A 72,089-nucleotide genomic window follows, 5' to 3' on the forward strand; every position below is an offset into this window, starting at 1 on the left:
GGTGAAGAGAATGTCTAGCTCTGCCTCTGGTTTGTACTAATTTACTAAGGGACAGTGTGGAAACCTTTGTACAATAAAACCAATGTAAATGGTGTTCCTTAGTTTTATTTGTCTTTATTCTAATTCTAGAAGTAGAAATTGTGAAATAAATAGCACTATTATTATGTGGAATCCTAATTAGTCTAAACAAAATATAGCAGTTGTTTAGGCGGCATCTAGTGTTCTTATACTGTATGTTATGTAAAAGAAATAACACCTACTATTTATGCCTGAACTGCCTCAAAGGGTCGACAATCAATGAAAACAACAATAACAACGAAATATGGTAAAAAGGAAACCCTCACCTTTTTTTTTTCAGAACTCCTGCCTGGCACAGAATATTTAGTTTTATAAAAGAGATTAGGTTTTTGCTGATAAATGCATTATACTTCAGAATTAAATGCTATTTTGAGATGCTAATGTTGGTTACTTACATATCTCAAGTTCCACAAATCAAAACAGTCTTTCCTGCTTCTTTACCGAACTGCATTCAGCAGCTTTCACCTATTTTAGTGCAGATAATATTTAGTTTCTTAACTGGGACTAGTTTTGTTGTCTAGTATTAATTGTGGTAACGGCAGTATCCCTGTATGAATCGAAATTTAAATCTTGCGCTCCAAGCAAACAGGCTTGGAGCGCACACACGCACTAGAAATCAGAAAGAGGGAAGGCGGAATTTAAGGCAGTACAACCAATGGGAGTGGAGTTTAAAAAAAAAAAAAGCACAGAGCACAGTCACGTGTGCTGCTGGTTTAAAGGGGCAGGCAGTCAGACAGTGGCAGCAGCAGCCGCGGAGCTGCGAGAGGAGAAGAAAGGAAGAGTGAGGCACGTTATGTGGATCTGTCATGATTTGGGTTTTGTTTTGGTTTATGTTTATTATTTGATCAGCTATTCCTGTATTCCACCTCAGGTTTTGTTTCTGTTCTGTCCGGTTTTGGATTCTTCAGCTTTTGTACTGTTTTAGTTTATCCGGTCTTTGTATTAGTTCTGATCTCCCTTCGGTGCTCTGTTTAGTCTTAGTTTTATCTTCTATCTCAGCTTTGTCCTTCATGGTTATTTATGTTCTAGGGTTGGTTTAGTGTCTGTTCCTTTCCACGTGTTTTCTGTCAGCTTGTTTCCTCCTGCAGCCTCTTTCCCCCCTCTGATTACATCCACCTGTTTATGGTTAATTGGCTCACTCTCTCTCCTTTGTTCTCCTGCCTTTTTAAGCCTCTCTCCTCTGCCACTTCCCTGCCAGTTCATCGTCAATTCTAGTCATGTCAATTGTGTCTTTCCATGTCAAGTCTCCGGTGAGTTTAAGTTCCACATTTTTTCCTGTAATATCTACTTCTGGATCATTTAAGTTTGCCATCTCCCGGTATGAGTTTTTGGACTGCCATTTTTGTATCATTTTTGGATTAGGATTTTGACCTCCATTTTGCCTATATCTAATCATTAAATCCTGCTTGATCTCAAACCTCTTTGTCTGGTCGAATTCTGGGTCTTCCTGTCTCTGAGCTTCATGACAGGATCATGTAACCGGCCACGGTTACCGTGGCACGGTAGATCTAAATTATTATTATTTTGGACATGCACACACACATAAAACGCACATACACACACATAAAAAAACACACTGACAAAAGGGCACTTTGGGCATCAAGGGGGCAAAGGAGCAGGTGCTCAAGTCCCCCCACCCTTTTGCACATCCCTGGTGTACAGCACTTTGGGTGGTCAGTATGACTGGAAATGTGCTATATAAGTTCAGTCCATTTACCATTCATGAAAAGCTGCAGGAACTTCAACAGAGGAGAAGAGCTGACATGCAGATTTGTGAACTATGGCTGTTTCTCAATATGCATACCTGAGCGGTCCCTGATGACGTCCCAGAATGCACCGGGCCCACAGCTTGATTTGAGACAGAGCTCACAGTGCTAAGTTAAAAAATTCCTTTTCTGCTGCTGTTGTTCTTCAAAAGTACCTTTTCAGATCGTTGGAGGTGACAACATAATACTTTTAAGTTTCCCTATATGGCCCGTCTACAGAGTTAGTGCGTAATAAATAAAAAAAGTCTGACCAGAGTGACCCGCAGACCTCCGAGCCAAACCGCAGCTAATGTCCCGTCTGGAGTTGCCTTGTCTCGGCCTAGTCCTGTGTGAAGTACCGCCTGTTGTATTAGCGTTTTTTGCTTGTTTTAATTCGGCAAAACGTTCATTTGTTTTGTGTTTATCTGACGGACTTGTGTTGCTTTATTAACTTAATACTTGCTGGAATAAATTTTAAATGTCTTCCAAAGACGACAGCAGCATCCAGACCATCATGACTGATGTTGTGGACAAAATGCATAACTGTAAGCAAAATAAGCAGTTATCAGCTATCATATAAGTTAAAAAATATATTTGATCTGCATAACGTAATACATAATTTACATTTCTATTTTAAACAGGGACAACAGAAGAAAACCCAGAAACTAGACTTGTTTTTTTTATTCAACTGGTGATTTTGTGAGAACCTCTGGCCTGCAGGTCACACCAAAGCAGGCCAAAACGAAGTGGTGCAATTTGGTGCAAAAACATAAGGTAAAATAACAAAACTCCCTGCATAATACTAGCTCACATTATGTATTATTCACACCACATTTCTGGTATTACCACAGAAAACCCAGGGTTAAAGGATATTGTATAAGGATATTGTACAGATTAACTAAAATGATAAACCGTTTTTCAGGAGCTCTGAGACCCACCTACCGGGCTGGTGGTGTGACTGCCGCTACCTGGCAGTGGTATGAGCTGCTTAATGCTGCACTCCAGGAGCAGCACAATATCAGTCCGCCCCTGGGTGCGGACAGCAGCTTGTCTGCCACTGCCAGTGGGGTGGTCACAACCTCAGCCTCTACCCCTTCCCCAACAGCAGAAAGGACTGTGAGTTAGGCCAGGAAGAGAAGCAGTGAGGTCCTGCTTGACTTCCTGAAGGAGCAAGCTGAGAGGGATAAGGACAGAGAGAGGGCTGCCTTGGCTAGGGAGGAAGCAAGGGAGAGGGAGGCTACCGAAATTTGGCCCTTTTTGAAAAACTTGTTAAAAAGTTCTAAATAAAATCTTTAAATGTTTTTCCTATCTAAGTGAGTTTCTTCTGAGTGAGGACACGAAGAACTGAGAGGAGAAAGAGAGAGAAAGAAAACAATATTAAAAGTTTATAAAAAAAAAATACATTTATTTCATACAAATAATTTATCTTTGGAACAGAATCAAGGTGTAACATATTCAACAAATTATTAACAGTTACTAATGTAGCCCGGGTAATACTTAGCCTCACAGGACACAATAACTGGTGTTACATTGGCATTGTAAGTTTTTTTTTTTTTGTTATGTAACTGAGTGTGCAGGTGCCAGTTGCTGATTGGTTCCAGGACAATGACAACGGAGACATCCCATTGGTGCCCTCCTGGAAGTGACAGCTATAAAAGACTGCTGATGTGGACTTCCTGGGCCCCGTCCTCCACTCTTCCCAACCAGCCACACTTAGCACTCTGAATTTTCTGGAGCTTGTAGGAGTGAGCTGCCGTTTCTGTTACTTAAGTTTTCTCCTGTTTTCTTAGTTAGGGAGGTAAGGTGACTGTCATTTGTTTACTTATGTTGCAGTAGGTAAGTTGGTTTATTTATTTATTTTTTCAGACAGTTGCCTTTTGTTTATTTTCGGCACATAGCTCTCTCTGAAGTTGTTTGCTCCATTTGTGTTGTAACTTTAGAACTATTTTCCTTTTTGTAAATAAATTACTTTCTTAACATATACTACTTTGTATTTGTGAGCTGCTTGGGATGGGAAGAGGATGGATCAACTCTTTGATATGTTATGGTCTGGCCAACCCTAGACAGGTCGTAACACTGGGGTTCTTAATGTGCAATATATTTTATTGTCAGTTGAGACAGATTAAACAAAGCTGTCTTATTTCTTACTTTTGTTCAAACATCTGAACATATGTGTACCAAACACTGAATAATTATTGTTGAGATGTGGCAATCTGCAAAATAACAGAGAAAATGCCCCAAATAAAGAAAATACGATATATAAATGTCAAGGAAAGGAAATATGGCAGTGGCCTCTGGCTGCACAAACAAAATACAGAGAGCTGCATTATACCACACTGATTTAAAGCACATGAAATTGCGATATGACTTATGTTGCGATATAACACTTACATTCAACGGTAACGTTTCAGTATCTTCTTAATACTGGAGCACACCAATGATCAGACATCTGATTGTCACGTGCAGGAAATGGCCGCCCTGCACCACACCTACAGGTTCATTGAACCATCCGTTTCAGAACTACACCATCTTATTAAAATACTGACTACTTATCAAATAAATACGAATGTACCGAAATATTTCAACAAGTGATGTATATATTTACAGATTTTCTGCCAAAACTATCTCCTGCAGATAAAACACGTACAGTCCACCTCCAAGTTCAGCACATAGCATAGCAACACTAACCTGACTCTCGCCAGATGTATGTCGCTCCGCCTAGCTCCACTCACATCCATCTGGGACATCTTCCATAGAGTGTTTTCTCCAACCAATTTTATTGTCTAGCCAATCAGGACGCAGGGCTGGAGTTTCATAGATGTGACGTAGTGGAGAAGCGACAGTGACGTGACACTGTTTTGATTTAGACAGCAATGGTGGCTCGCATCGAGGAAGCAAGTGTTAACATTGATGCTGCTATTTCTTCCGTGTTGTCCAATCTACCTAATATTGTTTCATTAAAAGAACATCAGAGAACGGCTCTAAAGGCTTTTGTTGGTGGAAACCATGTTTTCGCCCTTCTCCCGACCGGATTTGGCAAGTTTTGTTAACCGCTCCAGGGCGCGTCCGCCGTGGATGAGCCCCGGAGCGGTTAGCGGTTAGCGCAAACTATATAAGGAGCCCTTTAGTCCTCGACGCGGGTCGACTCCGACCCGCGGTGCTTTGCCGCCTGTCTCCCCCCTCTTCCTGTCAGCTCACTGTCAATAAAACGCGTGCCACTAGAGCCGCAAACACATAAAAAAAAAGTTTTGTTTTTTCCTGCGTTGCTCTCACAACGTCACGGGTTAGCTTCGGTGTGAGTGGTTGAAATAGCACGTCGATAAAGTGGCTTATCCAATCATATGCAAGGATTTTTGATAAGGCCCAGCCTTCAATAAAGGCAATTCCTATGGTGGTGTCCCAGATGGATGTGAGTGGAGCTAGGCGGAGCAACATACAGCTGGCTTTTGTCAGGTTATAGCAACACAGGAAGAGAACAAGATGCATTTCCTCTCCCGTCTTGAGAAACAATTGAAACACTGCTCTCTGGTGGTCAAAATGTGCAACACCTGAGACCAACTACCTGAACGTATTTAAATGTAAAAAAAAAAACAAATACAGTTACATAACTGAACCAAAATAATTCAATAGCATTGCTACCGTAATACAAAAGAAAAAACAACACTTATTCAACCAAAATTTACCACCCAGCTACACTAACATATGATTTAAAACCAAAATTAACTTTTATAAACACCTTATACAAATAAACAACACCTACAAACATACAATTGAAAAATAATAGGAATGGAAATTAATTTACTAATTATTTAATGTATTTTCAAAGGTAGAGAAAAAAAATTAAATGAACGTCCAGCATGTGTACATGACTACAAGCAATCTAGGTTAGGTCAGATGTAGTCATGTACATTTAAACATGCATATACCTCTACTGGAGCAGACAGCTGGGCTGCCAGTCTGGCTCGGAGGCAGCTTCCAGACAGCTCCCTGTCTTCAGGGGGCAAACACCGGGAGGACCTCCAGTGCTCTAAAGAAGCTGGAGCTCCACCGTGTCTTTAGAGCACCAAAGGCACGCTCAATGATATTTCTCACCTTGGTGTGGTGCCTGTTGAAGCGTGCCTCCACTTGGCCTGTAAAAATTAACTTGTAATTTAGGTAATATGCTGATATGTCTTAATCTTCTATCCAGTTAATATTATCTATGTATCAGTTGTGTGTCATTGTTGGCTCTATTTAAGGACAAGAAGGTAAGAGATCTTACTGGCAACTGGCTGGCAATAGGGCATCAAGAGGGTGATCAGGTACCGGAGGCATGGGTACCCGCCATCACTGAGTAGAAAAAAGCCCTGAGGTGGGTATAAAGCATTTTATACTATGGAGAGCATTGCAGTTCCAGTGAGTCATGGACAGAGCCGACATTGCAGATGTAAACATCCAAAAACTTTCCCTGTGCGTCATACACACCCTGCAGGATGATTGAGGGGAAGAGTTTTCTGTTTATACAACGTCTCTTTTTTGGCTCTGCAGGTGGAACAATTCGCACATGGCACCTATCAATGGCTCCAACTGCTGCTTTGAAGGCCTCGTTCCCGGCAAGGCGGGCAAAACCAACCCCCCACTCCCTTCAAATCTTCTCTTTTTGGGAAGAAACTAATCTTCTGAATGATCCCCATCAGGGAGTTCACCACTCTGTGCACCATCCGGCACACAGTGGACAGGGGCATCCGGAAGATGTCGGCTGTTGCCCTACAGGATGCACCACAGGCCAGCCAGTAGTGGGTCACCAGTACCTCTATCTCCTGTGGCCATCCAAGGGCCGTCTGGATGGGCAGCAGCTGAAGGAGGAGGACGATGGTGGCCCTGTTTAGCCTGAAGGCTGGTTTCAGGTCCACTTCATTAAAAAATATTTTTAGGATTAATACAGAGGTGTTTATCCTCACATATTTTGTTGCTGTTTCTTCCTGTAAATAGAAAATGCCAAATTTTGGTTTTTCAGTTCTCACCATTTCACAGCATAAAACTATACCTGTTTAACATGCAGAAAATGAGCTGAACTAACTGCACATAATTTATAGATGAATCACTGTAAAGGTGGGCAGACATATAAATTACTTTTCCTCATTGATGTGAAGGTCAGTAGGTGCAACAAAGTAGCTTAACCCTACTGCCACACTCTTACTATGTTAAAATTGTTTTCATTTTAATTATTTATAGAGAAGCAGTTACAATTTAAATGTGATCACATGTTTAATACCATCCTCAATGGTTTTTTTTAAGATAAAAGTAGGAAACAGACTGTCAATCTTAAAATGCCTATCAGTTGGCAATAGATGGGCTAGCAAAGCCTGCCTTCTGAGCCTCCTCTGCCGCATCAATCTTCTCCTTGCTCGGATTTGCCTCCTTGATTGCGCCACCTCCTGTTCGGCCTGGTGGTAAAGCTGACCAATGACCAAAGCAACAGCAATATTGCTCGTATTGCTCATTTTGCTTCTACAAAGTGCTGTTTTTTTTTTTAATCGCCTCTACAACTACAACCAGTACAACTCCCAACAAAGAAATTCCCACCATTGCTGGTTTTATACCCACAGTTCTGTAATTTTTAGATATTTTTTAGGCTTTTTAGATATAAAAAATATTGTTTTAAAAATATTTTCAATAAGATATGATGGTGTAGTGTGTAAATAGTTTTTAATGTTAAAGAAATGCTGAAGAACTGTACGTGTGATGACGTCATGAGTACACGAGTATGCTTCTGTTCCATTACACAGAGACACGTTCTGCGTACTTGCGGTCTCCCCAAGTCTGATCTCCCTGTTGTCTTGCCAAGAGTACAGACTCCCGTTCTCGTGAATTGAAAAACGGCCTATATCTATAGGCTAGATCCAGTTGCAACATTTGATTTTCGACTGTGTCGTCACTTTCTGTTTCCGGTAAGGTGTATTGTGTCACTTCCTGTTGTCACGTTGTGAATTGCGGTCTGCTGTTCCAGACACTCTCACCTTTATCTTTAATCTCTTTGTTGTAACATCTATCTGTTTCTAACACATAAGCAACTTTTAAAACATTCTCTGTTGCTGCACTTCACATTTTACTTTATTCCGGATTGCTCCCCAGGCACTGCACAATGGCAGCCCGCTGCTACCCAAGGGGAAGGGTTAAAAGCAGAGAACAACTTTGATTGACAGGGTTTCCGCTGGGCATTAAAAGTCATTAAATGAAATGTTTTAAAATTAAGGCCTTCATTGGCATTAAAAGTCATTAAATGTGATTATCTGTGGCATTAAAAATAGCTTATTTTTTTTCTAAGACAAATACGGTCATAAAAACAGTTTCGTCAGATATATTATCAGATATAACTGATTCCGCGTTGTGCGCGGAACTGCTTCCGGTTGATAGTAAAGCCTTATGTTTTTACAATGTTTTGGAAAGAAGCTCGAGGCGGAGAAACAGCTGGAGAATGGGGAAAATGCTAATTTCAACAAAAGTGGATGGAAAACAAGGAATTGGGGACATGGCTGCAGCCTGTCGACAGTAAGGATGATGAAGGATTTTGCTGTGTTTGTAAAAAACAAAAATTAAGCTGCACAATTGGTGTCAATGCTTCACGATCTCACATGAAGTCTGACAGTGTAGTCCAGGGTGTATGCGGCACATACCCATTCCAAAAAAAAGGTAAAAAACAAAGCAACTGGACTTGTTTTCCGTAGTTGAAGACGTTTTGCTTCCTCTCCAGGAAGCTTTCTCAATTCAAAAAGTCTGGAGTAATGTGGAGTAACAAGCTTTATACAATTGGCAAACAAAGGCCTTGTAATTGTAATTGTTTTTTACCTTTTTTATGGAATGACCATGACCTGGATGACTGAGAATCTTCACCAGCATGGCGCATACCCACTTATTTCTCAGTCAGCATTTTTCTGGAGCGATATTTGTGTCTTTTGTTTGAGCGCACAGTGAGACAGGTATTCAGCATTTAAACATCACGCGCGCGCTCAAAACTGATAAACTCTTCTCAGTCCACTATCCTCGCTCGCGTTCGGTTCTGTGTCTGCCCGTGACATGCTACTTCCACGCTCAACACCAGCTGTGCGCGGCTCGCTAGATTCTGTGCGCTCTGACTTCAAAAAAATTGTCCACCTCACCAGCCAATCACAACAGGTTTCTTTCCATCCAATCAGAGTAGGGCTTGCAAATACTGCATTCAAATGGATTTGAATGCAGTATTTTGGCAGAAATTAATAAACATAACCGGTGGGATTTAAGAAAAAAAACAACAACCAATAAAGAGTTTCATATTTTAGCCTAAAATATTTAGTTTGAAATAATTCCTTGAATTACTAAGTGAGGTGTGAAAAATATTTTTGTCTCTTTTCTTTCCAGCTTCTGGGTGATGATGCAAAAGTTTCTTGTGATCATAATCAACATCATTATTTAAAGAGCACTTTAACACAAGGTAAAACAAAATAACATCTAATAAAATTACTTGAGTAAAGACTCAACAGTTTAAAACAATAATAATAATAATAAGCTGTTTAAAACCTTAAAAACAAACAGATGTTCTTTAAACTGAACTCTAAGATAAACAGGTAACCAGTGAAGGGAGGCCAGGATCGGGTAATGTGCTTTATTTTATGTTTTTCCATTCAAAGGTGTGCAGCAGCATTTGAACCAGACCAGCTGCAGACATTTGATGTGAGGACTGACCAATTCAGAGATAAAGAGAATTACACTAATCCAGCCATGATGAAATAAAGGCTTAGAGTAGTGTTTCCATAGTTTTGCCTTGAAAGAATAGGTTTTACCTTTGCTTTGTTCCTTACATGATATAAACGACTTAACTGAGGTCCCTTTTTGACTGTCAAGTTTAAAATCACCGTCCAGTTTAAAATCAAGGGGCTAAGCATTCATTGTCAGGGTGTCTAAATCAACAGGATCAGCAGTTCTTTGGGTGGTTCAACTGGTATATTTGACAATTCATGATTTGCAAAGACAAAGAGATTTGAGTTTTAATGTTCTCCTCGTTATTAACTTTATCTCTTTCTATAGATTCTCTTTCTCATTCAATTTAGGACTTTCCATATAACTTATCATCTAGGTGTATATTGAAAAACCTACAGCGAAGTAATGAAATGTTGATTCTGGATGTAGTGTAGGAATTCCTTCAATATAAACCAAAGAGAATTGTACATTACCTGCCAGAAGCTGGATAAAATCTTAAAAAAGAGACAACAGTATTTTCACACCTCATGTAGTAGCTCAAGGAAATATTTTAATCTAAACGTTTTAGGCTAAATTTTTTAGTCTAAAATGAGTAAACCCTAGTGATGGGTTTTTGGGTAAACTAAATAGAGCTGTGTTACATGTCGTTGTTTCTAAAATAGCATTTTTCTGAGCTGCGTCTAAAAGGGCAATCAATGAGAGTATACCCACTTCTCCAGGGACCACTACACCACTGTGGACAGCCACAGATCAGCTGCAAGGAGCAGACAACAGCTAACAATGTCAAGTTACTTTTCTGTAACCAACGCAGTCACATCCCCATTAGGTACCGCAAACAGCACAGCAGCAGCTGGAGCAAGCTCTACCGCCACTAATGGAGCCAATGCCACACTGCATGCGGAGGTGCTCTGTTGTCTGAACACAGCCATCAACAAGTTATGTATATATATATATATATATATATATATATATATATATATATATATATATATATGGGTACTTGTTGATGGCATTAAATTTATTTCTACGAGCATTAAAAGATCATTAAAAAGCATTAAATTAGGGTTACTCATTCCTGTATAAACCCTGGTTTAAAACAGCTGACACTTAAGATTTCAAATGTGTGAAGCCAGATAAATTGTTCGAATTGCTTCGAATTATTTAAAATTTATTTTAAATTTCTTAATTTTTATCTGTTTGATGTATTTTGTCATACAGAACAGTGTTTTTAAGTTCCAAAACAGTGATTAAATGTTTTGCAACATTGTACAATTACTGTGATCAGTCCTTAAGCATAACACACTTAAATAAATGTTTAACTGACTAAAAGTATTGTTGAAATTGCACATTGCAGTTTGACACCCCTGCTCTATGCTCTTTCATGAGGAGTGAATGCTGCTTGTCAAGACTCGATGCAATCTGGTAAAAAATTTTCCTCTCTAAGGAAACCCAGCAATCTGTATAATCTGATCCAATCTGATTGAATGTGACTTTGGAAAGTACCTTGATATGACATGTTTCATGAATTGGCGCCATCCATCCATCCATCCATCCATCCATCTATTTTTTTACTCGCTTTATCCCTCATGGGGTCATGAGGGGTGCTGGTGCCTATCTACAGGAGTACAATACGCGAGAGGCGGGGTACACCCTGGATAGGCCACCAGTCTGTCGCAGGGCAAATTGGCGCTATATAAATACAATTTAATTTAATATAGCTCCTTCAATCTTACACGGCAATGTCTTTGGGCCCTTGCCCATCAATCAGGTTGTGTTTTAGCAGTTTTGTTCTAACTACATTTTCACTTGCTATTACTACTGATTTTTTTGCAGTTTTATTACTGAATGAGCAAAGATCAAATAATTTTATTGTTGTGACAAAGTTCAAATGAATTTAAATTTATTTTATAGAAGTTACAATAAATTTAACACATGAACCTTTCCACACTCCAAAAACGCAAAAGTATTTGGATTGCTAATCTTACAACTTATATGTGCAGTTTTCTGTCAAATGTCTTCCATGGGAAACACGGCCAGTGAGACTGGGACAAATTTTAATGTCTTGCATGGACAACATCCCACCGCTTGGCTTTTCTACCTCTCCAACGATTGAATTCTTGCATTGCAAGGACGGGAACCACCCCATGTTTCCAGATGCAAACACTTGCAGGGTGATCCTGCGGGTGCCTGTTCACCCTATATACAACCTCTTTGTCAAATACTTGGATTCTGGCATCTTGCAGTCCCCTACATTTGGTTTAATCTGAATATAAAGCTATTGACAAGTTGAACAGTAAAAGTTAGGATTTATACAGTTTTGGAGTTGTTGTTGTTTTTTTTACCAGATGTTGTATCATCATTCCTGTGTTTATGTCACTTTGAAATGTTTTATTGGTCAATTTCAAAGTAAACAAACTGTTGCTAAATTTTAATTTTTTTTAATTTTTACATGAAAGTGAGTGAAACATTTTTACAATGTATGGTGAGTTCTTGGTATAGATTGTTGAAAATCCCTTTTTAAATGGAAAATTCTGGGTTCTCAGATTAAGTACAAGAAACATTCTGGTGCTCATTTAAATAGCTTTGGAACTCAACTTTGCAGCAAAAGGAGGCGTTTGTGTCAAAGACTCTTATTTTGATTTCTCTGTCGACCGGAAATAGTATGTAAGTAGTTTTATCATGATCACATTGACCAGTAAATGAGGAACCACGGTGTTTGCCAGAGCTAATTGGTGTGGACAGTCAGATTTGAAGGGAGTTATCACTGTTTTGACATTAAAGATTAAAAAAATAAACATGAAACAGCCAACCACTGACAAATGGAACCAGGTAACAGCACAGGCAGACGGCAGCAGGAACCAACCCAACATATGCATCTGACAAACACACTTTCCATTACACAAGCACTATACTGTACATACACACCTTACATGGACACGTGAACACATCAGAAGACGCATGAACATATTTTTGGCACAAATGGAACCCCATAGTTTCATACTCGGGCCATTGCGAACAGGATTTGAGAAGTCTAAAACACGGCAAATTTGAAAGGGATTATATTATGATAAACGGAAAAAAATCCTATCCCTCCCCTAAACTCGTCTGATTGGATAAGCTGTTATCTTTACAGACACCTACCCATACTTGAATCTGACCATTTGATTGTATATAAACAGTGAAAACCCCCGACGGATATGTTTACTAAAGGGGGGAAATACCATTCCATGCTAAACTGGTCTGAGTGGATAAGCTCTATCTTAACAGACTCCTACCCGTAATTGAATCTGACCATTTGATTCTAAGTAAACCCTGAAAATGACGTCCTGGCCACCTACGTAGTATAAAGACCCATTTTGTTCTAAGTAATCTGAGAAAAAGACATTTCTTGACCGAGAGATTGGTTGAGCATAAAAAAATTAAGTTTATACCGAAATAAAATTTAACTCTAAGCTAACATTGCATTGAAGAAGTCACAAAGGAGATGGCACATAAAACCACTGACCTAGGGGGTTGTGGGGTGAAAGTAGGGGGGAGATTTATAACTTGGGCAGGGGGGGTGGTGGTCACAGGGGTCATCAATCCAATTTTTTTTTTTTTTTACAGGAAGGTGGGTCATAATCTTTTTTAACCTAATTAGTGATAACGGGTGGAGATGATCTAGGGTAGGATGATGGCTGAAGGAAAACTGGGCTGATTGAATAGTGGGTGATGGCTGAGAGGAGGCAGACCAAATAAGAGAAGTCCAGAAAATGTCAAAAGTAAAACAAACAAAACCAAAACCATGACATTCTCTCTCTCTCTCTCGCTCTCTCTCTCTCGTCATCAGACATAAATCAAATTAAACTTGCAGCCTGTAATATAGCTATTAAAAAAGCTTTTTATTTTTTTAAGGTGTGTGGGATTGGCGGTGTGTCAACCTGGTTGGGACACAGACGGGGGTGTTTGGCTAAAAAGGTTAACTGGAGTTTTCTGGAAAGAATTATATCTAAATTAATAATGTTAGCTTAAATCTGGCAATTTTACTTTTAGCAAGACATTAGGAAGAATCTTTTTTTTCTTAAATTGATTAAGACTTTTTATATCACATCATGTTATGGTTACTTAACTGTTATACAGTTAAACAACCCTTGAATATTTTATTTTATAGCTGTGCAAATGGAACCAATGCATTTTATGCTTTTGTTATTTTTAAGTTTACCCAAAAATATTTCCTCAGTTTATTTACCTGAGAATATATTTTATCATCTTGCATAAACTTGCAAATTAAATATTTTTTTTGCTGCAATGTTTCACTTATCTGACAGCTGTTACACGGGATGATGAAGCGTCTTAGACAAAATGACAAGAGTCCATATTCTCCCTTTCTTCATTAATATTTCATTAGCACTTTGAAGCAGGTATAAAATGTATTACTGATACTGATACATTAACTATCTAAATGTGCCTTTATCCGAAATCTGTGATGTAAATCAGTCAACCTATTTTACAACTTACTAAGATGTGCAGGAGTGAAAAATGTTAATAAACAAGCCTTTATAAGGAAATGTATTAAAGTAATCAAAAAAGCTACACAATGTTCCTACCTTTGAAGAAGATTGCTCCATGAAATCTCAAAAAAAAATGTTATTAAAAAATAAAGGCGTTGTCAGAGGGGAGTGCCTGTTATCTGTTTGTGATGCTGCAGAGGATGCTGCAGAGCAGTGGTGCCTGAGGGGCTGTATTGGATGCGACTCCTTTTATATTCTTGATGCTACTTTCACTTTTGGTTTAGCCTTCTAATTTCCAGGAAATCCAAGCTGCTTACAGTAAATCAACTTATCGCCACATAGTGTTGAGTGGTTTCACCGTGTTGGAATTTCAACAGTTTTTCAGAGAAACAGAATTTAATGTATAAAACCTGAGGGCAATAATTATAAAGGGCTTTACCATTACATCTGAAAAACATTTTGTAAATAATTAAATACATCCAAAAAATTGAAAATTGGATATTTTGCTTAGAAAAACTAAAATAAGGCTTTTCAAAAGTTAATCTTTGTGTGAAAGTAAAAACAGCAAAGATTAATAAAAGTCAGGGAAAATTTGGAACTATAAACTAACACATGTCAAGCATGTGTTAGTTTATAGTTTAACAAATTTGACTATAAACCAGTTTATAAGTGTTTATACCTCAGCTAGCTTTTCACTTAAGCTCTGAACTCTGGATGATCATCCCTAACAGTTGTTTCTTATTGGATAAATAATGTCATCTGAACTGAAACATTGATCAGATCTGTTTCTGTGATTATGACTTTGATCAATATTAAATTTAACAGATAGGTTAGCATAAAGCACCACACTAGAAATGCCATTTTATTCAATTCAATTCAATTTTATTTATATAGCGCCAAATCATGAAACATGTCATCTCAAGGCACTTTACAAAGTCAAGTTCAATCATATTATACAGATTGGGTCAGATTATACAGATTGGTCAAAAATGTCCTATATAAGGAAACCAGTTGATTGCATCAAAGTCCCGACAAGCAGCATTCACTCCTGGGGAACCGTAGAGCCACAGGAAGAGTCATCTGCATTGTACATGGCTTTGCTGCAATCCCTCATACTGAGCAAGCATGAAGCGACAGTGGGAAGAAAAACCACCCATTAACGGGAAAAAAAACCTCCGGCAGAACCGGGCTCAGTATGAACGGTCATCTGCCTCGACCGACTGGGGTTACAGAAGACAGAACAGAGACACAACAAGAGAAACAAAAAAGCACAGAAGCACACATTGATCTAGTAATCTGTTCTACATTAGATGGTAGTAGCGGGTGAGCCGTCTTCTCTGGATGATGTCACAGTTAACAGAACGCCAGACCAGGTGTACCTACTATGAAGAGAAAAGAGAGAGAACAGAAAGTTAAAGCAGAAATGACAACACATAATGCATAATTGAAGAACAGTAGAACTCAATATAGTGAGAAAATTAGATCCTGATATACTCCAGTAACCTAAGCCTATAGCAGTAAAACTATAAAGGTAGCTGAGAGTAACATGAGTCACTAGTTATAATTTTTGTCAAAAAGAAAAGTTTTAAGCCTAGTCTTAAAAGTAGACAGGGTGTCTGCCTCACGGACCAAAACTGGGAGTTGGTTCCACAGGAGAGGAGCCTGATAGCTAAAGGATCTGCCTCCCATTCTACTTTTAGAGACTCTAGGAACCACCAGCAGACCTGCGGTCTGAGAGCGAAGTGCTCTGTTAGGAACATACGGGGTAATCAGAGCTCTGATATATGATGGAGTTTGATTATGAAGGGCTTTATACGTTAGAAGAAGAATTTTAAATTCTATTCTTGATTTAACAGGAAGCCAATGAAGGGAAGCTAAAATTGGAGAAATATGATCCCTCTTGTTGATTTTCATCAGAACTCTTGCTGCAGCATTTTGGATCAGCTGAAGGCTTTGAACTGCATTTTGTGGAATTCCTGATAGTAAAGAATTACAATAGTCCAGCCTTGAAGTAACAAATGCATGGACCAGTTTTTCAGCATCACTCCTGGACAGAATGTTTCTAATTTTGGCGATATTCCGGAGGTGAAAAAAGGAAACTCTGGAAACCTGTTTAATATGGGATTTAAATGACATGTCTTGGTCAAAAATAACACCAAGATTTTTTACTTTATTACCAGAGGCCAGGTTAATGCCACCCAGATTAAGTGATTGGTTAAGAAGTTTATTTTTTGAGGACTCTGGCCCAAAGATTAAAACTTCGGTCTTGTCAGAATTTAGATGCAGGAAATTTAAAGTCATCCAGCTTTTGATGTCATCAAGACATGACTGCAGTCGAAGTAATTGATTGGATTCATCAGGATTTATGGATAAATATAGCTGAGTATCATCAGCATAACAGTGGAAATTAATCCCATGCTGTCTGATAATTTTGCCTATCGGAAGCATATATATAGTAAAGAGAATTGGTCCAAGGACTGAACCCTGTGGTACTCCACAGGTGACCCTAGAGTTTGAGGAAGATTTATTATTAACATGAACAAATTGGAATCTGTCTGACAGATAAGATTTAAACCAGCCTAATGCTTTCCCCTTAATCCCTACAGTATGCATGCTAAATGTCTTTAAAATGTTTTACATGAACCTAAAAATAAAGGCTTACTCATATTGTTCATTTATTGAACAGAAAAGATTCACATCAATCCTTCATTGAGCTTGCAAGGACGACCAACACTAGATGGTTGCACACTCTCCAGCAGAACGTAACATGTGCATTTCAAGTATTTTGATTGGACGAGCTGAACTTAGGCCATAGCATTTGTGCAGTCTACTGAGAGTGTGTTGGGCATACTCACTGCGATTTCAGATGTTCATTATTTAAACAAACGTTGTCGAGCTGGCCCCAATTTCTGGGCGCCTCAAGATGACTTAGCCTACTGAGCTTGTCAGTATTCTGGCAGACCTGGTACATATATATATATATATTTCTATAAAATGTTTTGAACAGAACAGTGTTTTTACAGCATCACTCTTTTCACTGATCATTGCAAACATAAACATATTGCACATATTGCAAACATAGACATATTGCACATATTGCAAACATAGACATAGCTCCACAGCAACATCTAGTGGGGCAAGGCCCTGACTGCCCCCAAATGCAGCAACGCCACAGAACAACTCATCAGCATCAGTATAATTTTCACACACAAAAAAAAGCAACCACTTTTAAACTATGGAAGCTGACTTAACAAAACCGTCAGCAACTTTAAGGGAAGTGAAGAAATTTCCTATTTTCAGTAGATACTTTACATTTTCAACATTTCTAATGTTTGAAGCCTGTAATGTGGCAAAATGTTGAAAAGTTCAAGGGGGCCAAATACTTTCGCGAGGCACTGTAGAATAGATGTGTGACAACTTATCTTCAAGTTCGTGATTATAAGGTTTATGACATGGAATGTGCATGGAGCTGGCACCAGAGAGAAAAAGATTTTTCTTTTTCTATATTGTTTCTATATTGTTATAATATTGTTTACAGCTATAACTGTAAACAATATTAACCCACCAGAGTTCCCTAATGTGTTTGCTGCCTGCTATAACTCTAGACAAAGAGGAGTAGCAAATTGAATTCACAAAAACGTTAGTTTTACAATATTAGATGAAATTATAGATCTTGAAGGTAGATTCATAATAATTAGAATATCTATTTATAACCAAAACTATGTATTGTCAGTATGTATGGCCCAAACGTTGATGACCTCTCATTTCTCCACAAACTCTTCCATGCACTTTCAAAACATGGGGATTGTTCTCAAATTATTGGGGACGACCTCAACTTTGGTCTAAATGAGGAAATAGACAGGTTGAATACAACAGGGACTCAGTGCAGTGTGCAATCATTGAACGTTGTCAAACAATACATGAGTTATTAGGGTCTTTGCGATGCTTGGTGATCTTTTCATCCTAACAATTAGCAATATACTTTCTTTTCAAATGTCCATCATTCCTACTCTCATCTGGACTATTTGTTAATCAGCAGCTCGCTCCTCTCTGACATATTAGATGCTGTAATACATCCTATTGCTGTCAGTGATCATGCTCCTGTTTCTTTAACCCTAATAATTAAATAAAAAATAACCCCACAAAGCAAAAGCTGGAGACTTAATATATCATTGCTTAAGGATGAAGAATTTATCAAATATTTCAAAGAAGAGTTGGCTTCATACTTGGAGTACAATGATCTACCAGGGACATCGGCATCTATCCTGTGGGAGGCAGGGAAAGCAGTGATGGGAGGTAGAATAATTTCATTCTCATCTCATAAAAGAAGATAAAAAACAAAAAGATTCAGGAATTAGAGAAAAGGAACAAGTTACTAGAAACCTCACAGGAAGAAGAAAAGCTGGGTAAAATCCGTAAAGCAAAATTAGAATTAAACGAATATATTGAAAAAAAATAATTTTGAATTCAAAGACTTCGACGAGCAAACACGTCAATTAGTCAGCCGTGTTTAGATGAGCCCTGGCTAGACACAAAACAGAAAATATGCAACAATATCAAGATTTTAGATTTGCCGTTTATTATCTCAAATATTTAACGGCATACATGCTTTAAAAATATAAACATCAGGTCTCTTAATTGACAGCATGGTGGGAGTTTCTTAAAACGACGGACTCATCACTTATCCCATGCAGTGATACACCCATCTGAAATAATTCTGACATCCTACAAAACATTAAAATGATAAACTTTCCATACTGGAAAAATAAAGGTATTGAATACCTGGAACATATATTTCAAGATGTATGTCTTGTCTTTCTGAGCACTTTCTATATATCACCCAAACTCTGAAAACCATGGATCTGGTAAGCTGGTCTCTCAATGCTATTGATCAAATTTTTTGATGGGTAGGCAGCATAAAGGAGACCCATTCTGTCCCGATTTGACTCATTTAACAACAAATAAAGTATTTGGATTATGCCTCCCCTATCAATGAGGCAACCTCCCTGGTTGTTATGGCGAAGAGAGCTCAGAACTCTCCCCCGCTCCCTCATTCCCCGCTGACCTCTGCGGATGCTTTCTGAACTGTTGGCCAGTTGATAACAGCAAGGATAATGGCCTCTGGAGAGCGTTCACGGAAATATAAACACTTTCACCCAAACAGACACACAACACACATATGAACTTGCATGTGACTAGTCTCCAATGTTAACCTCTGCTTACATGCTTACAAGTGTCCCGTCATATTTGTGCTTCTCGTGCAAGAGGTTTTTTGATATCTCAAACTGTATCCTAGCAACAGGATAGGGTATGATATATGTGTTCCTGTGGGCTCCATGTAAGCGGGGTCTGGGGCAGTTTGGAGGAATGCGCCTAACAGCTGCCCCGAAGTGGCTGCACCGAATGGCTACGTTCCTTGGCAACACAAGGACTCAGTCGATTGTTCCCTCAGTGTTGATGTATGTGATGGATGGTTGCACTGGAACTGTAATTTCCATTACAATGCAAATTGTAGTTGACAATAAAGATTGATTAATTGATTGATTGATTGATTGATTGAAGAAACTGAGTTTATCACATTTTTTTTCTTGATTTATGTAAATGGCTTCCTTCACCCCTCTCTCAAACCACCTGTCTTCACTGTCCAAAATTTAAACATTTTGGTCCTCAAAAGAGTGTCCTTTGTCCTTGAGGTGCAGGTGATCAGCTGAGTGCTCTCCAGAGGAGGTAGCTCTCATGTGTTGAGCCATGCATCTGTGGAGAGGTTGTTTGGTTTCGCCAATATAATTATACATACAATATATACTTATATGCAGTTCACTGCAGCGAGGAATGTTCGGATATTTACAATCAGGGAAAAGCAACACAAAACCTACTGTTCCTGGGGAAGGTTGTTGACGCTTATTCCTGGAGAAGATTTTGGGAATATCATAAAAAAGGAAAGGACACACAATAAGTCCATGGTTCCAGGAAAATGTTCATGCAGCTGAAGCACAGGAAACAATGTAAAGGCCAACAAAATGTGAGCTAAACAAAGATCCCAGAAAAAGATTATCGTTTCAGGGGGTATTAAATACCCCTGCTCTTAAAACACAGGAGAAAAGGAAAGACTAGTTCCTGGCATGTGAAAGAATAAGGCACAACCAAAGCCACACAGAAAGAACCTAAAAAGGACAACAAGGACCTCTTTGAGATGAGGGTCCTACGAGAGGACACTGTTTATTAAAGAAGGTCCCTGCAATCAAAACAAGGGAACCCAAGTTACTATGTCTCACTGTTTCCATATTTTAAAATTATTAAATTATTATTTAAAGAATAAATAAATAATTAAAATGTATTTTTGAGTTTATTGTTGTTTCAACATAATTTACAATGAAATAGATATTCTACATTTAACCTTTACTTCAGGGAGCAGCGCGATGCAGCGCGATGCAGCGCGATGCAGCGCGATGCAGCGCCTGGGGAACATTCTGGGGCCAACGGTCTTGCTCAGGGAGCCATAGTGGCAGTCTCTGGGGGGGGGGGGGGGGGGGGGGTTGTGTAGACATTCTGATGTTCGTGTTGACGTCTCTTTAGGGCAGAAAGGTGGCCTACTTTGAGATGGAGCCAGAGCACAGCGTGGACATAGATGTGGAGATTGACTGGCCAGTGGCCGAGGAGAGAGTTCTCAGGTTAGACTGACATTAAAAGCGTGAAATCAACCGTCCTGTTTTCCTGTCATTGCAAGGAAGTGAAAAATCAGTGTTTTAAAATATCTTGAAATGTTGAAAAGGTGATGGTAAAATGTGTATTTATTGTAAAAACACCCAGTCCCCCATCTCAACATATAGACCAAAATGTTGGGGACACCATGGACTGGTCAGAAGATAGAAAAAAAACATGAATCTCTTGAAAGTTTTTATTTCTGTTTGATTCATTCTATGCTTCTTCCAACAGGTTTGGTTACTTTGGTCGGGGAGTGTCTATAATGTTCTGCAGAGTTTCCAGATGTTTGACCGATGAAAAGGTGTTTCTGTCCCCGTCTGGACAGGACATGGTGTCTTTTCACACTAGAGACACTACAGGTCTCAGCATGCTGCAGAACAATGGCGTTGAGGTTGGATTATTTTCAGACGCTCAAACACGGTTAGGTGAACATTTAGCATTTGTCGTGTAAGAGCGCTCTAACTATGTTATTTAGGTGGTGCTGCTGACCTCCAGTGAGGACCTGGTGACCCAGTCAATGGCTGACAAACTGAAGAAAATGATTGGCTGTGAGGTCATGGATGTGGGGGAGGAGCCACTGAAGGATGTGCAGTCAGTGGTGGAGAAGAAGAGGCTCGACTGGAAGGATGTGGCCTACATGGGTGAAGAAATGCATTCTTTCAGTTGTTTGTGACGATGATTATGATCATTTTAAATTGACCGTATGTAGAGACACATGATTTCAACCTGGGGTGCAGTACCTTGCAATGGTACACACAGAGTGGAGTAGAAGACAAGACAGGGTTAGGCTATACGACAATATCCTGAGCTTTGAACACCCTGCAGCAGTGTTCAAGCAATCATCTGCAAACAGAAAAAGAAACAACTCAGAATCTGACGCTGGAAATGTCAGGTTGGAGAAGAAAAACATTAGTCAGCGACGCAGCTAAGAGGTCTGTTAATCTCTGGAGGAGCTGCAGAGACTTTATTTGCATCAGGGCTGCACAAGATCAGTAACATACATAACCGCCATCCATCCATCCATCCATCCATCCATCCATCCATCCATCCATCCATCCATCCATCCATCCATCCACCTCAACTGACTCCTTTCCATGTGGAGAAGCAGCAGCTCTTCTTAGAGCTCCCCTGGATAACACAGCTCCTCACATTATCTCTAAGGCTGAGCTCGCCCCCCTCCGGAGGAAGCTCGTGTCGGTGGTGACACGACAGCTGGTGAAATAGATTATTGATTAGCAGAGAGTGAATGCCTGACGCCTAATATATAGTTACCTACAATAAATTGCATCCAAGCAGTGTTTTATAACTTAGAGATAATTGTGATGCAATATAGATGTATGCTAATTTCCAAGACAACATCAATGGAGTCTATTTATGCAAGAGTGGGAATATGTAAAACATGTAAAACATCTAACTGGACATTTTTTTCATGAGCGTAAAGCATTTTAAATCAATTTTCCCCATTTCTGCTCTCAGGTAATGACTCAGCAGATGCCACCTGTCTGAACTTGGCGGGTCTGAGCGCAGTACCTGCAGACGCTCCGAAGGACGCAGCTGATTCTGCCAAGTACACCTGCCGCCAAGCGGGAGGGATGGGAGCTGTGAGGGAGTTTGCTGAACATGTACTCCTGCAGAAAGAAAAGGCCAAAACCCAGATGAAGCAGGACAGGATCGACCGTAATAACTTCTAAAGCGTGGAAGGAGATATTTAGAAACATGATGTCAGACAATACTGGAAAAACTGCAATATAGCAGAGGAGTGTAAAAGAAAGTTGTCTGCTGTAAAAATGATAAATCTCCATGGTTGTTCTCCACGTTGACTATATGGGCATTTGGCAGGATGGCATCAGAAAGGATGGAGCCCAAGCACAAGATAAAATATACTTATACCTCAGTCCTGCCTTAATTCAGGTTTCTATGGATTCTTTAGACATACACTTGGTTTATGGGGTCTGCATTCCTGCCTTCTGCTGAGAATAGGGAGACTATTTTGAGTGCTTTGTGTTGAGCTGGATCTGATTGGGAGCAACAGAGGAAAAGGTTCTCAGGGTTCAATTAATGCAAGAAACAGCCACTGGCAAGCAAACACTATATTTACCAGACTCTTTAATAGATTTATCTGGCCATAAAACCAATTATCCTTCCAATAACTGTTAGTTAAAGACGATTAAATATCTTTCAACATCAGGAATTTAAGTAAAAAATGTAGAACTTATATTAAAAATCTAACTTCTAAGGGAAATTGAGTTTCATTAAAAGAGACAACATTGGGACATTTAAATATCTTTTTACATAGTTTCCCTGATATATGTTGTGAAAAGGGTTTCATTAGAGGTGTGTGTGGACCAATGCAAAACATTCATTAAATTTAATTTATTGATTCACAAGGTTTGGTAAAGGAACAGATTTAAATTGAAGGTGTTTCTATTTCTCTAGTTTTGTGTTTATTTTCCATTTGCTTTAAATGTTTTGTATCAGAAGGACTAATTGACAGGTTCCAGTCATTGAACTATTCAGATCTTTCATTTCATTATGTCCGATACTAAATGTCCACTTAAAGTCTTGGTCATCCTTTTTAGTATTGATGACATTATTGCCAGAGTGGTTTTACTTTTAGAGTGTATTTTGTTGCATGTGAACTCATGGGTCAAATGACAAAACAAAAGTTGTTGAGAACTCCTTAAAATGGGTTAAGAAAATCTAAGTTTAAATCTTCAAAGCCTGTGAAAATTATGCTTGCTGTTTGTTTTGTTTTTTTTGTTACAAGTAAATGGTCTTTTATGGGGTAAGGTACGAAAATGTCAGTGAAAAACAATGTTCAGTTGTAATGTTGTGTAATTCAGTAATTTTGTGGCCGTGCTTTGGTGGCAGTGGTTAACGCGCATGACCCATGTACGGAGGCCTTAGTCCTCAACGCGGCCGACCCGGTGTGACTCTGACCTGTGGTCCTTTTCCACATGTAGGAAAATCAAGCCACTAGTGCCGTCAAAGCCTCAAAAAAAGAAGTAATGTTATACCCGTAGAACTGAACCTGAACAATTTTTTTTCAATAATAAAATACCTACGGCAGCTCACCCCTTTATAAGCATCCAGTGACATATATGTTATTTTGAACACACACACACACACACACACACACACACACACACACACACACACACACACACACACACACACACACACACACACACACACACCACACACACACACACACATATATATATATCCATCCATCCATCCATTTTCTGATCTGCTTAATCCCTCATGGGGTGGTGGGGGTTGCTGGTGCCTATCTCCAGCGTTCACCGGGCGAGAGGTACACCCTGGACAGTATATATATATATATATATATATATATATATATATATATATATATATATATATATTAGGGCTGGGCAACGATTAAAATCTTTAAACGCGATTAATCGCATAATGTGCCCGATTAATCATGATTAATCGCATTGTATGCGCAAACTCCAAGAATGAATTCAAAAGTAGTGTAAAGAGCACTTTTATTTTAATGTTCTGCTGCCATATGAACAAAAGTGTTGTAACATTTGTAGCACTTATCTTATTTTGTACTGGATATTTTGAACCCATCTATTGAATTTAGTGCACTAGTTGATCTTTTCTTCATAAGAGAACAGCAAGCACTGCAGCCAAAATGTGCCTTTTTTGACCTGCTGTATATTAGCCAGTCCCTAAGCTTGATGTATCATGAAACTGTTGACCTTTTGGGTTTTGTGGTTTTTATTTTATTATTACAATTAAATAATAATAATAATAATAATAATAATAATAATAATAATAATGTTATGTTCAGTGTTTTTTCGCTAATCCACCTTATATATATTTCAATCCTTATGTAATTTTGTCTGTGTTGTGTGCACCTGCCTGTTGCTTTAATCCTATAAATTTCCCCGTCGTGGGATAAAAAAAGGATTAGCTAATGTTATCTTATCTTAAATAACACTTTTTAATATATGTACTGGGTTCTTTCAAGGTCTTAATTACATGTTATGTGTGGGCTCTAGTAACATATGATAGATAATATCTACTTTGAAAGTTAACATGAACTGCTGCTGAAGATGAACACTGATCTACCTGGATGTTCCATGGAGGACTGAAACGCTTCAGTCAGAGACATCTGTGGGTCTGTCGGGGCAATGACAGAAGTTTCGTCTCCTCTCTCCGTTTCTGTGGCTCGACGTTTTCATGTTTTTTCACGTGCTTAGATAAATTTGTTGTGTTTCCACTGAAATGAACCGGCTTTTTACAAAACATACAGCTTGATTTAATTTACGGTATTAAAATAAAGCCAAACGGTGCTACTTCCCCTGTTCATGTTTTTTCGCTGCTGCGGTCTCTCTCAGCTGTTTGTGTATTAAGTTTGTGTGAAAGCTGAGTGGGCGGGCCAGGCTGAGCCATGTGCGAGAGGGGAGGGGGAGCGGGAGAGTGCTGCCGTGACACAGCGCGCTGCAGTCAGCGCGTGTGCTGACTGACACTGACTGAAAGCATGTGAGCAACATGCGTTAATGCGCGATAAAATAAATATCGCCGTTAATAGTCTAATGAATTAACGCGAAATTAACGCGTTATCTTGCCCAGCCCTAATATATATATATATATATATATATATATATATATATATATATATATATATATATATACACACACTTGTTTGGTTTTGATGTTCTTTCTATATCTCTATTTGCAGGCATAGAAGCAGGTGTAACCGAGGTTAAAACAGGTTAAAATTCCTTGGTCCAATTTCTTTCTCAGTACCTGAACACACTACAAGACACACCCTTTTAGTCTAACCAATCATAGAGTTCAGGCGCATTTTATAAGCTGAGGTGAATTTCCCCAATCAGAGTGAAGGGGGAAGCTACCGGAGCAGCTGCACTCGTGTCTACTACCGTGATGTTTAGAAATCAACTGGTGCCACGGTGTGTCATACATCTGCAGTAATTGGCCAGATGAGCCCAGCTGTGGGTCAATTGATGGCAAGCTACTACCTGGAACAGAACCTGCTCCTATACATCCTCATCCTGTGGGTCTGGTAGGAGGCTGCTGCAGCTTTGCTCAACCCCTCCACTCTCCTTTACACGCCTTTCCAATTACTAAGACTTGGATAATGGACTATTTGCATCCCACAAGTCATTATCTTTATTTGGATGCAATGTTCATGTTTTAGTTTTGAGTACTCCTGAATTAGATACTTTATTTTATTTTGTTAAATTCTTTGAATTCTGAGTCTACAGAACTGAATTCTCTCAAGTGCACTGTCAAAACCAACTTGTCTGCAGATTGTAAATATTTTGGGTATTGTTTGTTGTTTCTTGTTTCACATAATATATGGTACCAACACCAAATATAATCTGTGTCATTATTTACTCTTTCAACACCTCCCTAACCCGAACCATTTGTCTTCTGATACCCCACGTATATGTTACACAGACTCAGAGGATGTCATCTTGTTCACTCCTTCTCTATTTTTTCACCTTTTCTCCCTTTTAGACTTAGACTTAGACAACTTTATTTGTCATTTTATATGCACAAAGTGCGTACAGAACAAAAATTCGTTTGCATACAGCTTGAAATATCACAGTAAATTGCAGTGATACCCTATCTATTTTTAAGACTAATCTTAAAACTTTCCTTTTTGACAAAGCTTATAGTTAGAGTGGTTCATGTTACCCTGAGCTATCTCTATAGTTGTGCTGTGATAGGCCTAGGCTGCTGGAGGACATCAGGGTCTAATTTTCTCACTCTACTGATTTCTACTGTTCTCCAGTTTTGCATTGTATTACATTGAAATGACTGTCGTCATTTCAGCTTTTAACTTTTTGCTCTCTCTCTTTTTCTTCATAGTAGGTACACCTGGTCTGGCATTCTGTTAACTGTGACATCATCCAGGGAAGACGGCTCACCCGCTACTACCATCTAATGTAAAACAGATTACTAGATCAATGTGTGCTTCTGTGCTTTTTTGTCTGTCTTGTTGTGTCTCTGCTCTGTCTTCTGTAACCCCAGTCGGTCGAGGCAGATTACCGTCCATACTGAGCCCGGTTCTGCCGGAGGTTTTCCTTCCCGTTAATGGGGAGTTTTTCTTCCCACTGTCGCTTCATGCTTGCTCAGTATGAGGGATTGCAGCAAAGCCATGTACAATGCAGACGACTCTCGCTGTGGCTCTACGGTTCCCTTGGAGTGAATGCTGCTTGTCGGGACTTTGATGCAATCAACTGGTTTCCTTATATAGGACATTTTTGACCAATCTGTATAATCTGACCCAATTTGTAATATGATTGAACTTGATTTTGTAAAGTGCCTTGAGATGACATGTTTCATGATTTGGCGCTATATAAATAAAATTGAATTGAAAATTGAATTGAATTGAGTAAATTTCAGGATAAAGGTGCAGCAGTGATTTATGTAAACAATGCAGGGGAAATAGAGCATGCTGTCTCGTCTTTTCCTCTTTAGTTTTTTCTTTCCTCTACCTTTTGTCAGAAGTTGTCTTCATGAACCCAAGCACGACCACACAAACTGAGCACAGTTAAGGAGAGTTTATTTAAGAAGGTGAGTTGTGGAGGGTGAAAACCTGAGACTTCTCAGGGCTGGAGCAGATGATGACTGCGGGGGCTGGAGAGAGAGTCCGGTAAAGCTGGGTGGTGTGGCATGGATCTGAGCTTTCTCAGAGTGGCTAGTCAGGTTAGCTGTTCACAGGATTCACCAGGGCACAGAGCAGAGCTTCTGCTCCCCCCCCCTCAAGGCCGGTCTCCGGACGGCCTAACAAGCTAAACAACAACCAACCTAGGGTGGGTGGAGGGTGGTACGGATGGCGGGCTAGGGTCAAACCAAACAGATCAAAGCAGGGTGGGTGGAGGGTGGTACGGATGGTCGGCCAAAATCAAACAAAAAACTACCCACTCAGGGCGATCCGAAACGAAGGAAAAACAAAAGCGGACTAAAAGGGGTTTCTAACAACCCCTGGTAGGCAAAACAAAGAATGTCTAGCCGATGCTGAAAGGCAAACAAAAGGCGTCTAACCGACGCTGACAGGCAAACATTGCCACAAGGCAAAACAGGCAAGGCCAGACGTACGACAACGCCAGACGGAAGAACGGGCGCACGACAACGCCAGAGGGAAGGAACGGGAGCACGACAGCGCCAAAGGGAAGGAACGGGAGCACGACAACGCCAGAGGGAAGAACAGGCGTACGACAACGCCAGAGGGAAGAACAGGTGTACGACAACACCAGGGGTCAACAACACACGCAGGAGCACGACTGGCGTACAGAAACGCCAGGGGAAAACCGCTGGGACGTGAGGGAAACGCCGGGGCTTGGGGAAGAGAACGCCGGGGCGTGGGGGAAACGCCGGGGCGCGAGGGAAGGGAATGTCGGGACGTGAGGGAAGCAGGAACATCTAAAACGCCTAGGAACAAGAATGGAGGGTGTACTTACACGCCAGGGAACCGAGAACAGAGGGCGTACTTACACGCCGGGGAACCGAGAAGTCTAAATACTAGAAGACAGAGGAACAAGGAGGCCAAAAACAAACTAAAGAAGCTCGAACTAGCCAAAGCTAAGGAACATGAAACAGCTCAGGACCAGGGGTCAGAAATCTAAGCGAGCGCTAAGACCTAAGGAGCGCTGGAAACTAAAAGCTCAGGACAAAAATAAAGAATCTAACCAAGAACTAGAAAAATAAGGCAAATCTAGAGCAGGGATAACACCACAAAAGAAAAACTAAGGCTAACCATTAAATCAAAACACTAAAGCAGAAAATGAAACTAAAGCTAGACTACCAATAAAGGAAAAATAAGAAAAACTAGGACTTGAACAAGTACACTAACGTGACAACCAGAGAGCTAAAGCTAAAATGACAAAGCTAAGCAAACCTAGAAAACTAAGGCAAAATCTAGAATCCTAAAACAGAGCAGGGAAAACAAAGCAAACAAAGACTAAGAACTCTAAGAAAACGAAGAACCCCCTAACTAATTCCAAACTGAGGAATACTAAATAACTCTAAACTAAGGCTGAACTTTTAACAAAATAAACAGAAGGCACTGGCCTTAATGGCGCAGGCAAAAACAGCTGCTAAGCAAAAAGAAAAGTCTTCGTGGAGGTCGTCCTGGACGAGGCAGGCGGCGGAGCAGCATCGCCCGACTAAACCCTCGAGGAGGGCGGCCCCGACGAGGCAGTCAAGCGGCCCGGAGTCCACGGTCTGCGGCTCCGGCTGAACAGGAATGTCTGGTGCGGGCATCGTGGAGGACGACCCCGGCACGACGAACCAGAAACAGGAGTAGCACCAACTAAGGCCTCGGCCTGAGGCGAAACTACTCCCTCGGAGGCCTCGGGCTGAGGCAGGGCGGCTCCCTCGGAGGCCTCGGGCTGAGGCAGGGCGGCTCCCTCGGAGGCCTCGGGCTGATCCTCGTCGGCTGGCGGATCTATTTTCTTGGCGGCCGGCAGAGCGGAGCTTTCGGCGGCCGGCAGAGCGGAGCTTTCGGCGGCTGGCAGGGCCTGACGGGGTTCTCTGGCGGCCGGCAAGGCAGGACTATGAACACCCACGCATGCTTGGGTCGTGGCGTGCACAGCGGGAGCTTCGGTGGAGACTGCAGCAGCAGGTGCAGCAGCAGGTGCAGCAGTAGGTGCAGCGGCGGGAGAGGCAGATGCTGCAGCAGTGGTGAAGACAGCAGCGGAGGTGGACAGACTAGTAGGCGGAGGTCTAGGTGGTGGCGGCCTGTGGAGAGACTGGGCGAGGGCTGTTGCTTGGATCCATTCCACCTCTTCTTTAAAGCCGACAATTCCCAGGCTGGACAGGAGCGTGATCTTGTCTCCCCACTGGTTCCACAGAATCTCCACCGCTCGCAGCCGGGCCCACGGTGGATCAAAAGCGGCAGAAACATCCAGCGCCCTCCTGAGCTTCAGAAACAGAGACTCTAGGCTCAGTGTGTGTGTTGGGTTCATCTTTGGCCGGTCCGTACTGTCAGAAGTTGTCTTCATGAACCCAAGCACGACCACACAAACTGAGCACAGTTAAGGAGAGTTTATTTAAGAAGGTGAGTTGTGGAGGGTGAAAATCTGAGACTTCTCAGGGCTGGAGCAGATGATGACTGCGGGGGCTGGAGAGAGAGTCCGGTAAAGCTGGGTGGTGTGGCATGGATATAAGCTTTCTCAGAGTGGCTAGTCAGGTTAGCTGTTCACAGGATTCACCAGGGCACAGAGCAGAGCTTCTCCAAAGCAGCTTGTCAGGTAGCAGTTCACAGGAAATGTCTGGACAAAAAGCAAAGCTTCTCTAGGAACGGGCAGCAGAATACAAAGACTTACGGACTGGCATGGAGAGGGTGTAGAATGACGACGGACCGGCAAAGGAGTGACAGCAGAGTGAGGCTTAAGTAGGGAGGCTGGCAGGTGAAGTGAGTCTGGCTAATTAGTGGCTGGCAGGTGTGACTAACTGCAGTGGAAGGGAAGGCCGAAGTGAGGGGAAGGAGAAACTAAAAACAATAATCAAAGTCAAACCCTAACTAAAACTAAAACAAGGTGGAAAAACCGAAAACCAATGGCAACAAAAGCCGAATCAAAACTAAACCATGACACCTTCGTGTTTTTGTGTTTAACATGAAATAGTGCCAGCATAAAATCCAATAAAGCTTTGTGCATATCTAAATTAAGCCGAACACTACGGCGAAAGCAGTCAAAGAAAGTCAAAGAAAAATCTGTTGCGCTCTCTATGCCATTAAGACAGCAATTCTTAATGCTATACCACTAGACTGGACACACAAAAAAAGGTTTTAAACTGCTGACTAACATGCAGCGATCCCGTTCCACAATAGGAGCTGCAACAGCAAAAGCCCTATCACCTCCGAGCTTCAGCCGACCTTGTTACATCCAGGAGCAGCTGGTCAGCTGACCTCAGAGACCGTATAGGATGATACGGTTGAAGCAAGTCTGAGAGATAGTGGGGAGCAAGACTGTTAAAGCATTTAAAAACAATTATGAGCATTTTCAAATCAGTTCTGTAGCTCACAGAAAGCCAGTGAAGAGCAGCCAGAACTTGAGTGATGTACTCACACCTGTGAGATCGTGCTGAAAGACGCTCTGCTGCATTTTGGACAAGCTGAAGGTGGCTGATAGCCAGAGGCGGACAGAGTACACAGCTTCATTACTTGAGTAAAAGTACAGATACCCCTTGCAAAATTTTACTCAAGTACAAGTAAAAGTACTGCAGTCAGATGTCTACTTAAGTAAAAGTACTGAAGTACTTGTTTTTAAAAGTACTTGAGTATCAAGAGTACATTTTCTAAATATTGCATTACTACTGCCACAGTGCTTACATTTATGTACAGAAATATCCTACACATCGATTTATGAAAAATGTTAATGTTAATACCCTGGAGAATGTAAAAGGAATTGAAAGTAAAACCAAGTCATTTTATCTTTTTACCATGTTGCTTTATTTAACATTTCTCACAAGGCAGTAGCACAATGGCAACACTCTGACAAACCTCTGCTAGAGTTTGAACGGATTTTTTTGCACCCACATTTGAACCTGATTGTGTTAAACACACCGCATACTAAAGAACATCAAACCAAATGCTCGGCTTAATTTTTTTAGGCAGTGATGAAGTTCTGTTTGGGTAAACACAGCAAACACTTGAAGCGAAAACTATCATTCAATTGTTCCGAAAATTGAAATAGTCGGGCGAGGTGGGGCCACGGGTTGACACATTCCCGGGATGGAACTGCTGCGTCTTCATCCATTGTTCGTCTCTTGTCTAATAAATCTGACCATGGAGTTGATTTCGGCGGAAAGCTGAATGTGATTGCTGATAGGCTGTCCCAATCAGTGGCGCCTTGCCGCCTGCACAATCCAATCACGTTTGAGAGGGGAACAACAAATTAAAGGTTTCCGAGATTTTTTTATTTTATTTTATTTTTTTAGAAGATTTTTTTTTTTTACTCACAGTTATGGATAGAAATGTAGCGGAGTAAAGAGTACAATATTTACCTCTCAGATGTACTTGAGTAAAGTCATGAGTACTCCCCAAAGATTATACTCGAGTAAAGTACAGATCCCTCAAAATTGTACTTAAGTACTGTACTCAAGTAAATGTACTCCGTTACTGTCCGGCTCTGCTGATAGCAGCCTGTCTGACATCAAAATACTTCTCACCTCAGGTCCTTTCTGTTTGTCTTCAGTAATTTGTGCCATTCCTGATCTCTACCCGATTTTACCTGTAGACCATGCTATTCACCACTCCTCCCTTCAGTATATAGTTTCCGGTTTTCTTAGTTTCTTGATGGTTTATTCCATAAATGCCTTCAGTTTCTGTTGTTCAACTCTAGATTTTTGTTGACTTCATGTTTTCCACTGCTCAGCATGTTTGTTCATTGTAAGCTGTTTTTGTCTCTTCCTTCCTTCATTTGCCAGTTTGTCTGCATTTAGGTCCACAGTAAAAACCAACATAAAGTGGTATACAATTGTGAAGTAGAAAGAAAATATACATCATTTGTTTTTTACAAATAAAGAACCGAACAGGATGTTGTGCAAATGTATTCACCCCCTGAGTCAATACTTTGTGGAACCACCTTTTGCTGCAATTACAGCTGCAAGTCTTTTAGGGTATGTGTCTACCAGCTTTGCACATCTAGTGACTGACTTTTTTGACAATTCTTCTTTGCAAAACAGCTCAAACTCAATCAGATTAGATGGAGGATTTTTGCGAACAGCAGTTTTCAGCTCTTGTCACTGATTCTCAAAGTTGTTTAGGTCTAGGCCGTTCTAAAACATGATTTTTTTTTTGTGTTAAGCCATTCCATTGTAGCCCTGGCTTTACGTTTAGGATCATAGTCCTGCTGGAAGGTGAACCTCAAGTCTTTTGCGGACTCCAGCAGGTTTCTTCAAAGATTTTCCTGTATTTGGCTCCATTTATCTTCCCATCAACTCTGACCATCTTCCCTGTCCCAGCTGAGGAGAAGCACAGCCATAGCATGATGCTGCCACCACCTTATTTGATAGTAGGTATAGTATGTTAAGAGTGATATGCAGTGTTAGTTAAATTTTTGTCAGGACTGACCAGAACATCTTCTTCCATGTTTAATCTGTCCCCATCAAGGCTTCTGGCAAACTGCAAAGAGGACTTCTTGGTTTTCTTTTAACTGCGGCTTACTTTTTGCCACCCGCCATAAAGACCACATTTCTGCAGTGCATGACTAACAGTTGTCCTGTGGACAGTTTCCCCCACCTGAGCTGTGGATCGCTGCAGCTCATCCAGAGTCACCATGGGCCTCTTGACTGGATCTCTGATCAGTGCTCTCCATGTTGTGCCTGTAAGTTTAGCTGGACGGCCTTGTCTTGTTAGGTTTACAGTTTCTGTATTATTTCCATTTCCGGATGGTGGATTGAACAGTACTCCGTGAGATGTTCAAAGGGAAAAATTTTCTTATAGTCTAAGCCTTCTTTAAACTCTGAGGTGTATTGTTTATATTAGGGAACAACTAATATGGAATAAACCAAACTCAAATGAATACACGAGATAAATATCAAGACAGAGGAAAAACTCAAAAAGACCCAAAACTTGACAGAAGTGAACCCAAAATCTTTAATGTTGTTACAGGATGATGATACAAACATAAATAACATTTTCATGCAATCTGTGTGACAAAGACGTTATACGTATACGTTTTCCTGCCTGTGCATTAAAGCTATATGTTTATATCTATTGTGCATGCAGATGTTTAATTCTTCCTTATTTAACATAATTAAGTTGCCTTACTATTTTGGGAGTAGGTCTCTCTGTAGTATCTGATTTGAAGTATTTCTAAGTTAATGACAAAGGTTTGAATAACAATTTGCCCAGACTTTAGACCAATATCCTAATCTGTGATTTTTTTTTTATCTGTGTACTTTATAGAATCATACACAAAGAAATTGGAAGGATGCACCAAACTGAGAACTTAAAAACAACAGTAAGACAAGTGAAGCTTCATCTTTAACTGGATGCCTGCAGCATTCCACTAGGAATAACCAAGTATTTAGTTCAAACATGCATAAACAATGTCTGGCATTAAATGTACCAATAAAAAAAGAAATATGTAAAAGGAATATGTTTTTTCATAGCATAACTACACCCATACTTGATAAACAACTATAACTAAGAATTTGTCATCAAACTCATTTGCATTGATGACTGATGCACAACAAATGTCACGAATAAAGGTCCTTAGATTACAAAGCAGATCAAGTGTGTGTGTGTGTATATATATATATATATATATATATATATATATATATATATATATATATACAGATTCTAATTTGATCATACTTGTGTCACGATTTTGTTGTGGATGCAGGAGCTGGCTGGCAGGTACAGAGTCCAAAAAACATGAGCAATAATCCAAAGCCAAAGTGGAGCTGGGCTGCTGCGGAACGAGGAACGAGACCAAGACGAAGTGACCAAAAATTAGCAGCGCAGCCAAACAAAAACCAAACCTGACGAGGCACCAAGGCGGTGCAACAGGAGCAGACAGGCATGATGGTCAGGAACAAACACAACAAGCCAGCAACAAACAAACAAGGTGAGCTTATAAAGGGAGCCTGACAGGTGACGAGAATAAAGACTAATTAGTGTCCCGACAGGTGGGACTAATTGCTAAAGGAGGGTGAGCTGAGTGAACTGCAAAAATGACAAGAAAAGAAACCAGACAAAACCTAAACCATGACAACTTGTAAATCAAAACAATTAGGTTCAGTTGGTAAAATGTTTTCTATCTAAGGAAACTTAGAGGAGTGCATGAGTTGCTGATTGCTTCACAATCAGCAACTCATGCACTAAGTTTCTATCTAAGGAAACTTAGATAGAAACTTAGTGCATGAGTTGCTGATTGTGAAGCAATCAACCCTGTTGAACGTCAACGTAGCGCTAGAGGTGATTGCAACAACTCGTTAAATTTAACCATAATATAATGGAACACCCAAAATATTTACTCAACATTTAATTATCTGTCCAATTTAGAAGCACATTCAGACTTTTTCAACAAGAGTGTAAATATTTTCTCAACAAATACTTTGTTGACAAAATTTTATCAAAGAATAGAATCATAAAAGGCAAAAAATAAATGATAACTGGTAAATTAAGGACCTACACCAAAAAAGGCTTTAGCAGCTTAATTTGTCTTTAGGGAAAGAGATAAACTCTACTTGTAAATTAGGTAGGCTTTTAAGGGAAAAAGGATAAAAAAAACACGTAAGAAGCTGTGTTCTTTCAACTAGACATGAGTTATTATTTCACTTGATGTAGAATGACTTCTTGAGACTTTCCTTTGCCTGTTCCTCTGTGATACTCTCCCAGACAGCTGGAATGTCAGCAGGCAGAGCATTATATGCTTTTGCAAATTCTTTGTTGTACTTCTTCATCACATATTTCCAGTAATCTGATGCCTCAAGGCTCACATCTGGTTGAATTTTCCAGTCTGGATAAATTTTCCTGTAATCTTTGTAAGGATGCCATTTACTGTTTGTAGCACTGCAGCTAAAACATGTGTCACTGATAACAGCAGAAGAGCAGAGGTCAGTAGTGAGTTTATTTGAGCCATCCCACCTGTACATACCTAAACCCTTTGGACGATGCAAGGCAGCAAAGTGTTCCTTGTGGTCTTCTCCTCCTGCATCACAGGGTATTTTGCAGAACGGACACTGCTTGCCACAACCAACAACTCTGTTGAACAGCTCATTCTGTGGTTTTACACGGAGATGTGTGAGTTTTTCTTCAAATGTAATGTCTTTAAACTTCTTTCTAAGAGCTTCTGCCATTTCCATCACACATTTGTTGAGGCAGTCGGCAAACCGGTCTTGGTCAGCTTTGTTCAGAACCATGAAAGCATTGAGAGCATCCTGAGAAATTACCAGTTTATCACCAAGTTCTTTACAGATATTTTCTGCAAATGTCTTCAGACTGTCAGTCTTTTCTGCTTTTGCATTTTTAATGGCAGCATTTATGCGGTTAATGCAGGACTGAAGATGTCTGTCCTCAAACTCACATAATGCTGACTCAGAGGAGAAAGTTTCCTTAATTCTATCAGATATCCATGATTTTACATAACTTTCATATGAGCAGATATATCTCTGAAAGATGTCAAAGTCACTTTTTGAAATCAGATCCAGTAAAATATAACACTGGAAGGACATCCGTGTGCTGAACTCCTCTCTTGTCAGCATTTTATCAACAATATCAAGACCAAGAGAACGATAGACAAAGTCCTCCACAGCAGGTTTCAGACACTGGTTGGTGAATTCTTCAGCTTTCTTCTGGCATTGGTCTCGCTTATTGAACACATCTTTGAAATCTGCACAAAATTTGTCTTTGTTTTTCTCCAGACGTCTGTAAGGATCATTTTCTTGTATAAAATCTTCATGCATTTTCTGAAACTTCCTGGCTGCAGAGCCACAGATGTGCTGTTTCAGAGACACTTCTAACTCGATGTCCGTGTCAACATCAGTGTTGTTCAGCCTCTCATCAATGATGTGAAGGATCTCCTGGATGTAAGTATCGTGATAGTTAGTTTTTCTCTTGATTTTATCACTGACACAATCATTGCAAGCAGATATGATGCTTTCGGCTATTTCTTGTTTTGCCTTTACAAGACCTGTCCAGGAAAACATTCCTTTTAGTTTTTCTGTGATTTTTTCTGTATTTCCTTTGGGTTTGTATTTAAAAGGCTCCAGTCCACAGACTTGGAGTCTTCTTTCACTCAGCAGTTTACATGCATGGCTTCCCTTGCGTGAAAGATTTGTTCGCAACTGATGAGAAACACTGGTGAAGATATTTGAAGTCTGCTGTGCAGACAAAGAAAAGGCATTCAGTGTTTCAGTCCACATTTTATTGAAACTTTCATCAAGCTCACTATCTGTCATTTTTACTTTTTTCTTACGGCATTCATCAATCAAAGCACAAACTGCTTTTTCAATTTCTTCTGTATAAGAGGCTCTGATTTTGTCGAGTTCTTCCAGTCCCTGTTTGATGTCAGCTGCTGCTGTGATCTGGTCAAACACTGATCTCTCAGTTTTTCGTCTCAGACTCTTTATGCTGTTTGAGAAATCCTCTCTGTATCCTTCAACCAGATAAACATGACCTTCTGCCTGCTCAAAGTATTTTTTCAGATTGTCAAGCATCATTGTCTCCCACTTGGTCAGCTCTGTAGTTGCTTCACTTTTCAACACAGTGATGTATTCTCTCAGGTCAGATATTTCAGTTTTTGCAGCAACTGTCCCAAAATTAGAAATTCTTGTCTCTGCATCTGTAACCCAGGTGTACATTTCTTTTTTTAATTTCCACTCCCATTTGTTGTACTCTGTGCAGAGCATCATGTATGCATCGGCTACCAGGCTGTTTCTGAAGCTGAAGATGAAGTTTTCATGTTTTACTGCAGTCCATAGGCTGTTTATCCACTCTCTGAACTCCAAGATGTTGTTAGAAGTTGACTCACACTTTCCCAGCAGTTGGATGATGTTTTTCTTGAGCTCATAGACGGTCTCACTGTATCCCACATTGACTGGTGCCATTGGTGGGTTTCCATTCCAGAGTCCAGGAACGTAGCAGTTCCCAGTATCTGGATTGTACTCCATCACATCAGTGAAGTTCTTGTTCTCCTCTTTCTTTTCCATTTTAGCTGCTGCCTGGGTCATCTCATTCAGCTGTTCTAGGAGCAGCTTCCTGTCTCGTAGGTTATTCTCATGGGCTGAAACATCAGAAACGTTCTGGTGAACAAACTGACATTTAGGCTTTTTGCCGACCTCCTTCATCCTGAGGAAAGCATGCACCACTATCTGCAGGATGTCTTTCATTTCTGTTGAATTCTCCATTGCAATATTGATAATGGTGACGTCACTCAGCCCAACAACCAGTGTTGCCAGCTCATTGTCATGTTCATGGCTGTTATCCAGCTGTGCCAGCTCTGGTGACTTTAAGCCTTCGGTGTCAATAATCACCACAAAGTCACAGTTCAGATCTTTTTTGAAGTCTTCACTGACTTTGATGAGCAGCATGAAGGCTCCTCGAGTGCATCGACCACTGCTGACTGCAAACTGCACCCCAAACATGGTGTTAAGGAGAGTGGATTTTCCTGTGCTCTGAACTCCAAGAACTGTGACAACCAGTATCTTGTTCTTTGGAGACACCAAGCCATTGAGCTGAGAGAGAACGTCACTCACCCATCTGAGAGGTATGTTGGAAGCATCTCCATCTACAAGCTCCAGAGGAAATCCATCCAGCAGCAACTGAGCACAGAGTCTGGGCAGATGTTGCAGTTGTTGACGTGATGGGTCTGTTTCTGGAAGGTAAAGAGAAGCTTCGTAGATCTGACCCATTTCACGGAAAAAGTGCTCAATTCCCAGTGAGCTGTTGGAAAGTTGTTTGTCGATTTCTTTGATTTCCTTTTTGTTCTTAGAGTCCTTGGATTTTTCCTTGTAAAGCTCCCTGAGGCTGGAAAGTTTTATTGTAGACATGTTGTCGAGGTTCATTCGCATCCATTTCAGAAAATAACCCCTTTCCTCACTGGATATTGCACTAATGAAGCAGCTCATGAAATTTGACATGGCATGGGAGTTCTGCTTCCTACGCAGCTCTTTCTTTTTCATTTTAAGATTACTTTTATAGATTTCTATGTCTTCAGAGCCAACTTTTCGAAGACGAAATTCTTCCTTTTCCAAGAAAGTCAATTCCTTCCAGATCTGGCCTTGCAAAGGAAACTGTTTTTCTTTAAATTTAAAGGTGTCTTTAATCTCTGCAGTGATGGCATCTGCATTTTTCCTCCCAGCCTGGCACTCTGGTGAATCTTCATCGACAGAAATTCCCAGTTCATGTGCAATGTCGGCCATCTGCTCTATTGACATCTTCATCCCTGGGTTGGTAAGTACACTGCTCACAGTTGTCCTCAAACGTTTCACAAAGTCTGCATCATTGGTCTTTTTTGTTTTTATAATGATGTTGTCTGTCGTCAAGTTGAGCTTGTTTGCTATTTTCTTTAGAACATCTGGAGTTAAGCTCTTACTCTGTTGGTTTCCCACCAAGAAGATCTTTGCTTTGTGGTTTTTGTTGGTCAGCAGTTTGTACTCAGACTCCAGCTGATCAAAAAACACAAAAACTGCAGCAGATGTCTGACACAAAAAGGAATATTGTGTTTCATGTGCAGCAATGTCACCTCGAAGGTTAGCTATAGCCACTGGCTCACTAAAAATGTCCATGTTTTTGTTTCCACAGGGAAGGTACCAGGTAATTTCAGTCAGTCCATCAGATATTTTTCTTGGACTGTCTCCACACTCCATGTTGTGGTGAACAAAGGTGTCATGGTACTGCTGAGGGTTACTCAGAAGTTTGTTGAGAATCTCTGATTTGGACAAGGAGCACTCACCCAGTCTGACAAATGAGATCATTGGAAGCTCAGAAAGAACGATTCTTTCTTCTCTGAAGCCCTTTGATACTAAAAGATCTGGAGTTCTGTACTTCTTAACAATGTCTCTCATGGCCCACAGCATGAGGGTGCTCTGTTTAGTATCACAGTTAGGAAGCAGCAGAGGAACAGAGAACTGACACATGGACATTTTTAGTGCCAACTCTTGCTGAACAAACCCATCAGAGCACAAAAAGAGAGCAGTGATTATATCAAGAGGATTAAAGACTTCAGCATCATTTGGACTCTCAAAAAGATCCTCAAAACTGCACTCTGCATTCTCTGATGCATCATCACATTTTGTTTCAATATTAGCATCCTCTGAGTCACATGCTTCATATTTCACAGTCCTAGCAGTCACATTAACCATCATCAATTTCTTAAGAAAATAAAATGGGACATTTGATTTACACGTTCCAGGGTCATCTGTAATTGTCTTCTCATCAATCTGAAGTATTTTGCTGAGTGATAGCTTCTCTCTGTGGTACTGCTCCTTCAACCCCAGATCTTCCAAAAGGCTCTCAAGTTCGGTTTCTGTAGATAATAATGATACATAGTTTTAATGTTTCTTTCAAAGAGTGTGTACATTGTCATTAAAAACAATTTTTACTTGTACTTTTAACACTGCAGATTTCATTGTTACACAGTAGGAAAACAACATTGTTGTACAGTTGAATCAAATGATGTTAACTTAAGTTCAAAAGCCAGGGGACATCTAAAATGTCTGCCGCTTAGTCAGGTGACTACTGAGTTCCCCAAATCAATTAATTTGGCACCCAGTATGGGGCTGAAATGTTTTCATTTTTCAAAGGGGGGGAGGCGCAATTAAAAGATTTTGAACCGCTGCCTTAGAAATTTTTCTCAAATATTTATCAGGGTTTCTGCTACATGTAATAACTAGTGGCGTACCGCCACACCAAAACAAGAGCTGCCACACCTTCAGAACAGTGGCAGCATACTATTTCAGTAGTGTACACATAAAATAGTACCTGTGTTTTATTTTGAAGAAAACAGTTCATTTGTTTAAATAATATTACACACATTGATCAGAAAAATAAAGGAATTATTCTTTGATAGTTCTTTGCATTTGTGATCAATTGCTATGGCTCATTTCTTTTACTATTACTACACCTTTAAACATCCCAGAGCTGTATGTTTTGATTTTTTTTAACTTACTGTGTATTTGTGTTATATTTTAACAGTTTAATGTGCAAAAACCTTTTCTGTCAGTAGAGAATTGGACCGCCTGTAGGAATGAAAATAATGTGATCTAAATTACCTTTTAATGTTTTTCGCTACTCCAGGTTTTCACTGAAGTGTAAACCTTCACCTCATTTCTTGCTAGGTGAATACAAGAATCAAGAGTTTCTATCATCATTTTGTAACCACAATGAAATTGTGATAATTTCGAAATATCATTCATTGAAATATTTTTTTATAAGTGATTAGCCATAACTTAAAATATGTACATCCTGGGTCATCATTTAAGTTTTACTGCTAACTTCAGCCTGCGCTATGCCACCTCTTCCAAATGTGCGCACACACACCAGGCTCTGTTCATGGCTGCGTAGCTGCTCCGAAATCAGCTGACCAACCCTGCCTGCACGGGACCACGCGCAATTGCGCAGTAGTGGTGCAGCATGTGTGCAAATAACCATTGTTTTTCCCGGCTTTAGTTTTCCTTTTGACTCATTGTAAGGTTATGGTGGAGCGGATAGATATAGTAAAGCGGTCCAGTTTGTTCACTCTTCCCAGTAGGTTGAGCCTGGCCAGTAGCCCGGGTAACACAGTTCCAACTGTATGTTATTCCAACTAAATTAATTACACAATAAAGGAGGTTCATGAGAGTGCTTTTTTCCACTAAATATGTGCCGCAGACCTAGGACCAGTTTAGCAGACATGAGAGCATGCATATTCAGGCGTGAAAGACATGATCTGATCTGACTTTGGATCAGATTAACAACCAATCACAAAATTATGAATGTATAATCATCAATTAAGCTAGGCTCGGAAAGGTGGGCATAGCCGTTTTAGATGGGGTCTTAAGACACACCCCCACCGCAATGCCCCCTCTCCCGCCGACATTGCTTCGGAATGAATTTAAAAATATGTTTAAACCATTTAAAGTATATAATATAGCATACTGCATAATTTCTGTCTCACTGAGTCCCTCGAAGCTGGCTAGTATGAAGCTGCTGGTCACTACTGTGCTGCGCTGCTCTTGGTAGTGAAGAAAAACTACAATAGTCAGGACAACAGCCCAGTGTTGCGAACTTGGTGACTCTGTCGCTATATTTAGCGACTTTTCTGACCCATCTAACAACTCTTTTTTAAAAAGGGACCTGAAACTAATCTAGTGACTTTTCTCTGTGTTTTGGCGGTTTAGCGACTTCATGTGAAAGCAGCGACCTTTCACAAGGGCAACATGGATGCTAGAGCTCCGTAAAACCCTAATTCTGTCTCACAGGCACAGGCAGCTGCCTCGTCCTGAAAGCTCTGCATGCAGTCACAGCAAAGAGGAAACCTGGTCTGTTATGAATATAATAAAAATATAGTTCTAATCTAGTTTATTTTTCTCTGAAACTGTTGCACTAAATTATTACCTGATTACCACACAGCTGGAATAACTTAGGCTACGTTCACAATGCAGGTCTTAATGCTCAATTCCGTTTTTTTTGTGAAATCTGATTTTTTTGCGTGGTCGTTCACATTTCCAAATATATGCGACTTGTATGTGATCTCCTGTGTGAACTGAATGCGTTCAACCTAAGTGTCCCGCATGCGCACTCAAGGATGCGATGACGTCACACGTAGCAAGCGTCCTCAGTGTTTGCGGAAGTAAACATGGATTATAATGCTGCCGCGCATTTTTCGGTCATTAATTTATTTTCTAACCGGAGCTTTGCCTTCATTGACTGCTCTTCTCATTGTAGTCCGCTATGGGTGTCGTCTTTCTTCCCGCTTCTGCATAGCAGGACGCAAAATAGTGACGTTTGTCGAGTATCGGTGACATACAGGTCGGATAAATGCGAACCGGCCGTACAGACACAGGTCGCATTTGAAAAGATCAGATACGTATCAGATTCAGGACCACATATCTAGTGATGGGCACGTTACTTTGAAAAAGTAATTAGTATTAGTTATAGTTACTAGTTACTCCACTATAAAAGTAACTAGTTACCAGTAAAAGTAACTATTGCGTTACTTTTTTGTTTATGGCTTTTTTATTTATTTTTTTACAAATTTTTTGCTGCTATGTCCTTTCAATGCACCCCCCCCCAACACACACACACACACACACACACACACATATACTCCCCCTTTTGTGTTGAACAGTGAAGTGTGTTGAAAACAGCTTTAATTCTCCATCACCTAACTTTTATATCGCGCATGCATTGACTTTTTCAACAATTCTCTTTTGTGGTTTTCAGCAGCAACGGCATTGTTTCTTATGGTTTAATATTGTCCATATGCCTTCTTTAAAGATTTCTAATTCTACTCACAGGACATGCGCACTTTCAAGCTTATTTCCTTTTTTTTCATGCTTACGTTCAATGGTTGATTGGGCGCTGTGTTTAGTTACCTGACTAATATCATCTGTTCTGAAAATGGAAATGCTGAGAATGACAAAGGGAGGAAGAACTACTCAGAGTAGCAGCTTTCTCCTCAGGGTAGATCAGCTGTTTTTTCTGAAACAAAGCTCAGAACAAAGACACACAGCGCAACCTCCCCAACCATAAAGGCGTCAGCCCAACCCATCAATCAATGGTGCGCTCCGATCAGCACCGGGCGCTCACAGAGCGAGACTGTGGTACACCATCACACCAGAGTTGCAAAATGGTTAAAAAAAACTTGGCTTATTATTATTTTGTTTACAGTTCAGCTTGGATTTTATTTACTGCGCAGCATAGCTTTGCTGTGTGCGTTGAATCCTGATGCTGTGTGCGAATGCATACGCGCGCAGTTTAGAGGGAACAGAAACAGTTTGGCGCGTCAGTCAGTTCGAAACAGTTCCTGTATCGGTCACGTGACTTTCCCATAGTGATACGCGCATTGACACAGGTTTTGCTCTACGAGCTCGACGCATGCGCCTTTGCATCGGTGACCCATTGTCTCATCTTCCCTTCTCTCATGAAAACATGCGCATGAGTCCTATCATGAAGTGAAAAAAAAAGTTCATTGTGCGATTCGAGTAACGTGTAGTAACGGGGTGTCAGCAATGATAAATCTTGTTTTGGTCTACAGACAGTGTTCAAGCACCACCTAGTGGTGAAATGTTGCTTAATGCTCCATTAAGATAGCAGAACATGCTGTGCTTTTATGGTTATTCTGTACATTAGCAACTAGTGGGTTAAGCATTTATGAAAAAAAAGGGACATGTTTTCAACACACCTGACTAATATAAGCTCAGTAGCTGAGCCTCTGACTGCCTGCTAGTGAGCTACAGTAGTTTAACCATTTGATTCAGGTGTTTAGGGCAGGGTAATGATAATCCATTTGGCAAAAATGTATTTAGGTCAAAATAAATTAAATTTCATGTTTTTGTCACACTGAATTCAGTTGCTGAAGTGACATAGCATGCTTACTTTGTTGTTGTCCTTCTTCCTGAAGGTTTTGCTCTCCTGGGTCATTTGTGTTTGTTGTCTTGAGTAAAGTTTCATCCTTTCTGCTTGTGAGGTTTCCAGATTCTGCTTCTGTAGTCTTCCCAGGACGAGACACTGGCGCTTGTCCAATGTCCACTGTTGTCTTTACGAGACCAGGAGCTGTGAAGGTAACACCCACATCAACAACAATCATAATATTACCTGAACACACTTACAGACTGCAGATCTTACTGTAGCTGTCTTTTTAAATTGAGTAGACTGATCCTTACCATCTGTTCCTGCTTCACGCTTTTCAGCCCCAGAGTCAGCACATGTTGTGGTTGCAGGGTCTCTTTTTTCTTCACAGGGAAGATCCACATTTGAATCTTTGATACTCTTTTGCTTAAGATGAATATAAGACCATAAGTATTTTTCCAGTATAATAATAGGTACAGTATTTTTCATCATTCATTTTGGGCAAAATTGGTGTGTACCTCCATTGTGGAAGCATACTCTTTAACACTACAACCTGTTTGAGGATTCAGGCAGCTTCTCTCTGAAAGACAAATGTGACAAATGATAAAGGAAATACAATAAAAAAACATGTATTGGGCTATCAGTTGTTTTTGAAACAGCATTCCAGGAACAGAAAATAAAGATGCATTTACAGCAGGGATCTGTGTGGGGTAGGTTAGTGCTTGCGGGGGCGTGTGTGTGTGTGTATGTGTGTGTGTGTGTGTGTGGGGGGGGGGGGCTTGGTTATCCTTACCTATTCCAAGGGGAGGCTCACCTTCAATGAATTTGAAAACCCCTAATCTAATACATATATAGATATGTTTTGGAGTTTATTAACTGGAGTTTGAATAAGATTCAAAGAGGCACCTTTAAGATACAATAAGCTTCGCAAGATACAACATGCACAAGAAGAAATAGTGGTCACCGCTAAAAGAAATTCATTTTGCACCAAAATGTTAATTTACGTGATGAAAGACGTTTAAAGAAGCTAAAAGGAAGAAACAAACCTAATTCCTTTAGTAGCACACAGCCAACGAGGTATTCTTATGTTTTACATAAGACTTTTGTTTAATATTTAATTTAATATTGAGTCATGTCTTAAATTTTCTTAAGTGTTAATTAAAATTCAACACGTGAAGACTAAATAATACACAGAAAAAACAATGTGACGCTTTAGAAGGGAAACAGGGGGCCTGATTGCAGCTGGAGTGGCGGTAAAGAGAGAGGCAGATTGTCACGCATCTTGTTTTGGTCTACAGACAGTGTTCAAGCACCACCTAGTGGTGAAATGTTGCTTAATGCTCCATTGAGATAGCAGAACATGCTGTGCTTTTATGGTTATTCTGTACATTAGCAACTAGTGGGTTAAGCATTTATGAAAAAAAGGGACATGTTTTCAACACACCTGACTAATATAAACTCAGTAGCTGAGCCTCTGACTGCCTGCTAGTGAGCTACAGTAGTTTAACCATTTGATTCAGGTGTTTAGGGCAGGGTAATGATAATCCATTTGGCAAAAATGTATGTAGGTCAAAATAAATTAAATTTCATGTTTTTGTCACACTGAATTCAGTTGCTGAAGTGACATAGCATGTTTACTTTGTTGTTGTCCTTCTTCTTGAAGGTTTTGCTCCCCTGGGTCATTTGTGTCTGTTGTCTTGAGTAAAGTTTCATCCTTTCTGCTTGTGAAGTTTCCAGATTCTGCTTCTATAGTCTCCCCAGGATGAGACACTGGCGCTTGTCCAATGTCCACTGTTGTCTTTACGAGACCAGGAGCTGTGAAGGTAACACCCACATCAACAACAATCATAATATTACCTGAACACACTTACAGACTGCAGATCTTACTGTAGCTGTCTTTTTAGATTGAGTAGACTGATCCTTACCATCTGTTCCTGCTTCATGCTTTTCAGCCCCAGAGTCAGCACATGTTGTGGTTGCAGGGTCTCTTTTTTCTTCACAGGGAAGATCCACGTTTGAATCTTTGATACTCTTTTGCTTAAGATGAATATAAAGCCATAAGTATTTTTCCAGTATAATAACAGGTACAGTATTTTTCATCATTCATTTTGGGCAAAATTGGTGTGTACCTCCATTGTGGAAGCAGACTCTTTAATACTACAACCTGTTTGAGGATTCAGGCAGCTTCTCTCTGAAAGACAAATGTGACAAATGATACAATTACAATTGTTTTGTATAAATTTTTCTCTATATTTGCTCATCATTAATAGCACATCAATTCAATTCAATTCAATTTTATTTATATAGCGCCAAATCATGAAACATGTCATCTCAAGGTACTTTACAAAATCAAGTTCAATCATATTATACAGATTGGGTCAGATTATACAGATTGGTCAAAAATGTCCTATATAAGGAAACCAGTTGATTGCATCAAAGTCCCGACAAGCAGCATTCACTCCTGGGGAAGCGTAGAGCTACAGGGAGAGTCGTCTGCATTGTACATGGCTTTGCTGCAATCCCTCATACTGAGCAAGCATGAAGCGACTGAAATGACGACAGTCATTTCAATGTAATACAATGCAAAACTGGAGAACAGTAGACTGAAGAACGGTAGAGTCAGTAGAGTGAGAAAATTAGACCCTGATGTCCTCCAGCAGCCTAGGCTTATCACAGCACAACTATAGAGATAGCTCAGGGTAACATGAGCCACTCTAACTATAAGCTTTGTCAAAAAGGAAAGTTTTAAGATTAGTCTTAAAAATAGATAGGGTGTCTGCCTCACGGACCAAAACTGGGAGTTGGTTCCACAGGAGAGGAGCCTGATAGCTAAAGGATCTGCCTCCCATTCTACTTTTAGAGACTCTAGGAACCACCAGCAGACCTGCAGTCTGAGAGCGAAGTGCTCTGTTAGGAACATACGGGGTAATCAGAGCTCTGATATATGATGGAGCTTGATTATTAAGGGCTTTATACGTTAGAAGGAGAATTTTAAATTCTATTCTTGATTTAACAGGAAGCCAATGAAGGGAAGCTAAAATTGGAGAAATATGATCCCTCTTGTTGATTTTCATCAGAACTCTTGCCGCAGCATTTTGGATCAGCTGAAGACTTCGAACTGCATTTTGTGGACTTCCTGATAGTAAAGAATTACAATAGTCCAGCCTTGAAGTAACAAATGCATGGACTAGTTTTTCAGCAACACCCCTGGACAGAATGTTTCTAATTTTGGCGATCACTTCTGTGTATCTGGTGCTGCAGGCTCCTGTTCTTCTGGTCGCAACACTTTTACTTTTAGACTTAGTGTTTACTAGAAACAAAAACATTTGTAATGATATTTAATATTAACATACATTTTTATTTTCAAGCCTTCTTAGGGATCTATATTGTACAGATAATCTACACTGAAATCTCAAGTCAGACTTATCACTAAAGCTTTTAAGGAATCATTTTCATGTCAACACCATTATTATTATTATTGGTGTCGCTCTTCAGAGAAAAACTTTTTTATGTTTCTCCTCACCCTTGGCCCATCACTGAAAACCAGTGTGTTCATGTCAAAACTCCTCTGAGGTCCACTTGTTTTGACACTGCTCTTGAGCAGGGCTGGAGAAACCTGAGCTAGCCAAAGAAAAAAACTGCTGAGTGGTGAGTGACAAAAACAAGCCGGTGGGAATGAGGCTATAGTTAAAGAAGTTTAAAGAAGCTAAAAGTAAGGAACAAACCTAATTCCTTTAGTAGCACACAGCCAACGAGGTGTTTTTATATTTTTTGTCTGTATTTTGTTTAATATTTAATTTAATGTGGAGTTATGTCTTACATTTTCTTAAGAGTTAATTAAAGTTCAACACCGGAAGACTAAATAATACACAGAAAAAAACAATGTGACGCTTTAGAAGGGAAACAGATCCGGAAGCTCTCACACGTGGGGCAAGCTAAGTGTCATGGAGGTGGTGACAGAGACGATGGGGAACTGAGGGCGTCTAGCTTGGCTCACCAGAGAAGGCTCAGTGGAGTGACTGTGGTGATGTCGGTCATATTCACAAGGGAGCTGTGGTGGAGTACGAAGGTGTTCTTGCACCGCTGAGCACAGTGTTTGCGCTGGGAGGAGTTAGTTGGCAACGAGGAAACTGTAGTAGGCATTGGGGAAGCAACAGCAGCAGATTCACCAGGCAGGGCAGATAAGCAGATGGACTCTGCTTATCTGCCCTGCCCGCTACATCTGCTTATATATATATATATATATATATATATATATATATATATATATATATATATATATATATATATATATATATATATACACGCCCGCCGACAGGGGGGGGACAAACGGGTCAGTTGTCCTGGGCCCCAGGAGGGGGAGGGGGGGTCCAAAACTGAAACTGACAAATGGTCAGAGTGTTAGACAGCGCACACGCGACTACAGCAGCTTCCCCAACGTCTCCGCGTCTGCTGCAGTCATGGCACTCTGCTGCTCCCCCTCCCCTCTGGTACATGGCTCAGTGGCGCCAGCCAATCAGCAAGCAGGCTAAGCCTGGCTTAGCTCTCTCTCAAAAACATGAAGAGGGAAAGAAGTACCGGTTTGGCTATTTTTTAATACTGTAAATTAAATCAAGCTGTATGTTTTGTAAAAAGCCGGTTAAATTCATTGGAAACACAACACATTTATCTAAGCACGTGAAAAACCATGAGCAAGAAAACGTCGAGCGACAGAAACGGAGAGAGGAGACGAAACTTCTCTCATTGCCCCGACAGACCCACAGACTGACATCACTGACTGAGGCTTTTCAGTCCTCCAGAGGACATCCAGGTAGATAAGAGTGGTCATCTTCAGCAGCAGTTCATGTTAAATTTCAAAGTAGATATTATCTATCATGTGTTACTGGAGCCCACACAGAAAATGTAATTAAGACCTTGAAAGAACCCAGTACATATATCCAGTGACGTGCGGTAGGGTTCATAGCTGGTGAGGCACTGACATTATCAGAGTCAGATTTACAAATGTATACACTCTACAGAATAGACTCATTACAAAGTGCTGAAGGAGCCAAATCAATCACCAAGATACATGGAAAAATATTGATTTTTTTATGAAAAAAATAAAACTAAATTATTTGTCAGTTGATTGGTAATAGTTTATGAGTTATGACGGATTTGTAACGTGTGGGGAAAAACGGATTCAATTATCAACTCAGAACAGGTTAGTCCGTAACGTTTAACAGGCTCTTTATTCAGTAGCTGAGTGTGCTGCGGTGACGGGTAGCTCACAAGCCGGTAACCTCCTGTTGAGAGCTGTAGGACCGGCTGCAGACTTTCGACTTCCGGCGGCGCCCCTGGCGGCAGCAGCCGAACACAGCTCTGTACCAACTCGCGGACTTTTTGCACAAAAATGCCGCCAAACTCGCTGGAAACCACTCATCTACCCAGCCGATCAGTACTTGACCGCGAGCGCCTGTTGGAGTTACGATCAAGTTATGTTTTTGGACTTTTAAATACCACGCTCGACTGCTTACGTGACTGTGGTGTCCTACGGAGACCAGCCCCGGAGGCCTGTGAAGCGGCGGCCTCGACGAGCAGCTCACGCCGGAGGAGAGCGACGCGGAAGCGGTGTAGCCGGCCGAAGAAGCGCGGGTGCCGAGGAGGCTTAGCAGCGAGGCTAAAGGCTAACCCGTTCAGACCGCCGCTACCATCCATCTGGCTTTCCAACGTTCGCTCACTGGACAACAAAATGGACCATTTACAACTCGAGCTCTCTACAAAGAGGGAGCTCAGGGACTGCTGCGCTCTCATTCTGACCGAAACATGGCTTTCATCATCAATCCCAGACAACGCCGTTAGCCTGGAGGGGCTAGCTACTTTCCGCGCCGACAGACAGACAGAACTCTGCGGTAAGTCCCGAGGAGGCGGACTCTGCGTTTACACCAATAACACCTGGTGTAAAAATGCTAGATTAGTCACAAGGCTATGCTCTCCGGACATTGAGCTTATGATTATTAGCTGCAGACCTTTTTATCTGCCTAGAGAGTTCACTGTTGTTATCATCGCAGCGGTTTACGTACCTCCCAGCGCTAATACTAAAGATGCTATGGGTGTTCTTTATCGGACTATCTCTGAGCTGCAATCTGCACACACAGAGGGTTTTCATCATTGCTGGGGATTTTAACCAGGCAAATATGAAAACTGTTCTCCCTCATTTTTACCAACACGTGGATTTTGCAACTCAGGGAGAGAACACTCTAGACTTAGTCTACACAAACATTAAAGGAGCATTCAGAGCAGCCCCCCGCCCCCACCTGGGCTCTTCAGACCACCTTTCTGTGATGCTATTCCCAGCATACAGGCCCCTGCTGATCAGAGCAAAACCAACAACGAGGCAGGTGAGGGTGTGGACTGAGGGAGCAATGGAGGCGCTCCAGGACTGTTTTTAGTGCTCTGACTGGAACATGTTCAAAGCTGCTGCAACTTATGAGGACAAGATCAACATTGATGAGTACGCCATGACTGTGTCAGCCTACATCAATAAATGCATTGAGGACGTCAGCACCACCAAGACCATCATCACCCGAGCCAACCAACGACCCTGGATTACTGCGGAGGTCCGTCAAGCGCTAAAAGCACGGAACTCAGCCTTCAAGTCTGGAGACAAGGAGGCACTGAGGACAGCGAGAGCCAACCTGAACCGTGCCATCAGGCTAGCAAAGCGGAACCACAGTCAGAAAATCCAGGAGCTTTTCCATGACGCCAGCAACACCAGGAGCATGTGGAAAGGCATCCGGGCGATCACTGAATACAACACGCCCTCCCCCCCGGTGGGTGAAGTTGATGCTGACTTCCTCAATGGACTAAATAACTTCTTTGGGAGGTTCGAGGCACTAAACAGCACTCCAGCAGTGAAAGCTGTTCCCCATCAGGAAGAGGAGGTCCTCTGCCTTGACACCGCCGACGTGTGGAAGACTCTGAGGAGAGTCAACCCGCGTAAGGCCCCAGGCCCCGACAACATACCTGGGCGGGTGCTCAAGGAGTGTGCAGGTCAGCTGGCTGGTGTCCTCACAGACATTTTTAACACCTCGCTGGACCAAGCCACAGTGCCAGCATGCTTTAAGTCAGCCTCCATCATTCCGGTGCCAAAGAAACCTCAAGTCACCTGTTTCAACGACTACCGGCCTGTTGCACTGACTCCCATCATGATGAAGTGCTTTGAAAGGCTGGTAAAGGAACACATCGTCTCCAGTCTCCCATCAACACTCGACCCGTTCCAGTTTGCCTACCGACGGAACCGCTCCACTGAGGATGCCATCTCCTCTGCTCTTCACCTGAGCCTGGCACACCTGGAGGAGAAGAACACGCACGTGCGGATGCTGTTCCTGGACTTCAGTTCAGCGTTCAACACCATCATCCCACAACATCTGGTGGGAAAACTGGAACATCTGGGCTTCAACACACCCCTACGAAACTGGCTGCTAGACTTCCTCACCAACAGACCTCAGTCAGTCCGGGTCGGACAGAACACCTCTGATGTCGTCACCCTCAGCACGGGCTCCCCTCAGGGCTGCGTCCTAAGCCCCCTGCTGTTCACCCTGATGACACACGACTGCGTCCCCAGGTTCACCACCAATCACATCGTGAAGTTTGCTGACGACACAACGGTGGTGGGCCTGATCAGAGACGACAACGACCAGGACTACAGAGAGGAGGTGGAGCAACTGGTGGGCTGGTGCAGAGACAACAGCCTGATCCTGAACGTGGAGAAGACGAAGGAGATCATCGTCGACTTCAGGAAGAACCGGCCTCACCACGCTCCACTGCTCATCAACAGCTCAGCTGTGGAGGTGGTCAGCAGCACCAAGTTCCTGGGGGTGCACATCACGGACAACCTCACCTGGACTGTGAACACCACGTCACTGGTGAAGAGGGCACAGAAGCGACTGTACTTTCTGCGGAGGATGAGGAGAGCCCGCCTGCCCCCGCCCGTCCTCACGACCTTCTACAGAAGCACCATAGAGAGTATTCTGACCAGCTGTCTCTCTGTGTGGTGTGGAGGCTGCAGTGCCTCTGACTGGAAGAACGTGAGGAGAGTGGTGAGGACAGCAGAAGGGATCATCGGGGCTCCTCTCCCCTCCATTAAAGACATTTCATCGCAGCGCTGTGTGTCTCGAGCCCATAACATCATCAGGGACCCCTCACACCCCCACCATAGACTATTCTCCCTGCTGCCCTCTGGAAAGAGGTTCCGCAGCATCCGCTGCAGGTCCACCAGGTTCTGCAAAAGCTTTTTCCCTGCTGCCATCAGACTGTTGAACTGCTGAAGTACAAAAACAGACTGTGCACCACACCAGATTCGCTGATTTGCACATTTGCACATTGTATTGTATCCTGCAAAATTGATGCTGCACCTTAACCGGAAACGTACTGCAAAACTGTGTACAATGCAACTGTCTACTTTAAATCACTGCTGCACCCTACTGCATATTTGTCTACATTTGGTTTACATTGTTTACATTTCAACTGCCTACTGTTCACTGCTGCACTTTATCCGGAAGTAAATTGAAATTTATCCTGTAAGTGACTGCGATGATCACTGCACTTTATCCTGTACTGTAAATTCACTGCAAGGTATCCTGTAGAGTTACTGCAATATTTCTGAGCTGTGTGAAAACGAAATTTCGTTCTGTATGCACTCTGTGTATACAAAATGACAATAAAGAAAGTCTAAGTCTAAGTCTAAGTCTGCGGGGCGTAAGCCACGGGGGCGGCAGCCGAGCTGATGGTCTTCTGGAACTCTCCTGGTTTGATCCAGAGACGGTCCAGGAATAATCACTTGTTCACCGGGTGCACACAGTGTTTCAAAAAAGGGGAAATCCAAAGGCAGGTCCAGGTCCAATCCAAGGTTCGATAACTTGCGGGCTCAGAGGTACAAAAGGAGGAGGCAGGCTCAGTAACTCACAGACAGAATGGGGTTCAGGCTCACAGGCAGGCTTTCCAAGGTCAGACAAATCCAGGGTTCCAAAGACAGGTCAGGGTCGGGAAACAGAACAGGCAGGCAGAATCAGAAAAGCTGGAAAGTACTCGAGAGTTAGCTTGAGACGATCTGGTGCTGGTGGTTTGTTTGGCGGTGGTTTATAAGGAAGTGGAACCAGGTGAAACTGGTGAAGGTTGATTGCAGTTGGGGTGGAGCCGAGATAGGTGTACTGAGTGAAGAACAAACCAACCCCAGTGTCAGTCTCATCACAGAGCCCCCCCCCCCTTAAGGGCGGATTCCAGACGACTTTGGCTGGTCAGGACGGGCCTTGTGAAACTCCAGAATAAGGGACTTGTCCAGGACGAAGCGGGAGGGAACCCACTGGCGTTCCTCCGGGCCATAACCCTCCCAGTCGATGAGGTACTGAACACCCCTGCCCCATCTCCTGGACTTGAGATTATGTCTCACGGTATAAGCCGGGGAGCCGTCAACAATACGAGTGGGAGGTGGGGGTTGGGTAACAGGTTGGAAGTTTTGACGGGTTTGACCCGAGATACATGGAAGGTAGGGTGGATCTTCATGGATGGTGGCAGGCGAAGACGGACTGCCACCGGGTTCACCACCTTAGAGACGGAAAAAGGCCCAATGAAACGGGGTGCCAGCATCTTACACTCTACAATCAGAGGGAGGTCCTTGGTGGAGAGCCAAACTTTATCCCCTGGGAGATATTGCGGGGCTGGAACCCGCCGGCGATTGGCCGCCCAGGCCTGATTCTGGGATGCGGTAAGAATGGCCCTCCTAGCCCTCCTCCAGGCGCGGAAAGATGTGCAGACGGAACTCTAGACTCCCTCTGCTCGACAGAGAACACCGGCGGCTGGAACCCATAGACGGAGAAAAAGGGAGAGAGTCCAGTGGAGCTGGAGGGTGAGGAATTTATGGCGTGCTCTGCCCAGGGCAGATTAAGTGCCCACTTCGTGGGGTCAGACTTACAGAGGAGGCGAAGCTTAGCCTCCACCTCTTGGTTGAGCCTCTCCGTCTGGCCGTTGGTTTGGGGTGGAAACCAGAAGAAAGGCTGACAGAGATTCCCAACAGGGCGCAGAATTCCTTCCAGTAACGGGCCACAAACTGAGGACCCCTGTCAGAAACAATGTCAGAAGGCAGGCCATGCAGTCGGAATACCTCCCTCACCAAGATGAACCCCATCTCCTTTGCTGAGGGGAGTTTTGGTAATGGAACCAAGTGAACCATTTTTGAGAAGCGGTCCACTATGGTCAGGATGACTGAATTGCCCAGAGAAACAGGCAGGCCCGTGATAAAGTCCATTGATATATTGGACCAAGGTCGGGAAGGTACAGGTAGGGACCGCAGGAGACCAGATGGTGGTCGCCGGGAGACCTTTGCCTGACAACATTGGGCACAGGCGGAGACGAAGTCCTTAACATCCTTCAACAGTGTGGGCCACCAAAACTGGGAGCGAAGGATGCGTAGCGATCTGGTGATGCCGGGGTGACAAAAAATGCGAGAACAGTGGCAGAAATAGAGTACCTTGCCCCTTAGTGGTTCTGGAACAAAAAGTCTATCCTTGGGACAAGCCTCAGGAACAAGCACTCCAGCATGAGAACTCCTGACCTCACTCTCAAGGCCGAGCCGAGTAACCCCCAATCTGACTGATTCTGGAAGGAGGTGACCCTGCTCCTGATCAGGACCCTCCCTCTCATCCTCGAACATCCGGGAGAGGGCATCGGGTTTAGTGTTCTTTGAGCCCGGTCTATAGGAGAGGGAAAAATTGAAGCGACTGAAAAAGAGAGCCCACCTAGCCTGTCGGGGGTTGAGTCTCTTGGCCGTCTTGAGATACTCCAGATTTCTGTGATCAGTCCATACAAGGAAAGGATCTTTAGAACCCTCCAGCCAATGCCTCCACTCCTCTAGAGCCAGTTTCACTGCCAGGAGTTCCCGGTCGCCAACATGGTAATTTTGCTCTGCTGGGGACAACTTTCTAGAAAAGAAAGCCGGGGATGTACTCGACCCTCCTTGGTCCTCTGACTGAGGATTGCACCAACGCCGGAACTAGAGGCATCGACCTCCACAATAAACTGTCTCTCCGGGTTGGGAGAGACCAAAACCAGAGCGGAGGTGAATAGACACTTTAACCGCTGGAAAGCCTGGTCTGCATGCTCATTCCAGGCAAATCTCACCTTAACTGAGGTTAGGGCGTGGAGCGGAGAGGCGACTTGGCTAAAGTTTCGTATGAAACGGCGATAGAAATTTGCAAACCCCAGGAATCTCTGGAGCTGCTTACGGTCGGAAGGTGTGGGCCACTCCGTGACTGACCGGATCTTGGCCGGGTCCATGGACAGTTGACCCGGTGACGAGATGAAACCCAGAAAAGAGGTGGTGGTCACGTGAAATTCACACTTCTCGGCCTTCACATACAACTGGTTCTGTTGCAGATGGAGCAGGACTGAACGGACGTGTTGCTTGTGGGTTTTGGGATCTTTAGAATAAATAAGAATGTCGTCCAAGTAAACAAAAATGAACCTCCCAATCATATCCCTGAGGACCTCGTTCACAAGGTTCTGAAACACCGCCGGGGCATTAGTAAGACCAAAAGGCATAACTAAATATTCATAATGACCTGTGGGCGTGTTAAACGCTGTTTTCCACTCATCCCCCTCTCTGATGCGAACCAGATGGTACGCGTTTCTTAAGTCCAACTTAGTGAAAATCTTAGCCCCACTGATCTGATCAAAAGCCATGTTCATAAGAGGGATGGGATATCGGTTCTTGACTGAGATGTCGTTGAGTCCCCGGTAGTCAATACAGGGACGGAGTGAACCATCCTTCTTCCCAACAAAGAAAAACCCTGCGCCTGCCGGGGAGGAGGAGGGACAGATAATGCCCGCCCTGAGGGCGTCATCAATGTAACGCTGCATGGCTTCAGACTCAGGGGTGGACAGGGAGTAAAGGCGGCCCCTGGGGGGGTGGTACCGGGTAACAAATCAATACAACAGTCAAAAGGACGGTGAGAAGGTAGGCTTGTGGCCTTTGCTTTATTGAAGACCTCTCTCAGGTCATGGTATTCGGAGGGAACCTTAGGCAGGTCAGGATAGACGTCCTCCGCGCTCTCTTCTGGTAGTGGGAGAGGTTGAGCCGAGTGCAGACAGGAGGCCGAACAGGTAGGAGCCCACCCGGTAACCTCTACCCTGCGCCAGTTAATGAGAGGACTATGCTTCTTAAGCCAAGGAGCACCAAGGACCACTGGTACCTGGGGGGAATCAATAATCATGAAAGTGAGGCTCTCCCTGTGGTTACCTCCAATCAGCAGCTCAACCGGTTCAGTGATGAGGTGGGAATGGTTAAGTTTGTGGCCGTCCAGCGCAAGGATGCTGCGGGGGAACGGGCCCGGAACGAGCCTGATGTTTAGCTTCCTGGCCAGCCCCTCGTCCATGAACTCGGTATCTGCCCCCGAATCAACAAAAACAGACAGGTTATAAGACTTAGCAGCGACGTTGATGATAGCGGGTAAACGGAGATCAGGGGAGACGAGAAACTTAGTACGGCTCAGTAGAGAACCTCCTCTTCTACGTGAGCCTGCCCCTTTAATTGGTCAATCACAGATTTGGTGTCCCTCTCCCCCGCAATATAAGCAAAGATTGCATCTGTACCTGCGGTCACGCTCCTCTGAGGACAATTTAGCCCTCCCCAGCTGCATGGGTTCGGGTTCGGTTGACCCCTGAGGATGTGATGGGGCTGCTGGACCAGGTGAGAACGACCATGAACGATGAGGGGGCGCGATGCGGCGATCCCTTCGCCGTACCACAAGACGGAGGTCAATTCGGGTTGCCAGGTCCTCCAGTTGCTGAAGGGTATTAGGATAATCCCGGGTAGCAAGCTCATCCTTAACCCTCTCACTCAATCCCTCGAAGAAAACATCCATCAGAGCTGGTTCGTTCCAAGGACTTTCAGCAGAAAGAAGGTGAAACTCGATTATATAATCAGAGACTGACCTCTCCCCTTGCCTGAGAGCAAAAAGCCCCCTTGAGGATTCCCGACTGGGCAATAATGGGCTGAAAACCCTGATGAGTTCCTGGGAGAAGGCATAATAAGAATGACATCGGGGAGAGTCGTTCTGCCACTCAGACGCCCACAATCTTGCCTTGTGGGGAGCGCTTGCCACCGTTAATTTCAAACTTGCGTTATGGCCAACAAAACTGACTGAATAGAATGAATGTTTAATGGCAAAAAGGAAGCCTTTCTCAGAGATTCAGAGGGAAGAGAATTCCCAAAGTATCTAACATATTCTACCTCCTGCAATGGAAGTGAAAAAATTGTTAGGGACTGGCTAACATGCAGCAGGTCATAAAAGGCCACACTTTGGCTGCAGTGCTGTTCTCTTATGAAGAAAAGATCAACGAGTGCACTAAAGTCAATAGATGGGTTGAAAATATCCAGTATAAAATACAGAGATTTCCATAGCATGAAGTATACAGTTAAGTTGACTTTTGTGTGTGTGTGTGTGTGTGTGTGTGTGTGTGTGTGTGTGTGTGTGTAGAAAAACTGTTGCACTCCTCACTCCTTCACCAAACAATCAGATCCACCTCAGCAGCTGCTTCTACTTGTTAATCTCAGCAGGAGGCTGACTGACAAGGGTCTAAGCAAAACCAATACATAAACAAATAAACAATAGCTCTACCATTCACACAACCATAGATCTGTAACATTAATAATTTAGCAAAACATAAATTAATCTAATTCTTAATAGGCTCCAAAAGGTGGAGGAGATCTAGGGTAGGATGATGGCTGGAGGAAAACTGGGCTGATTAGATAGTGGGTGATGGCTGAGGGGAGACAGACCAAATGAGAGAAGTCCAAGTAAAGAAAATTATTTTCCAAGAAAATGTCCAAGTAGAACAAACAAAACCTAAACCATGACATTCTCTCTGTCGCTCTTTCTCATCATCAGACACAAATCAAATTAAACTTGCAGCCTGTAATATAGCTACTAAAAAAGCTTCTTTTTTTTTTTGAAGGTGTGCGGGATTGGCGGTATGTGAACCCGGTTGGGTCACACAAGGGAGTGCTCGGCTAAAAAGGTTTAGTAACCCCTGCTTTAAATAAAGTTTTCTGAAAAGAATTTCAGCTAAATTAATAATATTAGCTTAAATAAATCTGGCAATTTTACTTTTAGCAAGACATTTGGAAGAAAAAAACTTATTTCTTAAACTGATTAAGACTTTTTATATCAAATCATGTTATGATTACTTAAACAACCACAGAATATTTTATTTTATCATTCTTTAGTTATTTTTAAGTGTACCCAAATATATTTCCTCATTTTATTTACCTCAGAGAATATTTCATCATCTTGCATAAACCTGCAAATTAAATATATATTTTTATGCAGTTTCACTTATCCAACAGCAGTTACACATGATGATGGATCATCTTAGACAATATGACAAGAGTCCATTTTCTCCCTTTCTTCATTAATATTTCATAAGCATTTTGATGCAGGTATAAAGTATATTACTGATACATTAACGGTCTAAATTTGCCTTTATCCCAAATCTGTCAATCTATTTTACAACTTAGTAAGATGTGCAGGACTGAAACATGTTAATGAACCAGCCTTCATAAGGAAATGTATAAAAATAATTATAAAAGCTACACAATGTTCCTACCTTTAAAGAAGATTGCTCCATGAAAACCAAAAAAAATAAATTAACAAGTAAAGTTGTTGTCAAAGGGAAGTGTCAGTTCTGTCTGTGATGCTGCAGCTGATGCTGGGGAGCAGTAGCACCTGATGGGCTGTTTTAGAGGTCCTTTTATATTCTTGATGCTACTTTCACTTTTGGTTTCCAGTTTCCAGGAAATCCAAACTGCTTACAGTAAATTAACTGATCGCCACTTAGTACTGAGTGGAATTTTAACACAGTTTTTCAGAAAACCAGAAGTTAATGAATAAAAATGAGGGCAAAAAATTGTCTTTACTATTACATCTGAAAAACATTTAATAATTAAAAACTTCCAAAAAAAGAAAATTGGACATTTTGCTAAAAACCCCAAAATAAGATATTTTTATGAAAAAATAAAAACAGCTAATTTTGGAACTATAAACGAACACACGTCAAGCATTAAATATATAGAATAGTTGAACACATTTGACTATAAGCCAGTTTATAAGTGTTTATACCTCAGATAGCTATTTACTCAAGCTGTGGATAATTGTCCCTAACAGTTGTTTCTTGTTGCATAAGTAATGTCATCTGAACAGAACCATTGATCAGTAGGGTCAGATTAACACTTCACTATAAACTTGGCAACAATATTCAAGGGTAAAATACAGAATAGATTGCTGTAATGTTATTGCGAACATAGAGCTCCACATACTCAGTGCTTCAAATTTTGTGATCAAGTGTATTTTGATCAACAAAATAAATCCTCATATGAACTACAAATTCACTACATATCGTATTGTCAAGGACACTCACTGTAATGATTGATTGAACAGAACCCGATATTCAGCCAGACACGGAGATTATGCTTAAAGGGTTTATTGACAGAAGGTTCAGTAGAACAAAAAACTTGTAGACCGAATAACTGAGGAGGGCAGGCAGAGCTCCAGAAGCAGATCAGTCCAGAACCGGGTGACTGGCAGACCACAAACGCCAAAAAGTTCCCCAGAGGCAGTTTGCAAATCCAGGAGGAAACTAGGCAGACTTCAGGCAAGCAAACAGAATCGCAACTGGGACTAGGCAAACTCAAAAAACAAAGGACAGAGAACAGGTCGGGCGACAGACAGGCAGGTTAGCAGAAATGCTGGAAGGCTTAGTTACAGGTTGTGTAGAGACGTTCTGGCACTGGAGGCTGATCAGAAAAAGGTTTATATGGAGGTGAAACCACTGAGGATTGATTGCAGGCAGGGTGAAGACTGACCAGGTGTGCTGAGTGGTAATTAGATCAGCTCCAGTGCCAGGAACGTTACACATATGACGCTATGAACACCAGTGGCGTCTCTGGCATGATAATTTAAGTGGGAAAGAAAAACTCAACACCTATTAGCAACAACTGATTTTTCTGTAATTAAAGCTTTCATCAATTTTAAATGAAACAGATAAATTAGCATAAAGCACCGCACTAGAAATGCCATTTTCGGCAAGTTAAATGTATTTTAATTTTTATACATAAAACTACAAATTAAGGCTTACTTATGTTGTTAATTTATTGAACAAAAAAGATTCACATCAATCCTTAATTGAGCCTGTAAGAACAACCAACACTAGATGGTCGCACACTGTACAGCGGAACGTAAACTTAAAGTGTGCATTTCCACTATTTTGACTGACTGAGCTGACTGAGCGGAACTTGAGCCTTAGTATGTGCTCCACAGCTATCTACTGAGAGCATGTAGGGCATGCTCACTGTGATTTCAGATGTTCACTATTTCAACAAATGTTGGGCTGGCCCCAATTTCTGGAAGCCTCAAGATAATTTAGCCGACTGAGCTTGTCAGTATTCTGGCAGACTTAGATATCTACATACATAAAATGTTTTGAACAACACTGTCTTTTTACAATATTACTCGTCCTACTGATTATTGTGAATATAGAACTCGACAGCGACATCTATCCTTTTTTCGGTACATACTTTACATGTTCAGCGTTTCTAATATCCTTCTCCTTTTTTTTATTTTTGTTTTTCACTTCCACTTAGCTTCTCCATATCTGAATTTTCTGAGTTACATTGTGGTGCTTGTCATCATACAACTCACTAAGTGTATATGGATTGGCATCACCTTTGACCCGCTTCACGTGGACGAACTTACTAACGAGGAGAGGGGCTCAACTCAAGTTCACAGCCAGTGTCTCTCAACGTCTCTCTCAGTCCTGTCTGTGCAGCGCAAGGGCCCCGGCAGACAGTTTAACATGAAGCAAGAGATAACCAGATATTTTGCCTGGCACATGCCCCCCCTGTACAGATAAGCGGGGTATAGACGGAGGGAGGCCTGTATCGGCGGATGAATTTGAACATTTAACCCTCAGTTTCCCTCATCCAAACTGCAAAGCAATAAAACCTCTTCTGTTTGTTGTTTTGTATCGTCCACCAGGCCCTTACACTCAGTTTTTGGATGAGTTGTCAGATTTCTTATCTGATTTGGTGTTAAATACTGATAAGGTTATTATAGTGGGTGATTTTAACATCCATGTTGACACAGAATGTGATAACCTTAGTGTAGCCTTTAAAACTATCCTAGATTGAATTGGTTTTGCTCAAAATGTGCATAAACCGACGCACTCTTGGCTCCATACTTTAGACCTTGTGCTGACATATGGCATTGATTGTGAAGAATTAACAGTATTTCCTCACAACCCTGTCCTATCTGATCATTTTTTAATAACATTTGAGTTTAATCTAACTGAGTTCTCCACACCCAAAAGAGGGTTCCATTATAGTAGATCTTTATCGGATAATCCTGTATCAAAACTTAAAGAGTCTGTCCCCTTTTTAATATCCTCCGTATTGCAGAAATGCCCTGTAGATGGCAGCAATGTTGTTTCTTCCAATTCACAAATAGATGTCTTTGTAAACGGTATGACTTCGTCATTGTGTTCTGCATTAGACAATGTAGCTCCCTTGAAAAAGAAGGTGATTATTCACAGGAAGCTGGCTCCTTGGTTTAATTCAGAGCTGCATTCCTTGAAGCACAATGTTAGGAAATTGGAAAGAAAATGGCGCTCTACACACCAAGAGGAATCCTACCTAATCTGGAGGGACAGTCTATTGTTATATAACAAGACCCTTCGCAGAGTTAGAGCAGCATATTTTTCATCATTAATTGAGGAGAATAAGAATAATCCTAGATTTCTCTTCAATACAGTTGCCAAACTTACCCAGAGCCACAGCTCTGTTGATCCATCCATTCCCTTAGCTCTTAGCAGTAATGATTTTATGGGATTCTTCATAAATAAAATTGATTCCATTAAAAATAAAATAATTGGCATCCTCCCAAACATGATTACCTCATCCTCAGTAAGTGAGGCAGCATTGGAGGAATCCTTAGAACCTGCGCAGTGTCTGAACTGTTTAAAAGCAGTAGAGCTTTCTGAGCTATCTAAAATTTTAGCTTCATCTAAACCTTCTACCTGTAAGTTAGACCCAATCCCAACCAAGTTGTTTAAGGAGGTATTCCCTCTGATCAGTGGTCCTGTTTTAGACATGATTAATCTATCCTTGGTAAATGGATATGTACCACAGGCTTTTAAAGTAGCTGTTATTAAACCTTTACTTAAGAAACCATCTCTTGATCAAGATGAGTTAGTAAATTACAGACCTATATCTAATCTTCTTTTCTTATCTAAAATTCTTGAGAAAGTAGTTGCTAATCAACTATGTGAACATTTACAAAGTAATGACCTACTTGAGGAGTTTCAGTCAGGCTTTAGAGCTCATCATAGCACTGAAACAGCTCTGGTGAAGGTCACCAATGATATTCTCATGGCCTCAGATAATGGACTTGTGTCTATACTTGTCCTGTTAGATCTCAGTGCTGCATTTGATACAGTTGATCACAATATTCTCCTACAAAGACTTGAGCATACTGTAGGGATTAAGGGAAAAGCATTAGGCTGGTTTAAATCTTATCTGTCCGACAGATTCCAGTTTGTTCATGTTAATAATAAATCTTCTTCGAACTCTAGGGTCACCTGTGGAGTACCACAGGGTTCAGTCCTTGGACCAATTCTATTGACTATATATATGCTTCCGATTGGCAAAATTATCAGACAGCATGGGATTAATTTCCAATGTTATGCTGATGACACTCAGCTATATTTATCCATAAATCCTGATGAATCCAATCAGTTACTTCGACTGCAGTCATGTCTTGATGACATCAAAAGCTGGATGACTTTAACTTTCCTGCATTTAAATTCTGACAAGACAGAAGTTGTAATCTTTGGGCCAGAGTCTTCAAAAAATAAAGTTCTTAATCAATCACTTAATCTGGATGGCATCAACTTGGCCTCTGATAATAAAGTTAAAAATTTTGGTGTTGTTTTCGACCAAGACATGTCATTTAAATCCCATATTAAACAGGTTTCCAGAGTTTCCGTTTTTCACCTCAGGAATATCGCCAAAATTAGAAACATTCTGTCCAGGGGTGATGCTGAAAAACTAGTCCATGCATTTGTTACTTCAAGGCTGGACTATTGTAATTCTTTACTATCAGGAAGTCCACAAAATGCAGTTCGAAGTCTTCAGCTGATCCAAAATGCTGCGGCAAGAGTTCTGATGAAAATCAACAAGAGGGATCATATTTCTCCAATTTTAGCTTCCCTTCATTGCCTTCCTGTTAAATCAAGAATAGAATTTAAAATTCTCCTTCTAACGTATAAAGCCCTTAATAATCAAGCTCCATCATATATCAGAGCTCTGATTACCCCGTATGTTCCTAACAGAGCACTTTGCTCTCAGACTGCAGGTCTGCTGGTGGTTCCTAGAGTCTCTAAAAGTAGAATGGGAGGCAGATCCTTTAGCTATCAGGCTCCTCTCCTGTGGAACCAACTCCCAGTTTTGGTCCGTGAGGCAGACACCCTATCTATTTTTAAGACTAATCTTAAAACTTTTCTACTGTTCTTCAGTCTACTGTTCTCCAGTTTTGCATTGTATTACATTGAAATGACTGTCGTCATTTCAGCTTTTAACTTTTTGCTCTCTCTCTTTTTCTTCATAGTAGGTACACCCGGTCTGGCGTTCTGTTAACTGTGACATCATCCAGAGAAGACAGCTCACCCGCTACAACCATCTAATGTAGAACAGATTACTAGGTCAATGTGTGCTTCTGTGCTTTTTTGTCTCTCTTGTTGTGTCTCTGCTCTGTCTTCTGTAACCCCAGTCGGTCAAGGCAGATGACCGTTCATACTGAGCCCGGTTCTGCCGGAGGTTTTCCTTCCCGTTAATGGGGAGTTTTTCTTCCCACTGTCGCTTCATGCTTGCTCAGTATGAGGGATTGCAGCAAAGCCATGTAGAATGCAGACGACTCTCCCTGTGGCTCTACGGTTCCCCAGGAGTGAATGCTGCTTGTCAGGACTTTGATGCAATCAACTGGTTTCCTTATATAGGACATTTTTGACCAATCTGTATAATCTGACCCAATCTGTATAATATGATTGAACTTGATTTTGTAAAGTGCCTTGAGATGACATGTTTCATGATTTGGCGCTATATAAATAAAATTGAATTGAATTGAATCCTAAATTTAATTTGTCAGACCGTCTGTCACAGCCTGGTCTTTTTGGCTTGGCCTTCGTAGCTGACCTGTACTTCTATTTGTGTTGTCAAGACATCGCTGCTCTAGTTATGTATGACTGCCAAATACTTCAATGGACAAGATCATCTGAAAACATGCTGACAACATATGATTTACAAGAACAAAGCTTCAGCATCCATTCTGGTATTCCAGCTGAGATCTCCTTTTCACTTGCCTTTTTTTTTGGCAAAGAGGGTAAAAGAAGAAGCTGTAAGCAAGGGGTTTGTTGTTTAGACCAAAGGCTTATTTGTTGGACAACAGATGGTTATATAGCTACAGTCAACAGATCTAAGATCATCACTGCTTGTGGGAACTGAAATGTATACTATCTAAACAAGGGAGGCCAAGTTATTATTTCTCACTGTTTCCATATTTTATTATAATGAATAATTATTTGAATTTATTGTCGTTGCAACATAATTTACAATGAAATAGATCCTCTACATTTAACCCGTACTTCAGGGACCATTTTGGGGCCAAGGGTTTGCTTAGGGTCCAAACCCTTGGCCCCAAGGGTAGTGGCAGTCTGTGGGGTCTGTGGGAACTACAGAACATCAATTTTTCTCTACGTTTATTATTTTCAATCTTCAATGAATTTTTGATATGTTTAATAGGTCTTTAGAATAGATTTCCCAGACTTTTGTTTTGAAGCTTTAAAATATTTTTTTAAATGTTTTTCCTAAGTTGCACATTAGATTTCTTTAAACCTATTTAAATAATTTATCAGACACTATATATTAAGACATATCATGAAAACAACTGAAGATCTTAATGATATTTGTACTGACCTGTTATAAATTGTTCTGCCTTTATCAACAGTTCTCTGACTTGTTCTTCTCTTCCATCCACATTGTTGAAAAGGTGGATTCTCCATGAAAAACGTTCAACAACATTTGGAAGTGCACTGGTGGTAGACTGTAAAATAAAGTCATTTAACGGTCTCTTTAAACTATCTCCACCTGTGAAGAGCAAGAAACTATTGTTCATCCTCTGTGGTCCAAGTACTCTCTCAGCAGCTTCCACAGCCTTCTGTTCTTCCTCAGTGAACCGACCAACTTTGATCACCACAAGGAAAAGAACAGGAGTACTAGAATCCCTGAAGACATGAAGAAAACTTGTAATCTGCTCTTCTGATCCCAATATCCCAGGAGTGTCTATCACTGAAATATGTTTTCCAAATACAGTGTCAGTTTCCGTAGAGATATATTTTGTTACTGGTCCAAAGTCTGTTTTCGACTTAAACACCTCTCGTCCTAAAATGGTGTTGGCTGAAGCACTTTTCCCAACTCCAGCTTTTCCCAGAAGTACAATGTAAAGATGATTATCCATGACAACAGCAACCTAGAGAGAAAGTAGAAATCTGTTTAGTTTTTGGCAGTTTTCAAAGTATATTTATACAGAACAATTTAAAGATAATGGTAATTCAAAGATGAATGATCAAGATGCTAAAGTTAGTTTTTATACATTCTGTTAAGTGGCCCAGGTTAACAGAAAAAAATAATAAATTTTCAGTCAATAGAAAAATTGTGAAGAAATTTTGAACATTAAATTACCGTAAACTGAAATATATATATTTTTTAATTTAGGGGTCTCACTTGTGATGATTAATTCCATCTGTTTTGTTATTTAATGTACTTGGAAGTCAGAAAAACAAAAACCTAAAGTTCAAATTCTTGCAGGATGAATTGGAACCCACGAAGCAACAGTGAGTTTTGTATTCTTTATAGTTGCAGACGAATGGAATAATATGCACATTGTGGAAAATACTAGATCCTAAGCACTTCTGTATCTCATTAAAAGAGAGAGACAAATATTGTTATTGGCTTATGTTGCTAATAGTAGTTTGCGGTTTAACATACTGGAAATCCCACCTTTTCCCGACTTGCAGTTAAAAATGCTGCCAGCTCGTGTAAGCTATCAGTCCCAGCTCTGAGAACCAACAGTGCAAATTTGCTGAACCCAGTGGCAAGCAAAGGACAAATTGCGTCCTGTCTGAAAGGCCAGTAGGGCAGGACACTTGTTGTAATCTGTTATACCACTTTGCAATCGGGGAAGACTACAACACAACATGCTATCCCTGTTGAAATGCAATATAATGGATTTGCAACAAGTTAAAACCTTTTCAGCATGTGCAACACGTGTGCAACACTGCATACAAGTTTTACATGGCCATTCACTACATTCCTCATCAGAACTGTTTCTATGTGAGCCATCCAATTTGGATTAGGAAGACATTTCATTGTATATATTAATCAGGTCTAACATCTTGTTTTTTCTTTCGATTTAGCAGGGTTATAGCTGGCAGGAAGTTGTGACAAATGTCAAATAAATGTAACATTAAAGACGCACCAAATCTGCCTGTTGTTGTTCCCCCTGGATTCACATTCAAAAGGATCAGATATGAATCAGATTCACAGGGTTACTCATTCCTGTATAAACCCTAATTTAATGCTTTTTAATGCGCTTTTAATGCTTAGAAATTATTTTAATGCCATCAACAAGTACCTATGACTCTCATATATATATATATATATATATATATATATATATATATATATATATATATATATATATATATATATCCGTCCGTCCGTCCGTCTTCTTCCGCTTATCCGGGGTCGGGTCGCGGGGGTAGCAGCTTCAGTAGGGAGGCCCAGACGTCCCTCTCCCCAGCCACTTGGGCCAGCTCCTCAGGAGGAATCCCAAGGCGTTCCCAGGCCAGCCGGGAGACATAGTCCCTCCAGCGTGTCCTGGGTCTTCCCCTGGGCCTCCTCCCGGTGGGACGTGCCCGGAACACCTCACCAGGGAGGCGTCCAGGAGGCATCCTGACCAGATGCCCGAGCCACCTCAACTGGCTCCTCTCGACGTGGAGGAGCAGCGGCTCTACTCTGAGTCCTCCCCGGATGACTGAGCTCCTCACCCTATCTCTAAGGGAGAGCCCAGACACACTACGGAGAAAACTCATTTCAGCCGCTTGTATCCGGGATCTCGTTCTTTCGGTCACGACCCAAAGCTCGTGACCATAGATGAGGGTAGGAACGTAGATCGACCGGTAAATCGAGAGCTTCGCCTTTTGGCTCAGCTCTCTCTTCACCACAACGGATCGGTACAGCGCCCGCTTCACAGCAGACGCTGCACCAATCCGCCTGTCGATCTCCCGCTCCATCCTCCCCTCATTCGTGAACAAGACCCCAAGATACTTGAACTCCTCCACTAGGGGCAGCACATCCTCCCCAACCCGGAGAAGGCACTCTACCCTTTTCCGGTTCAAGACCATGGTCTCGGATTTGGAGGCACTGATCTTCATCCCGGCCGCTTCGCACTCGGCTGCGAACCGCTCCAGTGAGAGCTGTAGATCACGTCCTGATGAAGCCAATAGGACCACGTCATCCGCGAATAGCAGAGACGCAATCCTAAGGCCACCAAAACGGATCCCCTCAACACCTTGGCTGCGCCTAGAAATTCTGTCCATAAAAGTTATGAACAGAATCGGTGACAAAGGGCAACCTTGGCGGAGTCCAACTCTCACCGGAAACGAGTCCGACTTACTGCCGGCAATGCGGACCAGACTCTGACACCGGTCGTACAGAGACCTGACAGCCCTTATTAAAGGGTCCGGTACTCCATACTCCCGGAGTACCCCCCACAGGATCCCCCGGGGGACACGGTCGAATGCCTTCTCCAGATCCACAAAACACATGTAGACTGGTTGGGCAAACTCCCATGCCCCCTCAAGAATCCTGCTGAGGGTATAGAGCTGGTCCAGTGTTCCACGGCCAGGACGAAAACCACACTGCTCTTCCTGAATCCGAGATTCGACTATCCGACGGACCCTCCTTTCCAGAACCCCTGAATAGACCTTACCAGGGAGGCTTAAGAGTGTGATTCCCCTGTAGTTGGAACACACCCTCCGGTCCCCCTTTTTAAATAGGGGGACCACCACCCCAGTCTGCCAATCCAGAGGAACTGCCCCCGATGTCCACGCAATGTTGCAGAGCCGCGTTAACCAACACAGCCCCACAACATCCAGAGCCTTAAGGTACTCAGGGCGAATCTCATCCACCCCCGGGGCCTTGCCACCGAGGAGCTTTTTAACAACCACGGCAACCTCAGCCCCAGAGATGGGAGAACCCGACCCAGAGTCCTCAGGCTCTGCTTCCTCAATGGAAGACGTGTTGGTGGGATTAAGGAGGTCTTCGAAGTATTCCGCCCACCGACGCACGACGTCCCGAGTCGAGGTCAGCAGCACACCACCCCCACTGTAAACAGTGTTGGTACTGCACTGCTTCCCCCTCCTGAGACGCCGGATAGTGGACCAGAATCGCTTCGAAGCCGTACGGAAGTCTTTCTCCATGGCCTCTCCGAACTCTTCCCACGCCCGAGTTTTTGCCTCGGCGACCAGCCGAGCCGCCTGCCGCTTCGACTGCCGGTACACATCAGCTGCTTCCGGAGTCCCACAGGCCAAAAAAGCCCGGTAGGACTCCTTCTTCAGCTTGACGGCTTCCCTCACCGCTGGTGTCCACCAGCGGGTTCGAGGGTTGCCGCCGCGACATGCACCGACAACCTTGCGGCCACAGCTCCAACTAGCCGCCTCAACAATAGAGGCGTGGAACATGGTCCATTCAGACTCAATGTCCCCCGCCTCCCTCGGGACGTGTTTAAAGTTCTCCCGGAGGTGGGAGTTAAAGCTCCGCCTCACAGGGGACTCTGCCAGACGTTCCCAGCAAACCCTCACAGTGCGTTTGGGCCTGCCCGGTCGGACCGGCTTCCTCCCCCGCCATCGGAGCCAACTCACCACCAGGTAGTGGTCGGTGGAGAGCTCCGCCCCTCTCTTCACCCGAGTGTCCAAGACATACGGCCGCAGGTCAGATGAAACGACAACAAAGTCGATCATTGAACAGCGACCTAGGGTGTCCTGGTGCCAAGAGCACATATGGACACCCTTATGCTTGAACATGGTGTTTGTGATGGACAATCCATGACGAGCACAGAAGTCCAACAACAAAACACCACTCGAGTTCAGATCAGGTGGGCCATTCCTCCCAACCACGCCCCTCCAGGTCCCACTGTCATTGCCCACGTGAGCGTTGAAGTCCCCCAGCAAAACGAGGGAGTCCCCAGGAGGGGCACTCTCCAGTACCCCTTCCAAGGACTCCAAAAAGGGTGGGTAATCTGAACTGCTGTTTGGCGCATAAGCGCAAACAACAGTCAGAACCCGTCCCCCTACACGAATGCGGAGGGAGGCCACCCTCTCGTTCACCGGGGAAAACCCCAACGTGCAGGCACCGAGATGGGGGGCAACCAGTATGCCAACCCCAGCTCGGCGCCTCTCACCATGGGCAACTCCAGAGTGGAAGAATGTCCAGCCCCTCTCAAGGAGACTGGTTCCGGAGCCAGAGCGGTGCGTCGAGGTGAGTCCGACTATCTCTAGTCGGAACCTCTCAACCTCGCGCACAAGCTCAGGCTCCTTCCCCACCAGAGAGGTGACATTCCACGTCCCAAGAGCCAGCTTCTGCAGCCGAGGATCGGAACGCCAAGGTCCCCGCCCTCTACTGCTACCCGTTGCACAATGCACCCGACCCCTTTGGCCCCTCCGACAGGTGGTGAGCCCATTGGAAGGGGGACCCATGTTGCCTCTTCGGGCTGAGCCCGGCCGGGCTCCATGGGCAAAAGCCCGGCCACCAGACGCTCGCCAACGTGCCCCACCTCCAGGCCTGGCTCCAGAGTGGGGCCCCGGTGACCCGCGTCCGGGCGAGGGAACACGAGGTCCAATAATATTTATATATATATATATATATATATATATATATGTATAAAAAATATTTGTTGATGGCTGTATTCAGACACCAGAGCACGTCCTCATGCAGTGTTGCATTGGATCCAAATGTTGTTCGAAGACCGTCTGATTTCCCAACGTTAGTGGCGGTAGAGCTTGCTCCAGCTGCTGCTGTGCTGGTTGCGGTAGCTACTTTGGACGTGACTGCGTTGGTTACAGAAAAGTAACTTGACACTGTTAGCTGTTGTCTGCTCCTTGGAGCTGATCTGTGGCCAACTGCAGTGGTGTAGTGGTCCCTGAAGAAGTGGGCATACTCAGTGGGCAATGTTTGCCCTTTTAGAAAAATGCCGTTTAAGAAACAAAGACATGTAACACTGCTCTATTTAGTTTACCAAAAAATCCATCAGTAGTGTTTTCTCATTTTAGCCTAAAATATTTAGGCTAAAATATTTTTCTTCAGCTACTACGTGAGGCCTGAAAATACTGTCTCTTTTTTAAAGTTTTTTTCCAGCTTTTGCCAGTTAATGTAAAATTTCCTTTGGTTTATATCGAAGGAATTCCTACACTACATCCAGAATCAACATTTCATTACTTTACCTAGATGAAAAGGCACATGCAAAGTCCTGAATTCAGACCCGGCTGCAGAAACAAATTACAGAGGGGGGGGGGCATTCAATTTTTTCAGGGGGGCACACTTTTTCAAAAGAATATTTTATATGCTTCAGGCTGAACAGTGGCTCTGTGACTATTCCTACAGTGCTGAGAAAGAAATTCTCAATAAAATCCCAAAATCGAACAAACAAAAAGGAACACTGTATTCATTGTTGCCAAAATAGGCAGGTTTCCACCCAATTAGGCTTCTTTTGAACACATTAAACTGGAACAAAAATAGCTTATGGGCAGGTGGTGAAAAACTGGAAAGCTTTTCACAACATTTGTTGGGCTTTTAGAAAGATTTATTTTAGGGCTGTCAAAATAACGCGTTAATTTCGATTAATTAATAAAAAAAAAATGCGGGGGCGCCAAAGAGTCACAGGGGAGGCGCAAGAAGACAGAGAAGAAGACAGCGCTGCCGCTCAACTCTGTGAAACAGTGTAGCGATATTTGTGCCTTCTGTTTGAGCGCGCAGGAACCAATCCAAGCGCGCAGTGAAACAACTCTCAACGCTCAAAACCGGTCTGGCACGGTCTGAAAAACTCTTCTCAACCCACTGTCCTCGTGGTGAGTTCCATCTCTGCTCGCGCGCTACTTTGCTCGCGCGTACCTGCTCGTTTCACTCTCAACACCAGCTGTGCGCTCGCTCGGCAGTTAAAGCCAATCACAGACAGTTTTTTTTTCATCCAAACAGAGTATGGCTTGCAAATACTGCATTCAGATGAATTAAATCAAAATGCTGCAGCCTTTGGCAGAAATTACTAAACATCACCGAGGGATTGAAGAAAAAAAATAAAAAGTGTAATATTTTAGCCTAAAATATTTAGGCTAAAGTATTTAGACTAAAATATTAGAGTTACCAAGTGAGCTGTGAAAAAGAGACAAAATGTTTTTGTCTCTTTTCTTTCCAGCTTCTGGGAGGTGATGGAAAAGTTTATTCTGATCATAATCATCATGAATGTCATCATTATTTAAAGAGCACTTTAACACGAGGTAAAACAAAGTGCCAAACATCAGAAATACATCAGATAAGAGATAAAAACTAATAAAATGCTTGTTTGTTAAAATAGCAATATGTCTAAATTGGGTATAATTAGCCTAAAAAGTAGATTGGAATATGGAATATGTTGATGTCCGTTAAATTCAGGTTATCTTTTTTTATTATTATTTCAGTTAATGTCTCCTGTTGACGTGAGTTCAGTTTGACGTTGGCATCTGTTTGGTTCAGTTAGTCTGCTGTTGAAAACAATCGTTTATGAATTTGATCTAATGACAATTTTAAAACTAAGCCCTCTGTCTGTGATGTTTCAGTAAAAGTAGCATTTAAGATGGAAATATTTGGATGGATATTTTATGAATAGGCCTTTTTTATGAATGTACTTTGTTAAAAGAAATACAATAAAAAACATGTGTTGGGCTATCAGTTGTTTTTGAAACCCAGCATTCTAGGAACACAAAAGAAAGATGCATTTACTGCAGGGACCTGTGTGGGGTAGGTTTGTGGTTGGGGGGGGGGGGGGTTTATCTTTACCTATTCCAAGGGGAGGCACACATTCAATGAATTTGAAAAGCCCTGGTATAGGGTAGTTCACTGCCATTGTTTTCATCCGGGTTTTTCGCAAATGCGCGCCGGACTGAAAG

The 72,089-nt window shown here is 42.0% G+C and overlaps 2 protein-coding genes across 2 annotated transcripts; one reads left to right on the top strand and one right to left on the bottom strand.

The window, feature by feature from the left end:
- The first annotated feature begins 18,885 nt into the window (after nt 1-18,885).
- LOC118559519 (N-acylneuraminate cytidylyltransferase-like) lies at nt 18,886-23,394 on the top strand. The gene is made up of 5 exons (XM_036130232.1): nt 18,886-18,894; nt 20,606-20,700; nt 20,966-21,125; nt 21,210-21,375; nt 22,211-23,394. The coding sequence occupies exons 1-5, from the start codon at nt 18,886-18,888 to the stop codon at nt 22,423-22,425; spliced, it is 645 nt and encodes a 214-aa protein (XP_035986125.1). The 3' UTR covers nt 22,426-23,394.
- A 10,636-nt stretch (nt 23,395-34,030) lies between these two features.
- On the bottom strand, nt 34,031-45,886 carry LOC105923992 (up-regulator of cell proliferation-like). Its single transcript, XM_036130230.1, has 4 exons — nt 45,881-45,886; nt 45,677-45,788; nt 43,779-43,955; nt 34,031-39,726 (listed from the first exon to the last, which is right to left on the bottom strand). Exons 1-4 carry the CDS (start codon nt 45,884-45,886, stop codon nt 35,033-35,035), a joined length of 4,989 nt encoding a protein of 1,662 aa, XP_035986123.1. The 3' UTR covers nt 34,031-35,032.
- Between the last annotated feature and the right edge of the window lie 26,203 nt (nt 45,887-72,089).

This window comes from Fundulus heteroclitus, unplaced genomic scaffold (assembly GCF_011125445.2).
Source record: "Fundulus heteroclitus isolate FHET01 unplaced genomic scaffold, MU-UCD_Fhet_4.1 scaffold_303, whole genome shotgun sequence".
NCBI lineage: Eukaryota > Metazoa > Chordata > Actinopteri > Cyprinodontiformes > Fundulidae > Fundulus > Fundulus heteroclitus.

Excerpts from the sequence above, each read along its gene's own strand:
- LOC118559519 (XM_036130232.1), top strand. Across the intron at positions 21,126-21,209 it reads TGCAGAACAATGGCGTTGAG|GTGGTGCTGCTGACCTCCAG; the intron begins GTTGGATTATTT and ends TATGTTATTTAG. Across the intron at positions 21,376-22,210 it reads GAAGGATGTGGCCTACATGG|GTAATGACTCAGCAGATGCC; the intron begins GTGAAGAAATGC and ends TTCTGCTCTCAG.
- LOC105923992 (XM_036130230.1), bottom strand. Across the intron at positions 43,956-45,676 it reads GCATGAAGCAGGAACAGATG|CTCCTGGTCTCGTAAAGACA; the intron begins GTAAGGATCAGT and ends TTACCTTCACAG. Across the intron at positions 39,727-43,778 it reads GGAAGAAGGACAACAACAAA|AAACCGAACTTGAGAGCCTT; the intron begins GTAAGCATGCTA and ends TATTATCTACAG.